The sequence below is a fragment of the Trematomus bernacchii genome, unplaced genomic scaffold (genome assembly GCF_902827165.1).
Source record: "Trematomus bernacchii unplaced genomic scaffold, fTreBer1.1, whole genome shotgun sequence".
In the NCBI taxonomy this organism is placed as follows: domain Eukaryota; kingdom Metazoa; phylum Chordata; class Actinopteri; order Perciformes; family Nototheniidae; genus Trematomus; species Trematomus bernacchii.
Genome location: NW_022987656.1, coordinates 2,351,461 through 2,423,549, shown reverse-complemented (window position 1 = coordinate 2,423,549; position 72,089 = coordinate 2,351,461). Strand labels below are relative to the sequence as shown.

The following is a 72,089-nucleotide window of genomic DNA, read 5'->3' as shown; positions in this document are numbered from 1 at the left end:
TATATGTTTTTTAGATGCTTTACTTTTTGATTTCTTTCATATTATTTTAACACAACATTACTTTTTTCATATTTTTCAACATACTGTGATATATATATTTTTTTCTCTCCATTATATTTTTGAATATACAGTGATTTTTATCAAAATACAACATGCAACTATTACATTATACAATATTACGACTTTTTGCGATATTTTCAACACAATATACTTTTTTTTTTTGTAGGGCTTCAGGATATTTGGCATGTCATGCCTAAAACCGGTGTCATCTTTCCTGAAACTGACGTGCTGTCCGTTTTACAAACAAGTTATCTTTCTGCTTCTTCCCCCTATGAATTTTCCTCCCCCGTCCCTCTTACTACAGCCATCACAACAGCAACCAAGTCAGATCTGTGAAATTAAACACCTCTTCCCAAAGCGTGACTTCCCTATTGAGGGAGTGGGGCAGTGGGGCCTAACCCGATTTGGCCAAATATACTAACATGCAGAACATATGGTATGTTTGAAAAAAGACTAACCATCTATCCAGTTCAAGCTGTCTTTAAGATGTGACATTGCGCTCTGACTTTTCCCCGTAAAATCGTGACAAACTATTACTTATTAAATTTGACCTCATGCTGCTTGGTTGAAAATGATAGATGAGCATTTACCAACAGATCAACGCGCAATCAACCCATACAGGAGATCTCTTTCTACACATTATGTGTTATCACTATAATATCATGTCATTATTTAATGTTGTTTTGTTTGTGTGTGTGTGTGTGTGCAACGAAGTCTCTTTGAGAGGAAAATTATAATTTAAAGATCTTAATACCCCCTTATTGTTTAATTACTTCACACAACTATTAAAGAATCCCTATATGAAGTTACATGAGGCTACATTTACTGGTGTGCTTCCCTAGATGATGTAAATAGTCTAAGTGTCATGTTAGGGGGGCATTACGGACCTCAGGAGTCCGCCCTTGGAGGCTTGGAGAGCGGATAAAGAGAGGTGTATTTACTGGTGTTGAGCCCTGGATGATATAAATAGTCCACGTGCCATGGAACTCAGGAGTCCGCCCTTTGAGGCGTTGTTAACATTAATGCTTTTTGCTTTTGTTTTTGTTACTAAGATACTTTTTTAGCCTTATGATAGGATGAACTTAAGCTGTAGTCAATAAAGACATGTTTAATAGAGTGTTGCTGTTAGAGAACATACCTGCGCAGCACTCCACCACGTCTTGGCTTTGGCTTCATGGCCTTCACTGTCCTCTCCCTTTGAGTTTTTTCAAAGGCTGGGATACATTTTTCCAAATGATCACTTGTTACATGGTGACAAACATATGGTTATATAACCTTAAAGAACTAACAAAAAATAATTAAGTATTTGCAATGCATAAACATAGAAGATATCACTGTCATATTATGATCACTTATTGTAAGTAAGTTTAAGTAAAACTAACACAAGTCAATATTATTCACCTGGGCATTAGTGGGCTTGAGGGTCTCAGGGAGCGTGGACAAAGTGACTTGTCTCTGTATTTGAGGATTCTCAGTGCAGGCACTAACAGGAAGCTGCTGTGCATTAGTGGAGAGTCCTCTGAAGGCAGCTGTTATTTCATTCACACACTCATCTGTTACCTGCTGACTCCTCATAGTAAGTCTAGCCAAGTCAGCTGTTAAGTTGTCCATACCATCGCTTGATAACTGGTAACTTTTGATTGACAGTCCAGCCATGGCAGCTGCCAACTCGTCCATATAATTCTTAAGAACGTGGTGACAATACTACAAAAAAAGTGTATATATTAGGTCAGTTAACCTTGAAGAGCTAAACAGTTCAAGTGGTAAGTAACTAAGTATTTGCAATGAATAAACATAGAAATGATCACTGTCATATTATATAATCACTTAATATGGAGATAAGTAAAACTGACACAGACAGTTTAAACTGCTTGTTAAAACGCTATTGCTTATGTGTTTTCTCAGCACACTAACATAAATAAGGATGTATAATATAAAAAACTAGAAAACGATATAGTATTTTCAAGTCTTACTTTAGTATGGTAAAATTAAGAATAAGTCACATTAAAGTGTGTCATGATTTTCCGTAAAAAAGTCAAGTATAGTTTGTCAAAAGAATATGAAAAAATCATTTTGTAGAGTAGTATGTTGAAAATCTCAGTGTTTAACTGAACACACCTACATGTGATAACGCCTCGAACAAAGGGGTAATTAGCATACAAAGGGGGGTCACTAGCATCAGTGGGGGAAAGGTGCTACGGGAATGAACTTTGAGGAGGGGGAACTTGTAAGAATTTCCAGCTTTTGAAGATAATTATATGGTACCCGTCCTTACAGCTAAACAAATCCTATGCCAGGTATTCAACAGACCACAAGAAGCACAAGAAGCCCCAGAAAGTATTACATTCAGAGCTAATAATGGTGAAACCGAAGAAGAAGCAAAGCAGATTATAATCGTTGCGGGTGAAAGGATAGAGAATTTGCAAGTGATGTTAATGCACTTATCTGATATAAAAAAAATGCATTCATTTACTTCCAAGAGACCCCTAAACATCTACTTGGGCAATGTGAATTGAACGATAAACCGATCACTGTAAATGAAACGCGGAGAGAAGCAGCAGTGCAAATCGTTAAGTCTATTACCTTGAATGCACTACGACATTAACTTGGTCAAATGTAATATGTCTTTCTGAAAATGTGGCGAATGGTGTGTTTTTCAATTAAGCAACCATAACAAATGAAAATGTGTTTTATTTTTGCTTTCATATATAGTAATAGTATTAACTCCTTTGACTAGACTGTACTAAAATAAGACGTTTCACTGTTAAATAAAAAATGGAAGTAGAAAATCGAGATAATGATGAGGTTCGTTATGTATCCAGTAACTATGAACAGCAGTTGAAAATGTTATTTAACCCTTTAACTCTAATAGACAAATCTAAAATAGCCTCTAGCTTATCTATAAGTTTGTGATTTTAACACTTATTCACTGACACAAGGCAGATTTTGGCTTTTTTCTCATGCCAAGATACTTTTAGACACACTTTGAGGAATGCAAAACCTTAAAACTAGAAAATGAAGTACATTGTCTGATTAGATTTTTTCTTAAAGACTGTTTCTCTAAAAGGCAAGTTTTGTGATTTTTAACACTTATTTACTTTTTTTTCTCTTTTCTTGTGTTACCAAGATACTTTTAGATACACTTTTGATGTATGCAACACTTAACAAAAGGGTATAATATGAAGTACTTTGTAAGGAATGGGGGTTTCTTTAATACCCCGTTTTTTATTTTTAAAAACACTTGTACAGTTAAATAATGTAGGTTTTCTCTGATATTTTAGTTATTTTCAGCTACCAAGATACTTTTTTGATACACTTTAATGTAGGAACATTTGGCAACTGGTAGAATGTCAATTATTTTGTAATAAAATGTATTTTCTTAAAGACTGTGACTCTAAAAGGGGAAGTTTTTTTTTTTTTTTTCTCCCGTTGTCTTTCACTTACTTTTTGGATACAGTTTTATGTATGACAACTTTACAACTGGTAGAAAGTTAAGTACTTTTTCTGAACAGATTTTCTTTAAGACTGTGACTCTTAAAGGTAAGACAATCCAGTTTTATGGAAGTAACTTAAATTATTTTTTGTTTTTGTTTTTTCTCCTACAAAGATACTTATAGTTACACTTTAATGGATGCAAAACTTTATAACTTGGTAAAATATTCATTATTTTGTAATGAATTGAGTTTTCTTTTTTGTTTTTGTTTTTCAACATACTATTGTACACAATGACTTTTCCATATATATATATATATATTTTTTTTTCTTTTTTTTTTTTTTTTCAGACAAACTATACTTTTGACTTTTTTCGTAAAATCGTGACAAACTATTACTTATTCTTACATTTGACCTCTTGTTGCTTGGTTGGAAATGATAGATGAAAAAGCTACAAAGCTTAAAGAACTTTTCTAAAAACTCTCAATTCTACAGATGACTCCCCCCACTCAACGCAATAAGTCCACCCCCCACTCAGCAAATCATCTAAAACGAAGGACCCCACTAAGACGCCCGTTGAAAACTAGCCAGGGATCTGAGAAAAACCAAGTCTCCCCCCGCGAGATGCAGCCAGGAACAAACTCCTGGACTACTATCGTCCCCAGCATTGTGGACACCCAAATCTTGCAATACTATAGCTGCTGATGTTACTCCTGGGGCCAAGACGTCTCTGTTTTTGAACATAGTGAAATCGGAGTTGGTTGATATTCTGGAGAGGGTGCTGCATCGGTACAGAGAAGAAATCTGCAATGGATCCCGAGTCAGTCACCCCAGCCAGAGGCAACACGATTGTGTGAATGACATTCCAGAATTTTTCTTCAGAAACAATTACAACGCGTTAATGAAAAAGACTTTGGCTCGCCGACTTCATTACTGCGATTGACCAGAGTCTTAATGATATAAACATTTACATAGCTGAATGAAGGATCCAAGGCGCTTCGTAGGCTTTTCTGCACAATCTCAAAACTGCAGACGCCTCAAGGAGAGACTTGAAAAGATCCACGCCGAGCTGGATGGAGAGGAAGAAGACTAATAACCAGCGGTTGATTTGAAGCCGGGGATTTTTTCGATACTTTGACTTTTCTTTAAAGTAAAATAAAAATGGGTAACTACTATGGAAAACAATCTGTATTTATCTATCAGAATGCAGTCAATACCTGTTTAATAAGTGTGTTGTTGATGACGATTGAAAACAGAATGAGTAGTGATCCCCGTGTAAACAGAACGGCTGAAGTTTGTAAACTAGAAGACATTTTGGATATCGTTCATTCTGGCAGTACTATTCCGGGTCATTGGGAAACGATTGTAAACGAAACATTTAAAGTGGTACTGGAATCTTCACTTTCCGAAACATTCTGTAACATTACCGAAGAAATGAAACAAACACCAAAAGTGTATCATGTGCTCGCATTGTATGCTCTGTTTGTAGATGTAATGCATCTTTGTGTCAAAAACAGCATACACATGAATACTTTGGCCGAAGTGCAAAAACTCCATTATAATATTTCCCTTCATCTGGGGGATTCTATGCTGGAGAAGATCCTGGGGATGTTGCAGTCAGTATAAATGTATTATTGATTCCTATGGGGTGAAAACAATAAATTGTAAATATGAAATTCTGCAAATAAAAAAAGTGTTTTTTACATTTAAAAAAAAAAACTGTTGTCTTCAAATCATAGTATAGTATTTCCTACATAGCATTTTAAAAAAGAGTCACAGTGTAGAATGTCCAAACATTTAATTTAAAAGTACTAGTATAGTATGTTAAAAGTATCTTGAAAAAAGTCCAAGTATAGTATGTAGTTAAGAAATATATTATATAGTTTTGTCTGCAATGTCAGTATAGGATCTCTAATAAAAAAATAAAAAAATGAGAAAAAGTCATAGTATAGTTTGACAAAAAGATCCTGAAAAAGTCATGACACTGTGTGTTGAAATGGTTTTGAATAAACACATCAGTATTTTAAAAAGTAAAATTGTATCAAGTGCATCAGACAACTCAAATTACTCCATTTGAACCATATTATAAATAAGTAAAGAATGGTCATAGTATATAGCAGGGGTGTTTAATAGTTTTCTGTGTGTCGGTGTTTCAGTGTTTCAGTGTTTCAGTGTTTCTGTGTTTCAGTGTTTCAGTGTTTTGTGTTTTTGTGTGTCAGTATTTCAGTGTTTCAGTGTTTCAGTGTTTTTGTGTGTCAGTGCTTTCAGTGTTTCAGTATTTCAGTGTTTTGTGTTTCAGTGTTTCAGTGTTTAGTGTGTCAGTGTTTCAGTGTTTCAGTGTTTCAGTGTTTTGTGTGTCAGTGTGTCAGTGTTTACAGCATTTCTTTGCTCTGATCAATCCCCAGGGATCCTCCCCTGGAAGGAATATAGCAGGATGAGAGAAAAACATTTAAAAAACGTATCTTAGAAGTGGCTATAGCATTTGATGCAATTCTAAAAGATAGTCAGATTCCTAAAAAGTTACAAACGGATGCAGGAAAATAATTATTTGTTTCTTCAGCAAGGCTTCAAAAATCTTGTTAAATAATTATTTTCCAGTAATTTGAGTTGTCTGATGCACTTGATACAATTTTACTTTTTAAAATACTGATGTGTTTATTCAAAACCATTTCAACACACAGTGTCATGACTTTTTCAGGATCTTTTTGTCAAACTATACTATGACTTTTTCTCATTTTTTTATTTTTTTATTAGAGATCCTATACTGACATTGCAGACAAAACTATATAATATATTTCTTAACTACATACTATACTTGGACTTTTTTCAAGATACTTTTAACATACTATACTAGTACTTTTAAATTAAATGTTTGGACATTCTACACTGTGACTCTTTTTAAAAATGCTATGTAGGAAATACTATACTATGATTTGAAGACAACAGTTTTTTTTTAAAATGTAAAAAACACTTTTTTTATTTGCAGAATTTCATATTTACAATTTATTGTTTTCACCCCATAGGAATCAATAATACATTTATACTGACTGCAACATCCCCAGGATCTTCTCCAGCATAGAATCCCCCAGATGAAGTGAAATATTATAATGGAGTTTCGGCCAAAGTATGTGTATGCTGTTTTTGACACAAAGATGCATTACATCTACAAACAGAGCATACAATGCGAGCACATGATACACTTTTGGTGTTTGTTTCATTTCTTCGGTAATGTTACAGAATGTTTCGGAAAATGAAGATTCCAGTACCACTTTAAATGTTTCGTTTACAATCGTTTCCCAATGACCCGGAATAGTACTGCCAGAATGAACGATATCCAAAATGTCTTCTAGTTTACAAACTTCAGCCGTTCTGTTTACACGGGGATCACTACTCATTCTGTTTTCAATCGTCATCAACAACACACTTATTAAACAGGTATTGACTGCATTCTGATAGATAAATACAGATTGTTTTCCATAGTAGTTACCCATTTTTATTTTACTTTAAAGAAAAGTCAAAGTATCGAAGAAATCCCCGGCTTCAAATCAACCGCTGGTTATTAGTCTTCTTCCTCTCCATCCAGCTCGGCGTGGATCTTTTCAAGTCTCTCCTTGAGGCGTCTGCAGTTTTGAGATTGTGCAGAAAAGCCTACGAAGCGCCTTGGATCCTTCATTCAGCTATGTAAATGTTTATATCATTAAGACTCTGGTCAATCGCAGTAATGAAGTCGGCGAGCCAAAGTCTTTTTCATTAACGCGTTGTAATTGTTTCTGAAGAAATATTCTGGAATGTCATTCACACAATCGTGTTGCCTCTGGCTGGGGTGACTGACTCGGGATCCATTGCAGATTTCTTCTCTGTACCGATGCAGCACCCTCTCCAGAATATCAACCAACTCCGATTTCACTATGTTCAAAAACAGAGACGTCTTGGCCCCAGGAGTAACATCAGCAGCTATAGTATTGCAAGATTTGGGTGTCCACAATGCTGGGGACGATAGTAGTCCAGGAGTTTGTTCCTGGCTGCATCTCGCGGGGGGAGACTTGGTTTTTCTCAGATCCCTGGCTAGTTTTCAACGGGCGTCTTAGTGGGGTCCTTCGTTTTAGATGATTTGCTGAGTGGGGGGTGGACTTATTGCGTTGAGTGGGGGGAGTCATCTGTAGAATTGAGAGTTTTTAGAAAAGTTCTTTAAGCTTTGTAGCTTTTTCATCTATCATTTCCAACCAAGCAGCAAGAGGTCAAATGTAAGAATAAGTAATAGTTTGTCACGATTTTACGGAAAAAGTCAAAAGTATAGTTTGTCTGAAAAAAAAAAAAAAAAAAAAAAAAATATATATATATATATATGGAAAAGTCATTGTGTACAATAGTATGTTGAAAAACAAAAACAAAAAAGAAAACTCAATTCATTACAAAATAATGAATATTTTACCAAGTTATAAAGTTTTGCATCCATTAAAGTGTAACTATAAGTATCTTTGTAGGAGAAAAAACAAAAAAAAAAAATAATTTAAGTTACTTCCATAAAACTGGATTGTCTTACCTTTAAGAGTCACAGTCTTAAAGAAAATCTGTTCAGAAAAAGTACTTAACTTTCTACCAGTTGTAAAGTTGTCATACATAAAACTGTATCCAAAAAGTAAGTGAAAGACAACGGGAGAAAAAAAAAAAAAAACTTCCCCTTTTAGAGTCACAGTCTTTAAGAAAATACATTTTATTACAAAATAATTGACATTCTACCAGTTGCCAAATGTTCCTACATTAAAGTGTATCAAAAAAGTATCTTGGTAGCTGAAAATAACTAAAATATCAGAGAAAACCTACATTATTTAACTGTACAAGTGTTTTTAAAAATAAAAAACGGGGTATTAAAGAAACCCCCATTCCTTACAAAGTACTTCATATTATACCCTTTGTTAAGTGTTGCATACATCAAAAGTGTATCTAAAAGTATCTTGGTAACACAAGAAAAGAGAAAAAAAAGTAAATAAGTGTTAAAAATCACAAAACTTGCCTTTTAGAGAAACAGTCTTTAAGAAAAAATCTAATCAGACAATGTACTTCATTTTCTAGTTTTAAGGTTTTGCATTCCTCAAAGTGTGTCTAAAAGTATCTTGGCATGAGAAAAAAGCCAAAATCTGCCTTGTGTCAGTGAATAAGTGTTAAAATCACAAACTTATAGATAAGCTAGAGGCTATTTTAGATTTGTCTATTAGAGTTAAAGGGTTAAATAACATTTTCAACTGCTGTTCATAGTTACTGGATACATAACGAACCTCATCATTATCTCGATTTTCTACTTCCATTTTTTATTTAACAGTGAAACGTCTTATTTTAGTACAGTCTAGTCAAAGGAGTTAATACTATTACTATATATGAAAGCAAAAATAAAACACATTTTCATTTGTTATGGTTGCTTAATTGAAAAACACACCATTCGCCACATTTTCAGAAAGACATATTACATTTGACCAAGTTAATGTCGTAGTGCATTCAAGGTAATAGACTTAACGATTTGCACTGCTGCTTCTCTCCGCGTTTCATTTACAGTGATCGGTTTATCGTTCAATTCACATTGCCCAAGTAGATGTTTAGGGGTCTCTTGGAAGTAAATGAATGCATTTTTTTTATATCAGATAAGTGCATTAACATCACTTGCAAATTCTCTATCCTTTCACCCGCAACGATTATAATCTGCTTTGCTTCTTCTTCGGTTTCACCATTATTAGCTCTGAATGTAATACTTTCTGGGGCTTCTTGTGCTTCTTGTGGTCTGTTGAATACCTGGCATAGGATTTGTTTAGCTGTAAGGACGGGTACCATATAATTATCTTCAAAAGCTGGAAATTCTTACAAGTTCCCCCTCCTCAAAGTTCATTCCCGTAGCACCTTTCCCCCACTGATGCTAGTGACCCCCCTTTGTATGCTAATTACCCCTTTGTTCGAGGCGTTATCACATGTAGGTGTGTTCAGTTAAACACTGAGATTTTCAACATACTACTCTACAAAATGATTTTTTCATATTCTTTTGACAAACTATACTTGACTTTTTTACGGAAAATCATGACACACTTTAATGTGACTTATTCTTAATTTTACCATACTAAAGTAAGACTTGAAAATACTATATCGTTTTCTAGTTTTTTATATTATACATCCTTATTTATGTTAGTGTGCTGAGAAAACACAATAAGCAATAGCGTTTTAACAAGCAGTTTAAACTGTCTGTGTCAGTTTTACTTATCTCCATATTAAGTGATTATATAATATGACAGTGATCATTTCTATGTTTATTCATTGCAAATACTTAGTTACTTACCACTTGAACTGTTTAGCTCTTCAAGATTAACTGACCTAATATATACACTTTTTTTGTAGTATTGTCACCACGTTCTTAAGAATTATATGGACGAGTTGGCAGCTGCCATGGCTGGACTGTCAATCAAAAGTTACCAGTTATCAAGCGATGGTATGGACAACTTAACAGCTGACTTGGCTAGACTTACTATGAGGAGTCAGCAGGTAACAGATGAGTGTGTGAATGAAATAACAGCTGCCTTCAGAGGACTCTCCACTAATGCACAGCAGCTTCCTGTTAGTGCCTGCACTGAGAATCCTCAAATACAGAGACAAGTCACTTTGTCCACGCTCCCTGAGACCCTCAAGCCCACTAATGCCCAGGTGAATAATATTGACTTGTGTTAATTTTACTTAAACTTACTTACAATAAGTGATCATAATATGACAGTGATATCTTCTATGTTTATGCATTGCAAATACTTAATTATTTTTTGTTAGTTCTTTAAGGTTATATAACCATATGTTTGTCACCATGTAACAAGTGATCATTTGGAAAAATGTATCCCAGCCTTTGAAAAAACTCAAAGGGAGAGGACAGTGAAGGCCATGAAGCCAAAGCCAAGACGTGGTGGAGTGCTGCGCAGGTATGTTCTCTAACAGCAACACTCTATTAAACATGTCTTTATTGACTACAGCTTAAGTTCATCCTATCATAAGGCTAAAAAAGTATCTTAGTAACAAAAACAAAAGCAAAAAGCATTAATGTTAACAACGCCTCAAAGGGCGGACTCCTGAGTTCCATGGCACGTGGACTATTTATATCATCCAGGGCTCAACACCAGTAAATACACCTCTCTTTATCCGCTCTCCAAGCCTCCAAGGGCGGACTCCTGAGGTCCGTAATGCCCCCCTAACATGACACTTAGACTATTTACATCATCTAGGGAAGCACACCAGTAAATGTAGCCTCATGTAACTTCATATAGGGATTCTTTAATAGTTGTGTGAAGTAATTAAACAATAAGGGGGTATTAAGATCTTTAAATTATAATTTTCCTCTCAAAGAGACTTCGTTGCACACACACACACACACAAACAAAACAACATTAAATAATGACATGATATTATAGTGATAACACATAATGTGTAGAAAGAGATCTCCTGTATGGGTTGATTGCGCGTTGATCTGTTGGTAAATGCTCATCTATCATTTTCAACCAAGCAGCATGAGGTCAAATTTAATAAGTAATAGTTTGTCACGATTTTACGGGGAAAAGTCAGAGCGCAATGTCACATCTTAAAGACAGCTTGAACTGGATAGATGGTTAGTCTTTTTTCAAACATACCATATGTTCTGCATGTTAGTATATTTGGCCAAATCGGGTTAGGCCCCACTGCCCCACTCCCTCAATAGGGAAGTCACGCTTTGGGAAGAGGTGTTTAATTTCACAGATCTGACTTGGTTGCTGTTGTGATGGCTGTAGTAAGAGGGACGGGGGAGGAAAATTCATAGGGGGAAGAAGCAGAAAGATAACTTGTTTGTAAAACGGACAGCACGTCAGTTTCAGGAAAGATGACACCGGTTTTAGGCATGACATGCCAAATATCCTGAAGCCCTACAAAAAAAAAAGTATATTGTGTTGAAAATATCGCAAAAAGTCGTAATATTGTATAATGTAATAGTTGCATGTTGTATTTTGATAAAAATCACTGTATATTCAAAAATATAATGGAGAGAAAAAAATATATATATCACAGTATGTTGAAAAATATGAAAAAAGTAATGTTGTGTTAAAATAATATGAAAGAAATCAAAAAGTAAAGCATCTAAAAAACATATATTTAAAAAAGTAATGTTAGTCAAGTCAAGTTATCAAAACTGCATTGTTTCATCGAAACAGTGTTAAAATCACAAACTCTCCATTTAGAGTTTGATTCTTGAAGAAAACTCAATTCATTACAAATGAATGAATATTTTACCAAGTTATATAGTTTTCCATACATAAACGTGTATCTTACAGTTCCTTTGTGAGAGAATTACGCACAAATTGCAGTATTTTATCTGTTTTATGTGCACTGTTGGAGGAGCCTGTGACCTATGTTTTTCATTGACATATCTACACTGTAGCTAATGGGCATATGCCATAAAGCCTTGAAACTTGAAACTTAAAATGATCAGAAACTGCATTGTCTCACTGAAAACAGCTCTAAAGAAAACCCAATTCCAATAAAAGTTTTAGGTGACTTAGTGAATGAGAATTAACAGCTGATCGCAAGATCAGGAGGTGACAGGCAGGGGGGAGGGGAGGTCGTGGGAGGGGGTATGAGGGGAGACAGTCTCACACACCCAGACTCCATTTTTCATGAAGAGCCTCAGACGGAGGGTCTGAACCCGGCACAGATACTGCACCCGTTTCTTGACTGGCCCCCTTTAGCGCAATACCGCATCAGTTGCGCCACTTATGTGACATACAAGAATAGTGTGTGACAGACAAAAGAGTATGTGACAGACAAGAATAGTCAATTATAATGTCTACACATAATGTGTAGCAAGAGATGTCCTGTATGGGTTGATTGCGCGTTGATCTGTTGGTAATGCCTCGGGGTTCCGGTGGGCATGTAAACAAAATGCATAATGCTGTACTATACTTTGTGGCCTCACCCCGTTGCATAGTGACGCTTATTGTTTAGGTGTCTTTTAATAAGCAGGTAGTCATATCATTAGCTAGAACTAGCTAGATCTGATCGATATGGGTATAAACGCTAGTAAAGTCTAATCTAGTAAAGTCTAATCTGACGGGAGAGACCCGCTGTTGCTGACCCGTTTATTATTCCCGTGTTATTGTAAATTACTGTACACGTTTGAATAGTTAATTAATCTACTATAATTAGTTGGTTTAATATCGAATCATATCAATTTGTTTCAAAGCTCAAATGACTGGCTTTTATCTAGCTTTGCATAGATTTCTTTTTTTATGACTGACTCCACCCCCTCACTATCTTCAGGGGTGGGGGGCGACAGGGAGGATGTGACGCCTACTGTAAGGGGAGAGGAGGGGGTGGGTTGAGAGGGGTGGGGGCTGAGAGGGGTGGGGGCTACAGGGCGGATGTAACACCTGTATGTGAGGGGGAGGGGGGTGGGCTGAGAAGGGGTGGGGGCTAAGGGGGGTGGGGGCTGAGAGGGGTGGGGGCTACCGGGAGGATGTAACACCTGTACGCGATAACACCTCGAACAAAGGGGCTCATTAGCATATCAAAGGGGGCTCATTAGCATAATTAGGGGGCGGGACTTAGAAGGTGTGACCTGTCACTTTTTTATGCATACTAATGAGATTGAAGCGGGATTGGTAACACTACTCAGGTTTATGAAATCACTGCCCCGTCCAAGACACGAGTGGATCTGACTTTAATTAGGAGAATTTGACTCGAGTGTTTCGTCAATTTAATGTGTTGCTTAAAATAATACTTCTGCATACAGTATGTGACACTGTGAGTGTTGCACGGCCAGATACGGCTCAAGAAGCTGACTCAAATAAGGAAATATATGATACATTATGATGTGATATGATATGAATGATAATGGGACACATCTACGTCTGCACTCACAGTGCCGCGGACTGTACTTAATGTTACTCTGATCCGGTTACTTATGTCGTGGCAGATATTTAAGTAAGCTTTCTTAACGCTAATGTTATAATAGTCAGATTGCTCTGAAGATGGGAGGGGATATTCTATTAATTTTCACGTTCACACAGTCAGTTGATTTTGGCCGGTCGTCTTTCCTGCAACGGCAGTTTAAACTGTATTTCCTTTCTCCTCCTGTCATATGAATTGATCGCTTTAAACTCCGCACACGGAGCTCTGATTGGTCAGCAGGCAGTGCTTTCACTGAGTTGATCTCTTAGCCTGCCACCTAACCTGCTCCGGAGCAGGTTTGCCGCTCAGCATAAGTTACCATGGAAATCTAGCCTGCTAAAAAGAGAACCAGCGTCGTAGGACCGGAAAGCCCGAGATTTCCCTGAATTTAGCCGGCTAAGCGAAAATCCAGCTTCGTAGTACAGGCCTCAGGTCACTTTGCATTAGGTAAAATAAAGCAGGCAGACATAACAGGATGAATATGTACATTTTAACCCAATCAAATAGGACATTGTCACATCATTCAAATGTATCCATGTAAATTACAACCAATAAAAAAGCTTAGATTTGTTTATTCGTTACGTTGTTTACTTTATTTGTCACGTTGTTCTGTGTGTGTCAGCCGTTAACCTAGATAGAAAAAATATATACACTTGCAAACACGTCAGAAGAACCAGCGCAGAAGAAAACTATACAGTCAATCTAAACTTAAATTAACAACTGGAAGGTCACATCCCTGACATCCACGTCTCCGGAGCCTGGACCTTCATCAATCATAGAAACAGCGAAGCCAGATGACCCAAAAGCAGCAGCTCTGCGGCCGCAGAGACTGTCAAAACCGCCGCCACCGCCGTCGTTGAACCGAAACAGGCTGGTTCCGACTGCATGGAGGTTTGTTGTCGGGACATTGAGACGGGTAAAGCTGCAGCTAACTGACCGCTAGATTATTGGGGCAAAGAGAAAGGTACTTCAACGCAGAATGGTACAAAAACAGAGAGTGGTTAATTCTTTGCAAAACCACTAAACGGGCCTTCTGTGAAATATGCAGATTTGCTGCTGTCAAACGGCTTGTAACTTTCTCAAAATGTGGAGATGATAGCTTTGTTAATATCGGAGTTAATAACTGGAAAAAGTGCCCAAGCCTCCTGGACAGCCACGAAAAGTCTCATTTCCACAGAGTGTATTAAAAAAAAGTGCGCTTTCTTCAGTCAAACACCAGTCAACATACAGCTTGTCAAACAACAGCGTATTGAGCAGGAAAAAAGAAGAGATGGAATGATGGAGCAACTGCGCTGTCTGCAGTTTCTAACCCGACAGGGCCTATAGCAATCAGGGGGCATGCGGATAAGGAGAGCAATTTCCAAAAGAACTCGTAGCTGAGAAAAACCCCACTCTGAAGAGCTTCATGCTCACCGGGAAATATACATCATGAGACAATTAATAAACTTATAAATCTAATGTATCGGGAGTCTCTCACCACTATATTAACTGAAATTTAAAAGCAATGCAAAACATGCAGTTATTGTGCTTCCAGCAAACATCCACTGATAAACTGCGATGTTAACAACCTCATGATAACCTCATATGTTTTTAACTTAGGATCTACCATGTGTTTAGTCTAGAAAAAGGTAAATGTGTGCATTTTATTATAAAGTTGTGTATATTTACAGACTGTTGCAAAAACTAAGAAACTTATAAACATCAGGTTTAGAACTAAAAGAGCTTTACAAAAAAGTAACACAATTAGAGATGTTTGGAGTTTTATTTTAGTTATTAATTTACATTTTTTGTCAAAGAGATGCTGATTTGATACCGTTGATACAGTTACGGCATTTCCTGTTTCTGCCGGAGAGAGGGGAGTTTGTCCCAAAGCTTGCCGCTGTATTTACTCCCTCCATCTGACAGGAGGGAGCCTCATGTGTCACTCCACGGAGTTCACTCCGTCACGGAGGGGGAGTGTGTAGGGATAGGGTGTAGGGCGTGGTTTGGGATTGGGCCATACACACGCACTTTTTTGGCCCCCCCACTTCTAAAATGAATCCGGCGCGCCTGGTGTGTGTGCTGGTGGGAGGAGGTGTATGTGTGTGTAACAGGATCTCTGGGTCAGTGAGTTGTAAGTGAGAAGACAATATATATATATGGGATTACTTAAAACAGTTCAAACAATACATGTTCACTAAAATACAATTCAAAATAATACATGTTTACTTCAATACAGTTTAGAACCATATCTGTTTACTTGAATCCCTCTTTTGATCTCACCTCACGAGATCAACATATACACAGCATTTGAAACATAACCACTGTCATTCTTTTCTACTGTGTCTGTCCCAACATTTATATAAATCCATCAGAAGCTGGGATTTAGAGCACTTTAAACCTTTAGGAACAGTCCACCACAACAACTTCTTATGACAGTGGAGGGAGACCAAAATATGTTAAAAAAATTCGTCCTTGTCAGCTGAGTCATCGTACTCTTCCCCCTCCGACGCATAAGCCAACAAGGGCATTTGGTACGAAGGGGAAGGGGCAGCTTTTCCCTCAATGGTGGAACTGATGAGTCTAACACACAATGAGCGGATACAAGGCACACAACAACAACCACATGTCACAAAAATGGCAATAAAAGTAGCCACAGAAATTAGAAGACTGTTGGGGTGAGGCAGACATATTTAGCGAGACCTGAGTATGATTTGTCAGAGTTGGAACATGGGGCGATTGCGCACAGATCTATGTCCACTATTCCGTCGCTACCTTCTTGGAGAGTGAAGGTTCTTTTTGGGGACATAAGGCTCGCTACTCTAGTCCCTCTTTTGGTCCTTACTATCTCTTCCTCTGGGGCGGGAGTTGGAGAAAGCACATCATTAGTTTTACAGACAATGAAAATGATCGTTAAGTAGGAGGCCCAGGCCCGCTACCATTCTCCAGTGCCCGTACATAATTATGCTGTTAGATCCAATTCTTCTGGTATCTTTAAACCGTATATTACCAATGGTCAATGCGATCGTACCTTGGTTCCCCAGAATACAAAACGTGCCCCCTGAGGGAGATTGAGACCCAGATATGCCAAAACCCTCTTGAATACGAGGAGTATTTAAATATACATCTACCCTCGTCCAGATGTTGAGTAATGATAAAAGGGCCTATTTGGAAAGTAAAACAGGAGTTACTTCCAACTTGGTTAGTGATTGATTTTGGGCTATAGGTTTTAAATGGTAAATGCGGGTTCCCACATATATCAGTAGTCTTCCACCAACTGATCCAAGTTAGCAGGGGTGAGGGAGATACCCGGGTTTTATTATCTATCTCACGGAGGTTTTCTAAGCGCCTCTGAAAGGTACTCGTGTTGCTCGGAGTCTGAAGAGAGATTCCTGTGTCTGCCCCAAAAGAACCCTTCAACATTTCCTGGAACCTTTAACACATAGTTCTGTAGAATAAAAATAAACAAATCCCTTAAACAATGGGCAAACAATATACAAATCCCTTAAATTATGGGATAAATCAAGTCCCCAAAATAATGGGCAAAAATATACCAATCCCTCAAATAATGGGATATAAAAACAAAGTTCAGAGTTCCTCAAAAAATGGATTGTTAAAACAAAGTTCCTCAAAAAATGGATTGTTAAAACAAAGTTTCACACCGGCTATATCAACCTGTTTCAGCGGGAAGTGGAGTTCCCTGTGCCATCTTGGTTTGCCGTGTCTTTGTCCCCCCAGCCCGCTGACGGCGGCTTCCGGGCTGCCTGCTAGAGAGATGTCTTCCGGATTCTCCTCCTCCAGTCCGCTGATGGCGGCTTCCGGATCGATGCTGGAGAGATGTCTTCCCGATCCTCCTCCTCCGGCCCGCTGATGGCGGCTTCCGGGTCGATGCTGGAGAGATGTCTTCCCGATCCTCCTCCTCCAGTCCGCTGATGACGCCTTCTGGGTCGACTGCCTTGACGAGGGCCAGATCTGTCCTGATGTCGTCTAGGGTCCTCGCAGGTGTTTTCCCGACCGCACACTGGCTCCAGTGGTACCAGTTGTCTCCCTTTCCTTCTAGGCGGACGGCATGGGAGGTCCTTTGGGTCACTCGGTAGGGGCCGGAAAACCTGGGGTTGAGCCACTTAGGCCTGATGACTTTCAGCCAGACGAACTCTGCTGTGTTGGCCTCGTGTTTCTCGGGTCCCCCTTTGGCGTCAGCAACCTGTGTGGAGAAGTCTCATACCAAGCCCTTAAGTTGCTGGAAATATGGTTTTGAACTCATCTCTTCTACTTCTTTAGTGTTTATTGGCGGTTGGCAAACCAACTTGTAGGTGCATTACCGCCACCAACTAGACTGGAGTGTGGACAAGAGACTATGCAGAAAACAATAAACAAAAGAAATAAAACAAAACCAAACAAAAAACAAACAAACAAACAAAACAAAACAAAACAAAACAAAACAAAACAAAAACAAAAACTCTAGATTATTTTAAATGTATCAATTTCTCTTAAAAACGTAATAATCTCACATACATATTGCCTGATGTTTTTTCCTAACAGTCCTGATAGCGACAAGTCATGGAATTTTGCTTTCTTCAGTGTCTGGAAAAGCACCTCTCTCTGAGTACTATATTTCTTGCAAAGCAGTAAAGAGCCTGCTTCCTGTGCTTCTTTAAGAGTGTCACCTGTTATGACGAGCATTTGGAACTGTCAACTCTGTCCAGTGTGATACTTATGTACATCAGTATTGACCTACATCCCCCCTTTTCTGAAATAGAATGCCGTTAACGGTGTTCTCATTTTCAGAAATATCGAGCCTTATATATCAGTTATTAAATATCAGTTATATATTATATATTATTATTACTTATATATCAGTCATTAAATATCAGTTATATATTATTATTACTTATATATCAGCCTTCTTCCGGTCCCCCAGTTTGATCCCACCAACGATCAATCTCTCTGTCTGCCCCCACTGTTCTCGTAGACTTCCTGGTACTGGGACGCCTAGTTGTTTGTTCTTCTCGTTCAAATTCTAAATATAATATAATATACAATATGTCCAGCAGATGGAGCCAAACCTTAATTTACCATTAGTCTCTGTTTGTTTTGTGCCACACCCTGTTGGCCACCAGATGGTAGCACCTGACCAGGAATGAGCTTCACTTCAGCCACAAATACTTCTGACTCCCTTTTTTTGATTCCACTGAAAATCAATCTCTCAGTCTGTTCCCATTGCTCGCGGAAGCTTCCGGGAATTGGAACGCCTATATCACTCTTTTCAAACTCTCCTTCCATGATTAACTTCGTTTCTATTATCTGACTAGGTTGATATGTGTTCGCTTGTATTTATTTAATATACTGGACAATTCTTGTCAAATATTGTTACACACCCTGTTCGCCACCAGAGGGCAGCAGCTGACCACGAATGAGCTTCCCCTCTCTGGTGCAGACTCTGCACACTTGTCCACACAACTCTCCTATTGCTGTTTTCTCTCAATTATTACACCGATTTGACGTACTATCTGAGTTCTATCTCCGTGTACTACTTATTTTCTAAGTATGTACTGTGTACAGAGTGGTGTTCTTAAATTATGTTTGCAGTTTTACATATATTTATCCCCGTACAGTCAGGCAGATTTTTATTGTGCGATGTATATTTCAACAGATAGCGTGACTTCCTGAAGCAAGCTTCTACAACCCCCTTACGGCGGCTGCGGCTTCAGGCAAGGAGTCGGAACCCAGTCAACAAAATCTCTTTATCGTCACGTTTAATGAGCCTGATTAACCCCACAGCAAGAGTTGTGATGAGATTCGGTCGTTCCAAATGGTTAGTTGGAAGTCGCGTATCCCTCCTCTCGTATCACCCACATATAACAATTCTAGCAATTTTCAAAGAGGGATTGCCCACTCGATTGTTATTCAATAGGAAGTTCTTTATAACAACCTTTTACCCACGAGGGAACCGCATAGTCTTTACTTGATTTGCGGGGATTTTAACCCATCTGTTTTTTACGCCCTCGCAGTCTACATTAAAGCACTAACAAGGCAACCGTATAACCTTTACTTGATTTACGGGGATTTTAACCCATCTGTTTTTTACATCCTTGCAGTCTTTCTTTAGTGAGTTAAGGCACGGGACTTAGCTACCCGCCTCTTACAAACACGTTATAACTTATAATTCTCTTTGTGCCTTAGGTACAGGAATGCTCTACCTGACTCTAAACACTTTCCCAACTAGAATATGTATTGTATTTCTTACCGTGACTAAGAACACTGAGAACGCCGCTGACAACTCTAACATTTTGTAGTATAATCAATCACAGATTTTTGGTAGTCAAAACAGGTGTCTGCTCACCTTTTGTATATCGCACGCTTGGTTTAGTTGTCAGCGGTGTCGAGGTGTCCTCCCCTGGACTGAATTCCGTCCGCTGGCTGTCGGTGTTCCTTTCTAGAGACCAGCACTCATCACGTCGGGGTCACCATAATTGTTGTAGCAAACACTGTGGATGGTGGCTTAAAGCCCCCCCTCCGCTACGCGCCGTTCGTTAGATGAGGCTGGTTATATTTAATAAAGAAGGAATTCAAAACACCGGAATAAAGGTTATAACAATAATCTGATTTTACTGGTAAGAAACAAAACACGTATACAAGTTTACAGAGTACTCCGGACTTTCAATTTCTACTGCTGTGCGATACAGGTATCGGGACCAGACAGTCAGAAAACAGGAAGCATTTTACATACATAAACAACAGTATTCATATCCATATTTTGGGGCGGAGATGGGTCGACTCTTCCTTCCCATTTTACTCCGAAGCGAATCAGAGAGTCCGTGGGGAGGAGCTGTGTGAGCTGCTCACTCCCCCAGGTGTTGTTACTGGTTGGATTCACTTCTGGTCGGGTCCAATACAGCGAATCAGAGTTCTGAGAAAAAGTATGTTTTCTTCTGAGCAGAGCGTGAGATTCGGAAGTACACAAGGACAGAGTCAATCTTATCTCTGCACCTGTATTCACTCCTTTACTTTCCCAAGGAATATTTCACACAAACTATTCTTTCCCAGACAACCAAACATTGTACACAGATATATTGATGCCCAGAAAGGACCTTAAAAATAATATGTGTGTGTGCTGGTGGGAGGAGGTGTATGTGTGTGTAACAGGATCTCTGGGTCAGTGAGTTGTAAGTGAGAAGACAATATATATATATGGGATTACTTAAAACAGTTCAAACAATACATGTTCACTAAAATACAATTCAAAATAATACATGTTTACTTCAATACAGTTTAGAACCATATCTGTTTACTTTATAAACTACTACTGTTTGATGAGAAATCAAATCATGGTTTGCTATATATGAATGATATGTTATAGGAGCAAATAATTCAGGGAAGAAAGGATAGGCCTACTAAGTATTTCCATTAAACTTTATTTTTAGAAATGTACAAAATGAACATAAATATACATATATACGGTATATCATCAATTCCTCCCCGTTGTCGGCATCTTGCCTGGGCGCAGCCGGGGCTTTTTAGGACGAGGCCTCAGTGTGGTAGTCCCGTCATGTATTGTCCGGCAGGATCTGGCTGGACGAAATCAAATGCAAATCACAAAATATTAGAGAAACTTAGTTGTTTTAGATTCGTTAGTAGTAGTTGTGGTAGGAGTGTGGAGTAAGCTTGCCAGCTAATATGCTAACCTAGCTTTGTTTACTTTGGTAGCTAACAGGATATGAACGCTAGCTCGGAGGAACGGCAACTGTAATGTAGAGTAATAAAACTACTATGAACAAAAGCTAGTGGTTCATATTAGGCTAGCAATAACGTGTTTATAATTGCAATCTTATACGGGTAGTCTGCTACGTTCGGTCATACAATGTTTCTATATAATCAACACAGTAAGCTTGCCAGCTAATATGCTGACCTAGCTTTCTTGTTTACCTTGATAGCAAACACGATATGAACGTTCAACACAGTCTCACGGCATTTCGTGTTATAGTCACGAAATTAATCTATTGATTCGTGTTCACCAACACGATTTCGCCATTTTTTTCGTGTCACACAGAACGATTTTAAAAGCAATGTAAATAATAACAAATTAGAAGGAAAAAGACATTTAAAAAAATACAGATTTCAGTATTCTGACACAGAACGATTTTAGAAGCAATGTATTTATATTGGTAGTATGTTTCGTGCCTGCACCAAATAATAACAAATTAGAAGGAAAAACAGATGACATAAAATACAGATGTCAGTATTCTGAGGCTCTGAGCCATTTCTTTTCCTCACTGACGGCAAAAAAACTCAGACATTATACAATTTAAAATAAAAGGGATAGGGTTAGGCTTAGGGTAAGATATTGAGTAAGAACATGTTTTTATGAACCACACAGCTTCTGGTCTTCCAAGACCCGACCGGACAAAAAGACGTGTTGCAGGCACGAAACATACTACCAATAGAAATACATTGCTTTTAAAATCGTTCTGTGTGACACGAAAAAAAGGTGAAAATCGTGTTGGTGAACACGAATCAATAGATTACATTAATTTCGTGACTAATAACACGAAATGCCGTGAGACTGGGTTGCAACGTTAGCTCGGAGGAACGGCAACTATAATGGAGTGTAATAAAACTACTATGAACAAAAGCTAGTGGTTCATATTAGGCTAGCAATAACGTGTTTATAATTGCAATCTTATACGGGTAGTCTGCTACGTTCGGTCATACAATGTTTCCCGCTAGCATGTATAGCTGGCCTCGTTAGCTATACATGCTATCAGCGTCGGAGGAAAGCTAACTGTAATGTACAGTCCTTTGGGGGTCTGTGAGCGGGCAAAGAGAGGGGATTTCCCCATTGTCTCTGCTGGAAGTGTGAAATAAATTTAGTTGTTAGATGTTCGTCAGCTTGCCAGCTGGATTACAATGCTAATCTACGTTTGCTAGTTGTTCAGTTGTTCAATATGCTATACTATACTATGAACAACATATAGTGGTTCATATTAGGCTATCAAGCACATGTTTACAATTGCAATCTTATATGGGTAGGCTGCTACATTCATTGTAGCTGGCATAAAAAAAATGTGTTTCCGAGCAAACTCATGTCTAGCTCTTAGTAGCCTTGTTGCTTAGCTCGGTAGCATACACGCTACGCCAGCTATAATGTAATTACGTTTCGCGACTGACCGTACGGCAAATCACCCGGAGTATACTGTCTATGAGTATTTCATGTGTGAATGCAGACAATCTCCTGCTATGAGATACATGTATGTAATGCCATCTGCTGATATTAGAGTTGATATGGAAACGCTAGCAACTTAGTTAGCACAGTTAGCACTGGCTTAGCAGTCCGAAACATGTTTACACATTTAAACAGTCGTGGTAGATGCCTTGTTTGATAAATACACAAATAACAATGCAAACTTACAGGTTGTGTACCCGAATCTTCCCCTGCTCCAAACGGTCCAAACAAACTAGGAATAGCATCGTCCTTCAGTTTCAAATGCTGTGCATATCCGGCCTCAAACTGGGCAATGTTTTGGAAGCTTTCGTCTGTGAGATGCCGGTTCTTCGAACCTCTGAAGGAACAGTGTTAAAAAGACATTTCAACCACTGACTTCGTCGTGGTTCTTCCGTCGGTAGGACAAACAGCTCAGATTTCTCCTCACATTTCAGGAAACAGGTCCTTGGCATTGGCATGACTGGATCGATTGTGAACTGAACCAGAGCTTCCAACAGTAAATGTTAGGCTGGCAGAGGGTGCGGCCAGCGCCGCTGGGTGTGGCCATAGCTCTTCGGGATTGGTCCATTTCGTTCCGGGTACGGCATGACATCATGCCGTACCCGGAACTAAATGGAAGACTCAAATGGGCAGTGACGTATCTCCAAACGAGGCGTTTTGGGGAGGTATTTTCTGTGTTAGAGTTTTACTCGCTACAGGGTGTACTTTGAGGGTTTTGACTCTGCACACTGTTTACATGCATAAAAACCTTCATAACACACAAGGGGACGGGTAATAACCGGAAAAGCATGACATGGGAGCTTTAAGTAACCCAAAATGTTAAACAGTAAGAGTAGTAGTCATATTTCGTGAACCCTTTGAATAGTACTGTCACCGGTGTGATCATTCTATAATACACAATTTAAGCCCGGGGGAGAAATGCTAACGCTAACGCTAGCATCGGCGATCTTCCCTACTTCATGCTATCTGCACAAATGGTTGACATTAAACATTAAAAAGACCAGGCAGTTCAGAGATAATCAAAGGAAGGCAGGCAGGCAGCTTTGCATGACATTCTTCAGGACGTGTTTCATTGTGGTGATAGTGAGGGTAGTCAATCGTTTTGTTGACAAGACAGTAGTGACGGCCATCTTGGTGACGTGTGTTGTTGACCAGAGATGTAGTTCATTGAGCGTTTCACACAAACAAATGTGTTACTTCACAGTTTTACGACACATTTTTTTTTTTTTGACTTGCAAAATTATCTTTTAAATTGACAAACATCATATGTGTAATTCGTGGCACAATTCAAACGGGATCGAAAGATAATCTTTCTCTCTCCATTGACTTCAATAGAGTGGCGAAGTCACGCCCATCTACTTCCGCCCCATGGGACCTTATTTCGGAAAAATAATGTATTGAAGTCAATGGAGAGAGAAAACTTATCTTTCGATCCCGTTTGAATTGTGCCATGAATTACACATATGATGTTTGTCAATCTTAAAAAATAATTTCCATGTCAAAAAAGTCACAGTTTGTCGTAAAACTGTTGAAATATAAGACTATGAAAAATACGTAACTAGAAAGACTACAAATCCCAGAGTCACGTAAGTGATGTCACAATTGTTTTCCTCCGGTTTTCTGGTTCAGAACCGGTTCTTCGGTTCAGCTCCCGCTCTGTTCACACCGCTCAGAGCCCGACTGGTGCTGCCGCTGCTGCATCATGACGTCACAGTTTACGTCGCTGATTTTCTCCCCAACGGAGCTCACAACAACAACGGGCCGGGGACTGCGTCGGGTCGATGATCGTGGTGCTTTTAATCATACGAAGCCAGATTAAATTAAATAACGACTTCTCCAACCTTATACTTTTCTCCAGAGTGCCGTGGTTCATTGTTTATTAATGTGTTTCAGCGGCATGTACCGACCGCTGCAGTGCTGGCTGCTCTTCCACGGGAGTGTATTCTCCCGTTAGCTCCGGGTTAGCTCACACGGCTCTAAAGTATTCACTGTCTGACTGTCACACAAGCAGCTGATACATATCCCCAGTTCCCCTTAAAGCTCTGTTAGTTATTCTTGAACCCCGAGAGCAGGAGAGACTGAACAGAGTCAAGGCAAGCTTATACAAGTTAACAGCATTTAATTACACAAAAGATGCGGTGGTTTACAAAAGAAATGTGCTCGTTGGTGGTTTTTCCCCTGCCAGCTGTTGGTCCCGTGGCGCCGGGTCAGCTGGGGGCAAAGAGAGAGAGAGATCCTTCTTGGGTCTCCCGGGTAAGACCTGTAGTCTTCTCCTATTGGCCGGCGTCGACGGGGGCGTGTCCAATGCAAATCCTGTCGGTTTCTGCTGCTAAATTACATCACTCTGATGTCTGTGGTCATCTAAACATTCCCTAATAAACCTCATTCCAGCGTCAATAAATAAGTGTTAAACTCAGGGTGTTTAGTGTACAACATCACGTTATTTCACCTTCAATTCACGGTTTGAAAACGTAGCATTTCGCCACAAGCTAATGCTAACCGGAAATGACGAAATTCACCAGCGGAAAAACCGGAAGTCACATGTGAATCTTCGGTTTTCAGAATAAAACAGATTTAAATGAAATACAGTGTATTTCATTCAAATTACGCCACATCAACATTGATTTTAATTTCTAACAATCCCTCCTTTCACACCTTTTAAGGTGTGAACACAATACTGGAATCAATGAGTTCTTCATAAGACTGCTTTTAAACTGACGGTATGTTTTAGACTAAATTATGCCATAAAACATTGATTTTAATTTCTAACAATCCCTCCTTTCACACCTTTTAAGGTGTGAACACAATACTGAAATCAATGAGTTCTTAATCTGAACTTTGCATAGTACATAACTCATATCAAAAACATACTATCAAAATGGAATGGTTCAAATAACCGTCATCAAAAATACAAAAAATACTTCGGTTGGTCTTCAACATAAGTTTTCCCTTGTGCTTAAACTTCTAGTTTTAACATTCAATATCACTTTTCAAAATAGCAGCAATTAGCTTGGTATTTAACAATCCCTCCTTTCATACCCTTTAAGGTATGAACATAATACTGAAATCAATGAGTTCTTCATCTGAACTTTGCATAGTACATAACTCATAAAGGGTAGAAAATACAAATAGTAACAATACATATTCATCATAAATGCGAAGTTTTTTCATTTGTGCATAACTTCTAGCTTAAACCTTTAATATCACTTCGTAAAATAGCAGCAATTAGCTTGGTATGGAAAACGTCGAACTCCCTCCTTTCACATCATATATATCATCTTCATACTGTATCTGGTGTAAAGGCACTTGTTCTTTCACAAAATATAAGGATAAAACTATCTGAAAATATTACTCTTTATTTAAACAATCCTATCCTCTTCAGTGTTGCACACTCCCTTTTTCAACTAATGTCTAGCGCTATTCTATCGGTCTGTTTTTATGTGACTGTTTGTGTCATCCTTTTACTGTGTCTCTGGTGTGATTTAGGAATCTCTGCTGGTTATATCAGATATAGTTCTCCCCATCCACATTCTTGTTGGTTGTGGGACAGAGGAATAATAATTCAGAACCTGCTGATATCTGAATCTTAATACTCGGCATATGTTACAAACAAAATAAAACATCTTCATGGTGAACTAAATAACATATTTCAATAGCTCGAAATGTCTGATGAGCATCTGTGTTGTTCCTAATTAAAATCCTTGTAATCTTTTTCAAATCTAAATATAACAATGAACTATTCCTGTTTGTGGTAAAGACACACACTAACGTTATGTAATACAATTTCATTATGGATTCAAAAACAACTGAAGTCATAATGCTGTCAGAGTGTGGTTTCCTGAGTGTATCTGTCCTATAAAAGGTACGTCATTCTCTGCTTGGCTCGTGTGCAGAAATCCCATCAGTTGCACCTGGCAATACTGCTTCTACCTGTCTATTATCAAGCTGAAAAATGAATACAGAATTCCAACATACTGTCATCAAATGTCTTTCTATTATAAATTCAATGTATATCCCCATAATGACCTAAACAATAAAGTCCATGGCTTTTACTTCTATTTCTTTACCAGGCTAGTTACAAGATGTTGTCTAAATTAAATTCTGTGTCATTACATTACTATGTTTTAGCTTAACTGTAATATGTTCTTTCTATATTTCAAACCTCAGTTACTCTAATGTCTGTTAAAATATTACAAAATTGTTTCATTATCACAGGTCAACTTCTTTGGTATTCCATTCTGGAATTACATCTCTCACAGTAGCCCCTTGGCCACTGCATCTGTGTTACCTGTTCAAAATGCAATCAATATTTAGAAACATGTCAACATTCATCAAAGAGTATCTTATCCCCAGATATGGAGCAGGTTAATTCTAAAACTATCATTCAATGCTCAGTTTGAACATCTAGGTTGGGGCAGAAGGTTTCTTTCAATCCCTAAAAGAAAAATTTAAATTGTGAATTTGACAGCCATGTTGACGTTATACATTATACATTTATACACACTCCCCCTTTTTACACATGAACTCATGTGTAACAAAATCCTGAAATGGGGAGGGGAGGAAAGAAAACTTTCAGTTACATTTTGGTTAGGGACATAGCAATTTTACATCCATTATTATCACCTCAGTGAAAATAAATGTTTCTCTTCATCTTTCAGTCCTAAAAGAAACAGAATCTTCAAATTATAGTTTGAGTTTTTTCATTTGCAAAACGCCAACTCCTGTGAGAGTAAAATATCATCAAGTAGATTAGAAACGGGTCCCATGTGCGGTTTCCCATTTTTGTGGAATTATAGGAAACCTCTCGTTTCCCTTGGAGCTCCAAAATAATGTGTTAGTCCAAAAACATGCTTGGTTAGTTATTGTTTTAGAATCATGCAGTTACACTGATCACATGCCGGCATTCATTCACACTCATACCGTCTGGTTGTCAAGTCAGGTTCGGTCAGGTACACCCCAGAGTCAGTCATTGACAGTGCTTTTGTCACACAGTCAGTCAGGGTCAAAGGTCATTTGGTCTCGGTCTTTTGGCCATGTCGTGCTCTGCAGAGTCTTTTCAGAGGTAATTCAGCATAGGCGGGTACCCTTTATCTACAAAAATATGTCATATGCGGAACGCCATTCCTTATTCATTCATGATTTCAACTATGATTTTCAAGATGGTTCTGACTTTTCATTGGGACTTCTGCCTCCCACCTTTCTTGAAATTTGGTACAAAATTCACTTCCTTATAGTACTACTACTGCAGTTTATTTACACCTAATTAGTATTAAAATGTCTAAAATATCTATTTCAGAAACTTATGTACATGTGGCTATTATCTTGAGTCAAAACATTATTAGGATCTGTGTAGCTCTGCATTTCATAACTCCTTATAATGTCACTTAAACCCCTTTTCTGGTCTACTTAAAAAACAATGTTAATCCCCTTAGCAGTGTGTGGAACCTTGGGTGTTCGAACATGCAGCAATTACTCCCTCCTTCATCAAGGATTTAAAACAGAAGTCATTTCATATTTCCATCTTAAAGCCCTCCTATGGTGATAACTATGCCACAATGGTGAAATCAATACTTTAGATTGGAATACTATATTTGGCTTGGTCCTAGCTCTCCCTTTAAAATTATCCATACAAATAAAGATTTGTCTGAATTTATACAGTGGTTCCTAAAACTATCCCTTTAATCTGTAGATCAATATTGTAACAAATTAAATCACCACTTTATTCACACATGAATAAGAATCTCTTAACGAACAATTTGTTAACACGATGGAAAGATTGAAGAATATAGTTCTACTCTGTACTCCAAAACACCCACTGCTTAAAGCGTAGTGAATGTTTCCATCATGTCTCCCCCTTTATCCCTCAGTGTGTTTTAGGATGATTCTCATTTTACTTTTAATAGTTTCCTTTTTACTGCTATTTTAATTTACCAATTGATTAATTCATGGTTAATACATCTTTTTGTCTTTACGTATTTATTAAGTCAATTCAAGTTCTTTAAATGTGGTCACTTTTATGTGCGTTTTGTGAATAAGTGTGTTTATGTGTAAACTCACTCATTCCCGTTTTCCTGTTCTCCTCCCCTGGTTTTCTCAAGCCGTGACCCCGGCCTCCTCACTTCCAATCGACCATGCCAACTCCTCTGATTCTGTCTTCAGTCCATCAGCTCTTGAATCCATCGGCTGTAACTCTTTTAGGCAGCCTTTGGCCCGGTTACATCTGCAGCCCACATCATGCCACTGTTCTTGTACTGCTTTGCATTTCATCTCCTCCTTTACAGTCTCTCTACTGTTTTTATGGAGGGCGGATTCTGCTCTCATGTCCCACACTTTGCTCTTGTGCCAAATCTCGTGGCTCAGCTTGGAACTTCATGTCCTGTCTGAGGGACTGATGAGTATCTCTCTGTATGTCAGCATGCCGTTTGGTTCTGGATGCCACAGGTGGAGTTAGTTCTGGCTGCAGTTCTGGCTGCAGTCTTGTTGTTGTTGTTGGTTCAGCTCTGGTTCTCTGTCTGTTCGATGGAGAAGGAGGAGTCTCCTGTTGGGTTAGGTCTTTTGTCAGCTTGGAGGGTCGGGGTCGTAGCCTTTCTGACTCAGAGGGGGAGTCCAGGTCTCGGGACGCATTACCTATAGGAAGTCTAGCACACTGAGGTTAAAAAAATTCAACCCTTTCCACTCTGTCTTTTTCTAATCATACTATCTGTCTTAGTTGTTAAATGCCATCTAAACAACACAATTAATGTCTACTAATGTTATTACAAAATCTCCTTCTAAAAATTATTTCAACCATTGTTACATATTTACCCAACATAACTCTTTCAAGAAACCATTTTCTCCTATAAATTGAAATACTTACATGTTTCAAGCATCACATTCCCCACACTACCAAAGAACATCTCCATACTTTCTCCAATATTGTAATTCCACTGTTTCTCAGAACAGTAAAAACCTGCAGAGGACACTAATCAGATCACAGTAATGTAAATTGACTCAAGTGTAAGCCCATGTCTACTTTCTATTATACTTATTACTTTTGGTGAACATTAAGTTTATATTATCTAAATTCCTTGTCTATGACTTGGAAATAGTTTGAGTGTAAAAATGTGTTTTTTCTCTGGTGGTGCCTTTCCTAAAAATGTTCAATTACTTTGTGTTGTACCAGTTTTTCCAAAATCAGTTCTAACTGCCGTGCCGTTTCTGGAAATGTGGCGGTACGGCTACACAATTTGCAAGAAAGTGCCAACATGTTCCTTTGTTAACTCTGATCCGGAGTGCATCTGCAGTGCGTTCTACAACTTCCCATGGTCCACTCCAGACAGGTTGCAATGAGTTCATCTTGTGGATTTTTACTTTCACCCAATCACCTGATCCAACAGAAATATTCTTCATGGACTTGGCATATGCTTCCGCCTCAATTTTCCTAATATCCAACACGGGTTCTCCTATGTATTGTGAGGGGCTACATTGTGGTGGATATTGCTGAGTGGGGCAATCTCTGGCCAAATGTCTACAATCACCACATATGAAGCAGCCATCATCCCTTCTCCCTCTTGATCATTGCTTTCCTCTCCATTGTCCCTTTTGTTGTATGGGAGGGTATACCTGTGCTTGCGGCTGTACTTGGGTAAGAGGATATGCAGGTGTTTGATTCTTTGGTTCTTCCTGAGTTTGAACTGTTGGAGGTGTTCCCCCTGCCTTCTCTGCTAGTATGGCCATCTGCTTTGTCGATTTCTTGTTTTTATTAGCTTCGGCATCTTTCTCAGCTTCTGCATTTTTCTCAGCTTCGGCATCTTTTTCAGCTACTTGCATCTTCAAAAGTCTTAGTTTTAGTGCTTTCATCATTTCGTCATTTTCCCTCTGTGTTGCCTGGTATGTCATGTCGTGGTGAATGAGCTGTAGTTTCCATTCTTCTGGGAGTTTAGTTTCTAATCCCACCACGGCTTCCAGGCATACCTGAACTGATCGGGGAAGGGCTTTAATGACCGCGTTCTTCCACAACATTACGACAGCCGGAGAAACGTCATGTCGTTCTCCAGTGCAGTCCTCCCACACTCCTTCACATCTCTTCAGGAAGGTATGCATGTCCTCCCCCGGTTCTTTTCTCAGGCTGTTGAGGGCGTGTAAACTGCGTGTTGTCGGGTAGATGCTACGAATAGCAGCCCAATAGCTCGACCTGATATTGTTGAATGAAGTGTCATCTGGAGAGTTGGTGCATTTGGCCATGAAATCTACTGCTCTTGCCTCTAGTCTGCCTTCTATCCGTCTAAGCAGTGCCCTCATGTCTCCCAAGCACAGGTGGTCTTGGACAGTGTACTTCTCCAGATCTTTCACCCACTTCTGACCTCCTTGGGTGAGTGGAGGTAGCTTTGCCACTAATGATTCCATGTCCCTGTGAGCCCATGGTTGGTAGTCAAATCCTCCTCTCTCAGCCGCTATCAATGGCATGAAGGTATGTGCACTGGTCTTGGTTCTTCCAGCTTTGGGGCATGTCCCAGGGTATTCGTCCCTACTATTGTTCTCTGAGGGAGATGCAAATCTGCGTCGTTGCTGTGACTGTTCTTGGTAGGGGGAGTGTCTACTGGTTACAAACTGTGTACTGCCGTCGTCATCTTCATCTCCTTTGGAATAGTCTTTGTCAGGAGAGTAATTTGTTCGGCGTTTTGTTTGAGATTCTCCCCATTTTTGAGTTATTTGTCGTTCTTCCTTAATTTCTTGGAATCTTTCATCTGCAGAATGTGTTGGTTCAGGAGAGCAACCAGTTCGGTAATTTTTCTCTTCTTGCTCTTTTTCCCATCTTTTCCTTTCTTCTTGTTCTTGTCTTTGTCTTTCTTCCATTCTTTTGATGAGTTCTGCTTCCATTCTGATGAGTTCTGCTTCCATTCTTCTGTTGAACTCTTCCTCTCTGATGCGTTCTGCTTCCATTCTTCTTTTGAACTCTTCCTCTCTGATGAGTTCTGCTTCCATTAGCTGGTTGACACTGGATAGGATTCTTACCTCATACGCCAATTCTTTCACATTTGGGGCTTGAATTGATGCTTGGTGAGAAGGGTTGTTCTCTGATATGTCGGGAGGAGGCACTTCGGTCAGGCTTGGATACTGCTTTGGAGTTTGGATAACTGGAGCCTCTTCTGTTATTTCTGCTGTGTCTTCATTTACTGGCAGATCTGCTGCTTCTACCAAATGTAAGCTTGTTGTCAATCCCTGGCTGGCATATTTTAGATGGAGTATCAGACTTGTAACTCTAGCTTTTCTTTCTTCAGCTTTGTTCATAGCGCTTTTTCCAGGTCCATACCACGAGGGTCGTCCAGCTTTGATCCATGCCTCTTGCTGTTGTAGGTATTCTCCATTCTCATATTCAACTACTGCTTTTCTATGGGCTTTCGTTGGTCCAGGTTTATCATCTGCTGGAATCAATCCTCTCGTTTGCCACTGCTCGAACAATTTCTCTATTCTGTTCCATGTCTTCTGTCTAGCTTTTGGCGCTGTCATAGCATCTGACCTGATGTTTACCCTCTCCTTAATATCTGCAGTTGAGCCTGGCATTGAGAATGCTCTTAACTTAGTGTCATTTAGTGACATATTTCTTAAGTAGTTGGATATAGTTATTAAATGTATCAAAGATGAATCACTAATCTACTGAATAGTACCTTCTGTCCTGATAAAAAATATCCTATGTCATCCGAACTTAACTTCAATATCTGGGATTCTTTTTCTTTTTTTTTTTAACTTTTTTTTAAGTTTTTTAAGTTTTTAATAAGAAATTAATAAAGTAAATTAGAAATTATGCAAATTTTAAAATCAGACCTGTAGTCTTCTCCTATTGGCCGGCGTCGACGGGGGCGTGTCCAATGCAAATCCTGTCGGTTTCTGCTGCTAAATTACATCACTCTGATGTCTGTGGTCATCTAAACATTCCCTAATAAACCTCATTCCAGCGTCAATAAATGAGTGTTAAACTCAGGGTGTTTAGTGTACAACATCACGTTATTTCACCTTCAATTCACGGTTTGAAAACGTAGCATTTCGCCACAAGCTAATGCTAACCGGAAATGACGAAATTCACCAGCAGAAAAACCGGAAGTCACATGTGAATCTTCGGTTTTCAGAATAAAACAGATTTAAATGAAATACAGTGTATTTCATTCAAATTACGCCACATCAACATTGATTTTAATTTCTAACAATCCCTCCTTTCACACCTTTTAAGGTGTGAACACAATACTGGAATCAATGAGTTCTTCATAAGACTGCTTTTAAACTGACGGTATGTTTTAGACTAAATTATGCCATAAAACATTGATTTTAATTTCTAACAGCTCCCATGTCATGCTTTTCCGGTTATTACCCGTTCCCTTGTGTGTTATGAAGGTTTTTATGCATGTAAACGGTGTGCAGAGTCAAAACCCTGAAAGTACACCCTGTAGCGAGTAAAACTCTAACACAGAAAATACCTCCCCAAAACGCCTCGTTGGAGATACGTCACTGCCCATTTGATTCTTCCGGGTACCGCCTGATGTCATGCGGTACCCGGAACGAAATGGACCAATCCCGAAGAGCTATGGCCACACCAGCAGCGGCGTGTTCCTCCAGAGGTTCGAAGAACCGGCATTTCACAGACGAAAGCTTCCAAAACATTGCCCAGTTTGAGGCCGGATATGCACAGCTTGTTTGGACCGTTTGGAGCAGGGGAAGATCCGGGTACACAACCTGTAAGTTTGCATTGTTATTTGTGTATTTATCAAACAAGACTGTTTAAATGTGTAAACTGTGTTGGACTGCTAAGCCATTGACACAGTGCTAACTGTGCTAACTAAGTTGCTAGAGTTTCCATATATCAACTCTAATATCAGCAGATGGCCTTGCATACATGTATCTCATAGCAGGAGAATGTCTGCATTCACACACAAAATACCTATTGACAGTATACTCCGGGTGATTTGCCGTGCGGTCAGTCGCGAAACGTAATTACATTATAGCTGGCGTAGCGTGTATGCAACCGATCTAACACACGGAGCTAGAGCTAGAGCTAGGTTTGGTCGGAAAAACATTTTTGTGATGCTACGTTGCTAGCGTTTAAATATATCAACTACAATGTCAGCAGATGGCCTTACATGTTTGTCATGGCAGGAGAATGTCTGCAGTCACACACATGGAATACTCATACAGTATCAGTGGCGAGCCGTGAGCTTTATACCTAGGCCCTCTGACCCCCACCCCTTCCCTCGAAAAAAAGGAAAAAAAATAGTTATTACGTCACAGCGTATACTTCAGCGGAATATCAAAACAACGGCCCAGGGTGCAAAACGCATCAATGACAGCGACCCTCTACCACACAAAACAACACCTGTGAACCCAATTTGTGTTCTTTGACATTGAAAATGATATTGCATTGTGTTTGTTACTTTCGTTACAGTTGTATGTCTTACGTATAATTTGGCATGCTTTTATTTTGAAGGCGAGTTCACGCTGTTGACAGGAAGTTGTTGTTTCTATGGAAACAAGAAAAGTTTCACAGCGGGCGGAACTTGTCATAAAGTCCGCGATAATGAAACCCACCCATTTAGAGGGAAGATATGATTGGTCAATTGTACTGTCATTTGACATTACTCTCTCGTTCAGTTACTATAGAGTGGCGAAGTCCCTCCCCTTCCGGTTGAGCCCCATGGGACCTTATTTCGGAAAAGTTATGCATTGAAGTCAATGGAGAGAGAAAGATTATCTTTCAATCCCGTTTGAATTGTGCCACGAATTACACATATGATGTTTGTCAATTTAAAAGATAATTTTGCAAGTAAAAAAAAAAAAAATGTGTCGTAAAACTGTGAAGTAACACATTTGTTTGTGTGAAACGCTAAATGAACTACATCTCTGGTCAACCACACACGTCACCAAGATGGCCGTCACTACTGTCTTGTCAACAAACGATTGACTATCACCACAATGAAACACGTCCTGAAGAATGTCATGCAAAGCTGCCTGCCTGCCTTCCTTTGATTCTCTCTGAACTGCCTGGTCGTTTTAATGTTTAATGTCAACCATTTGTGCAGATAGCATGAAGTAGAAAAGATCGCCGATGCTAACGTTAGCGTTAGCATTTCTCCCCCGGAATTAAATGGTGTATTATAGAATGATCACACCGGTGACAGTACTATTCAAAGGGTTCACGAAATATGACTACTACTCTTACTGTTTAACATTTTGGGTTACTTAATGTTACTTCATGTTAAGGCTAATAAAAATGACAAGGCTGTAATGCTAACTAACGTGCTAGCTACTAGCTAGGTAGCTAACTTGATCAAGCCACTCCTGGTCGTTTCATCAGACGGGAAGCAAAAGAACGAGCAAGACCCATTGCTGGTATAATAACAACCTGGTACTAAGCACACAGGCATCTTGTTAAAGTTATCTTATCTTAGCCAGCGCCATATAGATAGATTATATCTATATTGCGCTGATCTTAGGTATCTGAATGGTGGAGGTAAACAATTGTGACATCACTTACGCGACTCTGGGATTTGTAGTCTTTCTAGTTACGTATTTTTCATAGTCTTATATTTCAACAGTTTTACGACAAACTGTGACTTTTTTGACATGGAAATGATTTTTTAAGATTGACAAACATCATATGTGTAATTCATGGCACAATTCAAACGGGATCGAAAGATAAGTTTTCTCTCCCCATTGACTTCAATGCATAATTTTTCCGAAATAAGGTCCCATACCCCGGAAGTAAGTGGGAGGGACTTCGCCACTCTATAGCGGGCCCTCTGTGAATCGCAGAGAGGGCCAGACCTTCTTTCATGTAACCCTTCACATTCAAACAGAGACTGAACAGGCAGATTCGAAGGATTTATTTCTTTGGAAATGTTATTTTATTAAATCAAGTTTTTTTTCCGTAAAACTAATGAAAAATATAACAAAAATAATATAAAAAAAATATATATTTTTTAAAAATATATATTTTTTTAATGTTTTTAAATATTATTTTTTGGAATATCTTAGGCCCTCACAGAGGGCCTAGAGGGCCCTGACGGCTCGCCACTGTACAGTATACTCCGGGTGATTTACCGTACATTGTGACAGTACATATACTGCATGTATAGCTACGAGGCTAGCTGTATGCTAGCGCAAAACAATGTATTCATGACCGTTACAATGTATGACCGAACGTAGCAGACTACCCGTATAACATTGCAATTATAAACACGTTATTGGTAGCCTAATATGAACCACTAGCTTTTGTTCATAGTAGTTTTATTACTCTACATTATAGTTGCCGTTCCTCCGAGCTAACGTTAGCTACCAAGGTAAACAAAGCTAGGTTAGCATATTAGCTGGCAAGCTGTTCATTAGATTGATTAGATAGATCCACACTCCTACCACAACTACTACTAACGAATCTAAAACAACTAAGTTTCTCTAATATTTTGTGATTTGCATTTGATTTCGTCCAGCCAGATCCTGCCGGACAATACATGACGGGGACCGGACTACCACACTGAGGCCTCGTCCTAAAAAGCCCCGGCTGCTATAGGCAAGATGCCGACAACGGGGAGTAATTGACGATATACCGTGTATATATGTATATTTACGTTCATTTTGTACATTTCTAAAAATAAAGTTTAATGGAAATACTATATATAGCAAACCATGATTTGATTTCTCATCAAACAGTAGTAGTTTATAACGGGTAAAAATAACTTACTCTTTGTTATGACCGGCTCGTAGGCCACAACGGAAAGACAAGGAGACATACACGAGTTTACAAAACCACGGCACATTTATTGTGGTAAATGCAGAGATACGTGGTCAGGGAAGAGGATTGCTGTGCTGCTTGGAGGGAGAGAGAGGCTGCCGTGTGACTCCCGGCAGCTGGCTAGCACCTCGGCTCCGGCCAGGTGTCCGTGATCGCGCTGATTAGCCTCTTCAGCTCCACCCCATCGTAAGACAAAGGCCCTGGGGCCGTCACACTCTTCTATAACAACAGTTAAAAATATATATATGTATATAAAATATACGGCTGTACCGACGCCATGATAAGACTGATGTTCGGCTGAGAGCAGCCGTTTAGACATGGGCGCAGCATCTCTGGTGGTTGACTAATCAGAACAGAGTGGCCGAGCTGACCAATCGGAGCACACTAGGCTCACAGGGAGGGGGGGGCAAGAGCTCCAACGAGTCGTTTAGTGGAGAAAGTGAATACTGCTGAATACACATGCTTGACAGAGATGCTGTATGCGAAACCAATGTGAGTTTGGAAAATTGCACAGTATAAATCTATTTTAGTATACCTCAACAATGTAATTATGATCAGTGGAAATGGCCATGACATGGGCCCTTTAAGTGAATGTGTGTCAGTCTGAATTGACGCTGTTTGGTGTCAGTCTGAATTGACGCTGTTTGGCATCACAACGCTGTTATGAAAGTTTCTCTGGTATAACATGGGTGATGTTAGCATAGCAACCGAAGCTAAACTGACTACTTGCTAAGCCGTTTTCTACAGGCACTTTTTACAGGCGTATTTTTCATTATGATTCTACTTGTGATAGTCGGACATGACAACCTGTGCAGCCTATGTATTGATTCCATCCGATAGCTGCTATACTAACAAACAAAACGTCTGCCTGCTCTCCACAATGATCAATAACAGCGAACGGATGGTCAAAGTAAGGTACAAATAAACAGAATCACACGAAGCCTGGTTAGTGTTGCCTGACTTTATAAAGCGTGTTTTTTTTTTACAAGTGTGTGGTTGCGTTCTAGTCACTTTGCTCAGCACTACTGCTTGTTACAACTTTTATTTGCCGTACTCGCCTTAACTGTTAGCTCAGGTTAATCTCGCCCCCCTCCGACGTAAACGTGACGTATGCGGTTCTTGCTTCGAGACGGACAACTTTTTGGTGCTCGAAACGAACCGGATTCCGGAGCTTAGAGGCTGCTCCGCTGCGGTGTGAACAGGAAAACCCGGTGCTTTTCAAGCTCCAGCTCCGAACCGGCCCTGAAACACCGTTGGAGTGAATGGGGTATAAGAGATAGCTAAGATCAGCGCCATATAGATATAATCTATCTATATGGCGCTGGCTAAGATAAGATAACTTTAACAAGATGCCTGTGTGCTTAGTACCAGGTTGTTATTATACCAGCAATGGGTCTTACTCGTTCTTTCGCTTCCCGTCTGATGAAAGGACCAGGAGTGTCTGGATCAAGCTAGCTAGTAGCTAGCACGTTAGTTAGCATTACAGCCTTGTCATTTTTATTAGCCTTAACACGAAGTAACATTAAGTAACCCAACATGTTAGGCAGGCAGGCAGCTTTGCATGACATTCTTCAGGATGTGTTTCATTGTGGTGATAGTGAGGGTAGTCAATCGTTTTGTTGACAAGACAGTAGTGACGGCCATCTTGGTGACGTGTGTTGTTGACCAGAGATGTAGTTCATTGAGCGTTTCACACAAACAAATGTGTTACTTCACAGTTTTACGACACATTTTTTTTTTTTTGACTTGCAAAATTATCTTTTAAATTGACAAACATCATATGTGTAATTCGTGGCACAATTCAAACGGGATCGAAAGATAATCTTTCTCTCTCCATTAGCCGCGTTCACACCGGAGTACTTTCACCGTACTTTTCGCGTTTTAGTTCCGTGAGTACCCCTTATGTCGCGTTCACACCAACAATCGTACTTAATCTCGGGTACTTTTACCCCCATTTTTAGAGCCAGCTCAGAGAGCGTACTTTTCTGTGGGTGAAAAGTGCTCCAAAAGTGCCCCAGTGCTGATTGGCTGGGCGAATTGCAAACCACGCCCGTACAACTCTGAAAATGTTGTGTGGAGACGCCATTGTTTTTTCCTCGCTACAAAAACACAACGCTCCGTGCGTTGTGTTTGTTTTTGAAAGCAGTTATGGCAAGCATCAAGAAATGATGAGGAGGTGTCGGCGCTTCTGGAGATCTACGCCGAGGAGGCGACCCAGGGAATGCTACTGAAGCCAGTTCGGTAGCTTTCACTCGACCTGGGAATTGTCCACAGCCCCACCGGCTAAAAATAAAGAAACTCAGGCAGGACTACAAACGGCGGATTCAGTGGCCAACGATGACTACCACGACGAAGGTAAAATCAACTACATGCACTGGGGTTTTAATCTGCACAATAATGGTCTCAGATGTACTTTTATTTGCTCAGTAGATCAAGCTAGCCATGCTAGGCTCCGAGCTAGCTACATCTAGCTAGCTAGATATTCTCGGCCGCTCTGAAAACGTTTTGACTTGTGAATAACTGTGCAGTGTTTCTGTAATTTGCTTCACTAACTCATGGCACTAATCGTGTGTTTCAGGCGAGGATGGACAACTCTCGGGATTGGAAACAAGCGAGCTTTGCATTCTAGATCACAGCGCTAGCTCGTCCTCCTTACCAGCAACCAAACGCAAAGGTACACACACTGTAACTTTGTCTTGAAAGAACGTTACGCATCGAACTGATGTTCACAATCATGTTTATTTCATAATATTCATCATATTTTATGTTTAACTTGCCTCAACAACATTAAACAAAGTTCAAGCATACATGAAGCACTCTTCAAAAAGGAACAATCCTCCGTGTTTGAACCTCTTGAATCGCTGCATAGCCGATTTATTTGGACTGGAATATCCCAGAGAGGCCAAACATTCTTTATAACACAGTTTCAGATTTGTGAAACCTTAATTCTATTTGTGAAAATACAAAAAAGGGAGATTTCAGTGCTTTTTTTACATGTAGACCACATTGGACCACATTAGACCAGGTCCTGATCTAAAACCACTATACCTAGACTCATCAAATCTGGACTGGATTATCCCAGAGAGTCAAAAGATTCTTTAGAACACAGTTTCAGATTTGTGAAACCTTAATTCTATTTGTGAAAATACAAAAAAACATTCCTAGTATGTTGTAAAACTACATGGCGACTAAACAGATCTTGTATCTTGCTTATTTTCCCCTCTTAGGAAAGCGGACACGGGATGCGAATTTCTTTGACATCGCCCAGGCGTTGGAGGACCGGCGTGCCGTGGTGAATGAGTCGCTGCGTGGAGATCAGATGGTGCTGTTCACCAAGGCCCAGGAAACGGAGGACAAGATGCTCACCTCGATGGAGCGCCAGGCAGAAGTGTTCAAGCAGCAGATGGAGCGCCAGCAGCACCAGGATGAAGTGTGGGCGCTGCGCCATGAGGAAGCGTCGGCGCAGCGGCAGGATGAGCGACAAACTGCATTTAATAACAGTTTATTTAGTATAGTTTTTGTAAATGTAAATACTGACACACGACACACAACGTTGCACTAAGGTGTGTATGCTGCTGAGAATATCCCTACACCTGGGACAGTTTATTTTATATTGTTATTACTGTTATGACTTTATTTTATATATAATGTTTACTGACATGTACAACTGACACTTTATTTACATTTAAAATTGTTCTATTTAATGTTATGTCTTGAGAGTGCAATAAAGAAAACCGACATGGCGATTAAGCTTATTTCTCCTGACACTTTATCTTTAGTGACCTGTGTAGCATCCTATACATCACATGTAAGTGATTATTCTGATACCATCATGTTTCATCGGTTATAAACTGGCAAAGCTTTATTTGTCATTTATTTATCATCAATGTTGCAACCTTGTGGGGGAATGGCAGGGGCACATACACAAATATGATAATTTATATCATTTTAAATATTATTTGACCTAAATGGAGTCCACTATGGGCCAAAACTAACATGTATGTTTGCATAGTGTTTATGGCAGACGGATGCAGTGGGTCTCAGGAAGATATATAATAAAGGTGGGTTTGCTGCTGAGACTATCCCTACACCTGGGACAGTTTATTTTATATTATTATTACTGTTATTATATAGTACAACTGACACTTTATTTTATATTGACAATGTTTACTGACATGTACAACTGACACTTTAGTTACATTTAAAATATTTCTATTTAATGTTATGTCTTGAGAGTGCAATAAAGAAAACCGACATGGCGATTAAACAGATCCTGTATCAGCCATCCTACGGTGAAACATGGCAATCATGTGTGCTTTCCGTCGGCCAATCCTTTTCCTAAAGCTTTTGAACTGCCTTTGATGCTGAAGAAACTTTGCGATTATAGCATTCGACGTGTGGCGGCTCCGGATTTTTGTCGGACGCCTAATAGGCTCAGGCTCTGGTCGCATTAACGAAGTTACAAAGCTGTATAACATGAGCACAAACAGCACAACTCCAGTCGACTCCATCTCCATCATGTCTGAGGTCGGAAGGTAAACAACAGACAGTATACGCGGGAAGTTTTTCTTCTTCTCTTGTTTTGTAGCGGATTGCAAACAACTTTAAGGTGCTTACCGCCACCTACTGTACTTGTAATCTTCCCTCAGGGAAAAGTACTCCGGTGTGAACGCGATCTGTACTAAGTGCCCTGGGGTTAAAAGCGCCAGGGCTCTTGGTGCCGGAACTAAGTACAGGAAAGTACTTGGTGTGAACGCGGCTATTGACTTCAATACATAATTTTTCCGAAATAAGGTCCCATGGAGGTCCACCGGAAGGGGAGGGACTTCGCCACTCTATTGACACGCCCTTACCCATAGATATATATATAAACGCCCCATCTCTCCCCACCTGCCCCTGCTTCCTACATCCATTCCACACCACACCAAGTTGTTCTTCTTAATAATAATACTACATTTATTTTGGGGGGCCGCCTTTCATAACACCCAAGGACACCTTACAGGGCATAGGGGCAATATAGGGAACAATTAAAACAGTGAATTTAGTGAGATATCAGCCGGGGTAAGACAAGACAAACAGTAAATGGACTACAGAAGGACACAAAAGGACACAGGGTACAGTTAATATTATTCTTGGGCTTTTTTCGACTACAAGAACTCAGCGCACCGTGCTGTGAAGTGGTAACGTATTTCAAAGGTTCTGGATTTGTTTACAAATCTAGAAACAAATCTAGAAACTAAATACTAAACTAGGACGATATGAACATCTCATGTCAAAAATAATTGACATAAACTGGCCTGTCAGTGAGCTCATTTTATGTTGGTTTGGTTCTTCTGATAAAGGTGTGAATATCTAAATAATATATACCACCATATGCTATTGTCATTAGTTGTGTCCCTGTTCTTCAAGCTAAGGCATTGCTAAATTAACAACTCTTGGCTTACAGAGTGCTAACATGAGACCGATTTTTATATATAAAATATAAATATATTTTAATTTGATAATTTATTTTAAATATTAACAATATAATAAAATAAATGGAAATATATACACCGGCAAATATTTAATATAAATACCTTGTGTGTGTGTGTATAGCTATTGCTTTATCTGCTTAATGTTATTTTCATATGAAAGTCCATGATTATAAGTATGCAGTATCATAACTACATCTTTGATGTTTATAAAAAACCAAACCGTTTGAAAATTGGTTGAAAATTGAGCAAGCTATGGTTATTTAAATAGTAAGATGGCGGCCATGTGGCAACGTCGGTCTCCATTGGCCAGCAGCGCGGGTGAGTCATCTAGTTTATATATATCTATGCCCTTACCAGTCAAAACTCCACACCACATTTTCTAAACCAATGAGATGACTGATGAGCATGAGTGACATACATTTGGACCAATCTGGGAAACGGTAGATTTCTTTTGGAGCAATCGGGAAACGCTAAATTGCAACACTCCCGTCTTTCCGGTTAGTTCGTAGCTGGATCACTACAGAGCAACGCCTTTGTCTTTTTCGGTTGTTTGACATTTTTGAATTCAACCAAAATGAGGGAAATTGTGCACCTCCAGGCAGGCCAGTGTGGAAATCAGATTGGCGCTAAGGTAATAGTAGTTTAGGTTTCAAAGTGAATTCTTAACTCATTCATAAAATGGCGGATGTTTTATTTAGTTTGGGCGGGCCGGTTAGCATACTTAGCAAAAATGCTATCGATAGCTACATCTTGGCAAGCGAAGTCATGCAAATGATCAGGTAATTTCACCGTTGTTGTGTTTTATTCTCTTCTAGTTTTGGGAAGTCATAAGCGACGAGCATGGCATCGACCCGACTGGGTCATACTGTGGGGACAGCGACCTGCAGTTGGATCGCATCAACGTGTATTACAACGAGGCTTCAGGTTAGCTTTGCTTTAGCACCGAGCTATCTTTGGTAGCCATTTCCAGGATACGACAACAAGTCAACAAAACCTCAAGATAATAATATTACATTGCATTTAGCTGACGCTTTTATCCAAACGACTTACAATAAGTGCATTCGACCCAGAAGATACAAACTTGAAGAAAACAGAATCATATAAGTACATCAGGTTTCATAGAGCCAAAACATTTGAAGTGCTACTCAACTGGCTTTAGATAAGCCAGTCCTTTATTAGTATATAAGTGCTTTGTTAGAAATTCTTTGTTAGTAATTCTATCGCTCGAAGTGGAGTCGAGCGATAGTCCCAAACAACCAAACAACAATGCAGCTTTAACTTATTATAATATACATGAATTAGCGAGTGACTTTGTTTGTATTCTGTTATTAATTGTAACCGTTTGCTGTAAGAACACTGAACTGTATTAACATGCCTACAACAATTATTACATTACATGTCACTTGTTAGACGCTTTTATCCAAAGCGACTTACATACTCAATACTGTGGACAATCCCCACAGGAGCAATTTGGGGTGAAGTGTCTTGCCCAGGGAAACAACGACATGCTGACTGCAGTGGGGTTTTAACCTGTGACCCCCTGATCCGAACACCAACGCACAACCCACTTTGCTACACGCCTCCTGTGATTATTATGAAACAAATTATATAATAATTAAGCTTACAATATGTTTTTTGCGGTGTCTGCTCATAATTTCAAAGGCAAAGTATGTTATTAAACATAAATAAAGACGAACAGGGTTTTGTTTGAATAACAATGTAGCAATCGAAAAAGTACAAATAATGCTCAATTTAAATAAAAACAAAATAAGATAATTTGTCTCTTTTGCGTTTGGATCACCAGGTGGAAAGTATGTCCCCCGGGCAGTGCTGGTGGACTTGGAGCCCGGCACCATGGACTCGGTGAGGTCCGGTCCCTTTGGCCAGATATTTAGACCAGACAACTTTGTCTTTGGTAAGGATGTAAAACAATTCTTGTGAGTTTAAACTTGGGTTGATAAAGTTGGATTTTGTTGGGAGAGTAGAACTTTAGAACTATCATTCCTTTCTTGTATTGCTGCCTTGTGTATGCACTGCTCACTGACATTAAATTGTGTTTGCAATTATAACGAAGCCCTAATATTTAGTAGATTTAGGATGTGTCGCCACATGTTATAGAGTTGTGTGTTTGCATGTGACACAGGCCAGAGCGGAGCTGGTAATAACTGGGCTAAGGGTCACTACACTGAGGGAGCCGAGCTGGTGGACTCGGTCCTGGATGTGGTGAGGAAGGAGGCGGAGGGCTGCGACTGCCTGCAGGGCTTCCAGCTCACACACTCCCTGGGTGGAGGGACCGGTTCAGGCATGGGCACGCTGATGATCAGCAAAATCCGAGAGGAGTATCCAGACCGTATCATGAACACTTTCAGCGTGGTGCCTTCCCCCAAGGTGCTTATAATACACCAAAATACTCCAACATTAACCATTTTTCTCATCTTACTTCTGCTATAATGCTGCTCCCTCTTCCTCCTCTCACTCCAGGTGTCAGACACAGTGGTGGAGCCGTACAACGCCACCCTCTCCGTCCACCAGCTGGTGGAGAACACAGATGAGACCTTCTGCATTGATAATGAGGCGCTGTATGACATCTGCTTCCGCACACTGAAGCTCACCACGCCAACCTACGGAGACCTCAACCACCTCGTCTCAGCCACCATGAGCGGGGTGACCACCTGTCTGCGCTTCCCCGGCCAGCTCAATGCTGATCTGAGGAAACTGGCCGTCAACATGGTGCCCTTCCCCAGGCTGCACTTCTTCATGCCCGGCTTCGCCCCCCTGACCAGCCGAGGCAGCCAGCAGTACAGGTAGAGAGACTGTCAAACCCTCAAGCTGTATTTTTACTGTCATTATACAGAGTTACAATAACATTTTGCAAGGGTTCTCTTCCTGTAGTAAATAAAACAAAAATATTGAATAGCTGTAAAAATCATATATCCTTCATTGGTCCCGCTGCGGTGGGCTTTTACAACAGCAAAAGGACAGTGCAAATGAAAGGCAACAAATTAAATGCCTAGTATTGATTTTTAAATGACATGCATCCGCTAAGAAAAATTGTCCGTTGTTACTGTTTGAACTACGTAGCAACGGCAGAAACTGCTTCGATAGTGTTTTTGCAGACCTTTTTGATCACAGATTTGAAAACATCGTTGCTTGCTTTAAAAGTAGCACAATTCATTATGTCAAACCTTGGAAAGTATCTAGATATCCCTGCCCTAATGCCAAAGTAACTGGCAACTGATTATGTTTTGATGTCTATGTCTGGACCGTTGAGTAAAAAGGAGGGTTTCTGCCCCGTTACTTCTCCGCTGTTTTCTTGTCCCAGTTCGAGCCAAACTGTATACAGTTAAATCGACCGGACTTCTTTCTGCAGATGTGAGCGTCCTTAACAACAGCCAATAAGTCCTTGACAGCGGTCTGTCTCTACTGGATTAACAACGTGTCAGGTGTTCTGAATTGACCAATCAGAATTGAGTATTCAACTAAGCCATGTAATAACATTAGTTAAAGTGGACCTATCATGCTATATTTAAATGATATATTGTAGGGCCATACCTATATAAGGTATATTTATACGTTTCTGTTTCAAAATACCAAACAGATCATGCATTTTAGCCATGCCTGGCATATGTACTACAGCGTCGCCAGCGCTTTCGAGCGGCAATGGCCGGCCGTGGCCCAACCCCACATTCCCCTGATAGGTGGAGAGTTGGCCCAATAGCCGTAGCGCCACTTCTGTGACGACATAGAAGTGTTCAAATCTGGATCAGTCTGTATCAGATCCGTTGCAGCCCCTTTTTTAGAGATTTGGGTATTGAGGAAAATCGAGAGGGTTGTGTTTTCTGACACTTGGTGAGTTCCCTGGAACACCGGGGACACATTCATGTATAAAAGACGTACAAAAGTGCATTTTGCATGATAGGTCCCCTTTAATATAATAAGAACCAGTCATAAAAACAGTAGTAGCATTATAATAACAAATGTCACGTGTGAAACTAAATTAACTAGGGCTGTCAACGAAACGCATTTAGAATAGCAATTTATCTGGAGACCATAACTAAATTAAAGATCTCCTATTATGCTATTTTTAGGCATATATTATGGGTCTCGGATAAATACAAATATATATATATAAAAAACATGTCTATGATGTGTTTTGCTCAAAATACCAAACAGATCATGCATTTTAGACATCCCTCATATCCCTCTCTTTCAGCCCTGTTAGAGAAACGCTGATTCTGGGTCCTTAGCTTGAAGAAAAAAAAAAGAGGGGGAGCTTATGCCTGCTCAGAGTTCTATGAGATACAGCTAAATCAGCCGTGGCGTTACCCACCCATTCATTGATAAAAAATGACTGGGCGAAAATATAGTTTCCAACATTTTTGATCAAAATTAACAATTAAATAATAAAATAAGAGCAAACATGTGTTTCCCTTTCAAAAAATTAAAAGCAACATTAATTAACGTAATCAGGCCGAACTCATAGTCGAAGCGCGGGAGCAAACGCATCGTAGAACGTCTCGCGGCCGCGCGCAGGCGAAGGAGGACAGTGGACTGGACAGACACAAAACATACCGCGCTCACTAACGATGTCACAACAATCGATGTTCAGGTTTACACAGCCAAAGCTCATAAAGTACCCTCAGACACTTTTCGGACAAAAGAAAAGGAGCTTCGCTGCCCACTGGTATGACAAGTACACATTCTTGGAGTATAGCATTAGCAAGGACAGTGTGTTTTGTAAAATGTGCCGGCATTTTAGAGAGAGAGGCGGGGCCGGCGGAGAAGATACATTCAGTCGCCATGGTTACAAGGACTGGAAACACATCGACTATGCTCTCAGTAAACACGAATGTCATTCTAGGCATAGCCTATTTTTATTAGATTATTAACAAAAATCGCGAGAAAACATTTGAACAGGCCCAGCCGAAATTACATTGGCCCACCCACAATTGAAATCCTGGCGCCGCGGCTGAGCTAAATGCTGCCGTGATTAAATGCCATATCATGTTCCAAACCACATCAAGGATTATTTCTGAAACAGTATGGAGCTCAAATGCTTTTTCTCTTGTGGGTTTACCACAAGGTGAGTTCCTTTTTTTTAATTTCCTGCTTTTTTACACATACTCTCTCCAGTACAGGTTAGCTCTGAGTGTTAGCGATGCTTGCTAATGTAAACAAAGACCATATTACGTCCAAAACACGTCATGCATTGTTTCTGATAGCAACGTTTCTGATAGTGCTGTGGGTGTAAAGCCAGCCCACATTTCCGATATGATGTCATATCGGACGCAAATCTGGATCAGCTCCGTTGTAGCCCCGTTTTTAGAGATTTGGGTACGGAGGAAAAGAGAGGGTTTTATTTTGCCGATATGACGTCAAATCGGCGGCGGACCCACAGCACTATCAGAAACATTGCTATCAGAAACAATGCCCGACTGTCTTGGACGTAATATGGTTGGTGTTTACATTAGCATCGCTAACACTCAGAGCTAACCTGTACTGGAGAGCGTGTGTGTGTATAACCGGCAAGAGAGAAAGCCTTTGAGCTCCATACTGTTTCAGAAATAATCCTTGATCTAATAATCCTTGTGTTTCATCACCGCAGCATTTTAGACAGTATCTGCCAGGTCCCGCATGAGCCTCTAATTTTTTTTTAGCCTTTATTTATACAGGTAAAAATCTCATTGAGACACAGGGTCTCATTCTCAAGAAAGACCTGTTTATACCCAGAATCAGCACTTTTGGAATAGGGAGAGAAATAGAGGGATATGATGCATGGCTAGAATGGGTGATCTGTTTGGTATTTTGACCAAAACACTTCATAGACATGTTTTTTTAATGTTTCTTATATATCTGAGACCTATGCTATTGCCTAAAAATAGCATGATAGGTGACCTTTAAGGCAAACAAGTCTGGCTTCACTTTCCTTACGTAATTCCATCGTTGATTTTTATTGTTGAATTGTGCCACAGTGAAAATGCAAACAAAGAGAGAAACTGGAACAAGCTTCATGCATTGCGCTTTTACCAGTTTGTCAAGCATTTTTTTTTATTACACCAAAATACAAATTAATGCAAGATTAAGGCGATTACATTTGACACTACTGAAAACATCCCATTTACAAATGCATTTGAAATAAATCTTATTGGATGCTCTGTCTTGCCCCAGGGCGTTGACGGTTCCTGAGCTCACCCAGCAGATGTTCGACTCCAAGAACATGATGGCAGCGTGTGACCCGCGCCACGGCCGCTACCTCACGGTAGCCGCCATCTTCAGAGGCCGCATGTCCATGAAGGAAGTGGACGAGCAGATGTTGAATGTGCAGAACAAGAACAGCAGCTATTTTGTTGAGTGGATCCCAAACAACGTGAAGACTGCCGTCTGCGACATTCCTCCCCGTGGCCTCAAGATGGCCGCCACCTTCATCGGCAACAGCACGGCCATCCAGGAGCTGTTCAAGCGAATCTCAGAGCAGTTCACCGCCATGTTCCGCCGCAAGGCCTTCCTCCACTGGTGAGTGATAGAGGATTGATCACCTTACATTTTTTTCAAGATGAATGGTTTGGCCAAATAAATGTCAAGAAAGATTGAAAGTTATATGCAGTGAGTAATATTTCCTTGTTTCAGGTACACCGGCGAGGGCATGGATGAGATGGAGTTCACAGAGGCTGAGAGCAACATGAACGACCTGGTGTCTGAGTACCAGCAGTACCAGGACGCCACTGCTGAGGAGGAGGGCGAGTTTGAAGATGAAGGCGAAGAGGAGCTGGCCTAGAAGCCAAGCCCAAACGCATCATTGTAGAATTATTGACAATTGGCGTTTCATCAATAAAACTACAGTTTCAAAGAATCGCACAGTAGTTCCTTGTCCAGCCTTGTTTTTTAAATGTCTTTGTTTTTTGCTCAAACATTCTGTTCTTCCTTCTTGACTTCTGTGAATAAGGGGATATTTTCTAATATATTCGAATCAACTAGCCAGGACATGCACTTGAATGGCTTTTATTTAAATACTTAGGGCCTACGGTTGTTAAATGTGTAGCTGAAACCAGGCGTGACCTAAAGAGAATACTCCTACTGTCCCCATGGATGCAGAAGATCTCAAGGTCCAGGGCCCTTTCTCATTTCACTAATTACCCTCCTCGACTCCTATCCTCGTGTTAGCCCCGCCCACAGGAGATGCGAGCCAAGGAGGGGAAGCAGCAGGCGGTTAGAGAAATGAGAAATCCTCTCCTGAGCAGTCATTTTAAAGAGACGTCCATTAATGATGACAACTGTGTTCATGATGACTTGTATATTTACTTTTAATTCATTCACAGTGCGGTATAATGAGACAATAACAGGCTATAGATGCGGACATACACACACACACACATATATAGGTATATATTTATATAAATATATACAATTTCAGAATCAAACAAGTATGAGAGCACTCTCATAATAACGTAACACTATCAGAGACTGGATATTCCCCCCCCCCCCCTCTGGTCGCTACAATGAGGAAATGAAATTACGGACCAACTGAGACCTGTCTGTCTGCCGCATCTACGCACGCACACACACACACTGTACCACACGCACCTACACACTGTACAACACGCACCTACAGCTCCTAAAGCATATATCAGGCTACAGCCATTGTGTATTTTATTATGTGAAGCACTAAATGGTTTGACAAATATCGACTCTTTGTAGATATCTACTAAACTAAAGCAAATAGAGTAATGTAGGCCTGTTATACTGAGTGATATATTATACACACGGCTCTGCTTTCTCGGGGGCAGGGCTTAAGGGGCGACTCAACTGCGCATGCTCTGAGTGCACATACGGGTACTTCTGCTCTGACAGCCCGGCATGACTGGTAATCTGTGACGTTTCGGGGTCCTTCTCAGGTCGACTATTTTCATTTCGTCGGTCCTCGGGGTCCTTCTCAGGTCGACTATTTTCATTTCCTCGGTCCTCGGTATCACCGGAAGTTGATTTGTCTGCGCCATCTTGAGTAGCGTCCCATGGCTCTTATTTCTGCCGGAGGATCGAGGAGCGAGGAGCGATAATGGAGGAGCGATAACCGAGGAACCACCAGACCATCCTCCGGTGAAATCCTCAGATACTCTCCCCGCCCCCTTACTGTGTATCGCTCACTGATCTGATGCTTCTTGACATGAGAGCAGAGTTTCCCAGCGGAGTGAAGAAACACATGAAACTCACGGGACTCACTCCTCAGTTTATACTGTGTTTTGTTTCAATGAATGCATCATTCAGTTACAAATATGTGATATATCTGAACAACAAAGTGGTCAGAAATTATTTTATTCATTTATTGGAAACATTTTCATGATCGCTTTTTCGTTTTACATTTTCATTTATTGTCATTTCCATTCAGTCAGTCATTAAGTGCTATTTAACATGTTAATTTGCTACATATCCACACAAACAAAGTGTGCAATCCAATGATTAATGAATGTTAATCTAACTGGGTTTTGATAGATAACATATCTCTTTTTCTTCTCTGAATTATTTTATTTCTATTGTGCACTCTAATCAATATTAATCCAACTATTGTTCGTTTATACATTTTAAGAATGGCGTTTATCTTTTTTGAGAATGAGTTCTTATTTTATTTAATGTATTTGGGTCTACAACAGATGATACAAATGTTTGTGTCAGTAAATGTGTACTAACAGAGGCGGGGGTGTTTGTGAAAATAACGGGGACAGAGCTGCTGTCAGACGAACAGCTGTGCGGCGTCATCACAAACGGAGGTCGCTTCACGTGACGCTCCGGAGGAAAGGACGTCCCATTGCTCTTAAAACTAATTTCCCTGCTTCTCGTGGTTTCCTTGCGTCTCTCCGTGCTTCCCTGGTGGGAGCAAGCCCCCAGGAAGTGCGCCGGACTCAGATGAAAATATTCGTGCTGGCCAAACGGCGGTACTACACTTCCTTTTGGTTGCCAGGCCCGGAAACACTTTTTCCCATTGACTTACATGGGGAAAGAGTGGTCTGTAAATCGTTGGATAATTTTTTTAAAACTAAATAAACTACCCAGTATGAACACTTGTATAGCCCTTATTAAAAACATTCGTTCCTCAAGTTGTAAAAATGTGCTAATAACGTTATTCTGTGAGTTATTTCCTTCTGCATTATGAACGCGCATCTAACCCACGGGACCGCGCCGCCCGGCACGTTCATGTTACGTGTTCAGCACTACATGCGTTTATCTTTACCCATGGATGCACAATAAGAACGGACCCATATCGCCTTACTGCCAGCCCACGGAGCTGTAATAATGGATATATTGCACATGTTTGCTGTAATTCATCATTTGTAAAATATTATACTACATGGGCTGTATGATTAAATCTTGTACCGTAAATGTTGTATTAAATAAAGTTAATATTACCGACGTAGATTAACGTCCCTGTAGCTTCTTATTGCACTAAGAAGCTTATTGCACTGTATATATATATATATATATATACATATATATATATATATATTGTAGTGCCGAGAGAAGGGAGACGGAGGCGGTGCATCGGAGGTGCAAATCTCACTTTATTGGGGAGCAGAAACTGACATGCTGTCAGGTCGCAGCCGCAGAAGAGAAGAGAAAGTGAAAGAGACAACACACAGTAGGTACCCCGGAGGTACCGTCAACATATCTGTCCGTGCGGAAACAATACCCCCAACCTGTAGTTCCTGGATTGAATTATGTAACCCCAGTGTATGAATCAGTGATCACTACACAAGCCCCCCCCAGAATTCAACCATGGACACAATCCTCGCGTCCGGGAGGAAGCACCACAGGGGCCGAGGAGGGCGGGCCATGGAACGGGCCGTCGGAAGGGGGCCGCAGGAGAGGGTAGGGGCCCCAACGAGGGCGAGGGCAACCCCACCGGAGGGCGGGGGGCGGGCCGGAACGGGCCGTCGTCAGGGGGCCGCAGAAGAAGGTAGGGGCCCCAACGAGGGCGAGGGCAACCCCACCGGAGGGCGGGGGGCGGGCCGGAACGGGCCGTCGTCAGGGGGCCGCAGAAGAAGGTAGGGGCCCCAACGAGGACGAGGGCATCCGAACCAGAGGGTGGGGGGCGGGCCGGAACGGGCCGTCGTCAGGGGGCCGCAGAAAGCAGGGTCGGCAGGGAGGAGCGCTGCCCGGCCGCAGGCGAAGGCACAGCGGCGGCGGGCACGAAGTCCTCGGGAGGAAGGAGCCGTGACCCCGGGAGGAGGGAGCCGTGGACAGGGGAGAGGCCAGACGGGGCGCCGTCGAGGCGAACCGTGAGCCGCGGTTAGAGGTGAGGCCAGGCAGGGTCCCGAAGCGCGCCACCCGCGGGCCGATGAAGGCACGGGCGATGTTCGAAACCGCCGAGGCGAGGGAAGAGGCGAGACGGGGTCCAGAAGCGCGTCACCCACGGGCCGAAGCAGGCGTGTGTGACGTCCGAAACCGCCGTCGAGGTGGTGATAAAGCGAGAGGGTCCACACGAGGCCGACCAGACATGGTCGAACCTCCTCTCAGGCACCAGAAAAAGCTCAAAAATGGTCGTCCCGTCCACGAACAAAAACAGGTGGGCGAAATAGCGAGAGGATCCACGCGAGGCCGACCAGACTTGATCGAACCTCCTCTCAGGCACCACAAAAAACAAAAACAAAAACAGTCGGATGTCGATAGCCGCTAGCTGCTGTGGCTAGCCGTCGTTAGCTGTTGCCAGCTGCTAGCCGTTAGCAGTCGTGGCTAGCTGTTCTCGGCGGCCGTTAGTCGGTGGCCGGACATGCAGCCGCATGTCCCGAATAAACCCGGCACGGTCGCGTACCGGCCCCATAGAAGGCTTGCTGTCCCCCAGAGCCGAAAAGCCGTGGAAATGGCGAGCGTCGTCCGCGTCCATTCCGTGGGGCGCACCGAGCCACAGTCCGAGCGCACGTGGCAGCTACGGAGGTCTCCAAAAATCCCCGGCATTTCGAGAAAAACAAGAGTTTTCTGCCGTGTTCGGTTCAGCCTCGGAACCTTCGCGAGACTTATGTCAGGGTCACCAATGTAGTGCCGAGAGAAGGGAGACGGAGGCGGTGCATCGGAGGTGCAAATCTCACTTTATTGGGGAGCAAAAACTGACATGCTGTCGGGTCGCAGCCGCAGAAGAGAAGAGAAAGTGAAAGGGACAACACACAGTAGGTACCCCGGAGGTACCGTCAACATATCTGTCCGTGCGGAAACAATACCCCCAACCTGTAGTTCCTGGATTGAATTATGTAACCCCAGTGTATGAATCAGTGATCACTACAATATATATATTATATACAGTGCAATCATTCTTTCATGCTAAATGAAGCTCTGTTGCTTGGATATCACTAGATCCTGTTACAGCGTAATATAAAAGTACATAACGATTGATGTGAACATTAGCATAATTACTAGCTAACCGCTAGCTGCTAACTGCCGCCTCGTTAATATCAAATCTATCATAATAACAAACCATTACCATGCTGTCATGAACGTGCGGTGCTGTTACGTGTACGCAAATTGACGTGCTTGATGTGAACCATGGATGTATAATAAGAACTGGATACAGCGTGGGAGGCGGGGCCTCATTCATTCCTATGAGAGTTGCTCATTCGCGCATGATGATAAAATCAGCGCCATATAGATAGAATTCTATTATACGGCTCTGGATAAAATGGCCCAACTTTTGAGAGAGCGAAACGTCACAGATTACCCGGCATGCCTGAGAAGTACCCGTATGTGCGCTCATAGCGCATGCGCAACTTTAACCATGCCCCCCAAAATGCTTGTTCACATCAAGCACGTCAATTTGCGTACACGTAACAGCACCGCACGTTCATGACAGCATGGTAATGGTTTGTTATTATGATAGATTTGATATTAACGAAGCGGCAGTTAGCAGCTAGCGGTTAACTAGTAATTATGCTAATTTACACATAAATCGTTATGTACTTTTATATTACGCTGTAACAGGATCTAGTGATATCCAAGCAACAGAGCTTCATTTAGCATGAAAGAATGATTGCACTGTATATATTAGGGCTGTCAAGTTAACGCGTTAATAACGCGTTAACGCAAAAAAGATTAACGCCACTAATTATTTTAACGCGATTAACGCATGTGTATTTTTTGTCCTCGGCCGCCGTAGTTTCAGAGCGCATCGAGTGTAAAATACCATCTACAAGCTGATGCTGACAGCCCCGCTCCTGCCGCCCGCTTGTGGCAGACCACACTTCCACGCTTACTGGCAGGCCCGGACTGGCCATCGGGAGGACCGGGAGGGAGTGTGTATGTGTGGCGCGACTCGCGCGAGCGAGGCACACCTTACGTGTTGTTGTTGTTAGCATCTGGTGCTAGCTAGCTGCGCTAACGGATATAAGGAGCTGTTTCAATGACATTTCGCCGACAACTGCGCCGAGCACTTGACTTTATGCAGGTAGCCAGACAGTGGGACATTGTACGAAAAGTCAGCACACTCAGCACGGATAGTACGCGCAACATGATTGCAGCGTCCAGGCAGCTCCCATTCGAGCATATATGCCTTGAGCTGCACATAGCTCCAACGATCCATCACAGTGTCTCCACACACACACACACACACACACACACACACACACACACACACACACACACACACACACACACACACACACACACACACACACACACACACACACACACACACACACACACACACACACACACACACACACACACACACAGTATTATTGTATGAGAGAGGTTCCAGGTTGAATTGAGGCGAATATTTGTAATGTTCAGAGGATGTTGTGTTTAATATTCATGAGAATATTTGTCATTGTTCAAATGATAATAAACAAACATATAAAGCATATTTGTCCACTCATATGTTGATAAGAGTATTAAAAACTTGAAAGATATCCCTCTAAGGTACATTTAGAACAGATAAAAAATGTGCGATTAATTTGCGATTAATCGCGATTAACTATGGACAATCATGCGATTAATCGCGATTAAATATTTTAATCGACTGACAGCCCTAGTATATATATATATATGTATATATATATACAGTGCAATAAGCTTCTTAGTGCAATAAGAAGCTACAGGGACGTTAATCTACGTCGGTAATATTAACTTTATTTAATACAACATTTACGGTACAAGATTTAATCATACAGCCCATCAGTGGCGGCCGGTGGTCTTTTTTTTTGGTGGGGCTCTTGACGTACTGGAAGTGACCTGCCTGGGGGGTCAGGGGGGTTTCCCCCCGGAATTTTTTTTCGAGAAATGACCCCTTAAATTATGACTTCTGGTGATGTTAGAGGGGGGGGAAAGGAGAAATCGAGGCTTAAAAATATGAGAAGACTGATCAATACCTCCATAATCTTCAGTGTGGAAAATATTATTTATCAACCTGAACATCTACTACTTTACCAGGAATTTGTGTTCTCAGAACTGGTGTTTTTTTCTTTCTTAAAACTGTTCATGTTTTATGAACCAACACCTCCACCAAGTGGCTTTACAGTGAACTGCATGTGGGATATAAAATTAATAGCATCTTTTCAGTAGCATTAATTATAAATATTTAAGTGGTTCAATACAAGTCACTACAGCATTTCAAACTGAACTGTGAATAAATGCAATTTAAAAAAAATAACCACAGCACAAAATGTCATAAATTGTGTTTTTTCTTTGTTTCTCTGAGGATTATTTACAAACAGGCTTATTTACATATAGCAATAACTCAGAAATGAAAAAGCTACATCGTCTAACACGAACAACCAGTTAGCATAATGATAATATATGTGTTATGTACAATGTAACTGGCAAGGCTAGAGCAAGAAAGAACATAAAGTTTGCAAAAGGTTTAAATAACTTCAAGTATCTGTCTTCAGATTACGTGGAGGTTTTAGTCCGATGGGAAGCAGATTTTAAGCGACACCGAAGATAAACCAAAAATGTGGTGGAGCTGCAAACCGTGTAGTGTTGCTGGGACAGGACAGGAGCTATAACCGTTGGAAAATACATCACAGACAATGCAACAAACGTGGAGACAGAACAATCACTTCTGTGATAAATGCCCACTTATTAATAAACTTCTAACAACCATGGGAAACCTCCTCTCTACATATAAAGTGATATCCAGTTTATTGGCCGATAGCACCTTTTTTACTGCTTTGAATAATAAACTGTGCAACAGGCAGAAAAAAGACAAAAACAAAAGGAAACAAGAAACAACTGTTCCTCTGGGGAAAATGAGTCGAACGCAACAGGTTTCCAAACAGTACTCATGTTCCTGGACTTTGTGGTTGAACAAAACATCTTAGGTATCCAAAAGTAACTTCACAACATTCTGCGGCCGTTTAATTGTCTCTCTAATGAAACGCATTTTTTTAAGGGTCGGCCATCTGTGTTTGCTGCGAGAGCTTGTGTGTGTGTGTGTGTGTGTGTGTGTGTGTGTGTGTGTCTATTTCTAGAGGAATTTTGCCCTTCTCTCCTTCTGAGTGGCAAACCTCTCAATGACTCTGGTGTTGAAGTCAGGAATGCTCCTAATGAGTTTTTTCTCAATTGACAGCATAGCCAGAGCATTCAGGCGATCCTGTGTCATGCTGTTCCTCAAGAAAGTCTTTATCCTTTTCAGAGTGGAAAAGCACCTCTCTGCCTCAGCCGTAGCCATGGGTGTGGTTACAAGAACCTTCAGAAGAATGACAGTCTCTGTGAATGTCTCCTGCAGATTATTGTCAAGGAAGAACTGGAGCAGAGTAACAGCACCACTGCAAGCCCTGAACTGGTCATTGTCATAGACGAGGGACAGTTCCGTCTTGAGCTTTGCCTTGTCCAGTAGAGGGTAGGCCTCCACAGTTGTTTCCAGCGCTGCTTCAGGGAATGTTCGGCTGTGCTGCTGGAACAGGTCTCCTTGCAGGAGGGTGGAGCTGATTAGGTGTTTGGTGAAGGAAAATCTCTCCTTTGCGTGACTCAGTATGGTATCACATACCTATGAAATAATGCACAATGAAAAAATCAAGACATAATAAATAACAGAATCACCTTTTCACATCTATCAGTCATAATGTCATTAGTGTCCCCTATAAGATGTGTAACAAACAAAGAGCTTTCTTGTGAATGGAACCTATCAGAATAACAGGACATCTATCTGAGCATCAACAGAACAATATTACTGTTTAAAATTAAGTCACTACAATATATACATTTAACGGAGAAAAGTAATATCTACATATAAAGACGGAGAAAGTAAACGATAACGTTTATGGTTAAGTGTTAGCACCCCCCGAAGAGGCACAAGCTCTTACGTTGATATTGGAGATTTCAATAAATTCAATTTGAAAAAAAAAACGGGGAAAAAAAACAAAAACGAATATCTGAATAACGAAATTGAAACCCGAATAGTACTCCAACGAACGAATATTCGGATATTTTGGTACAGTAGGGCTGTACCCGAATAATATAATAAAGTTATAGTAAATAATAACAAATTCCAGTGTTAGAATTCCATAATTCCATATTCATAAATAAAATGATATGCAAATAACATTTTCTTGGCTGTGGACTTGTACTCTACATAATTATGTTGAGCTCATGGTAATCTAATTCAATAAACAATAACTGCAATGAACAGATAGCATTTTCTGACTCGTAAAATGATTGGATATGGTGTAATTTGGCAAATGATTCTGTGTTGAAAAATGTATATCTTTAAAAACTGCGTTGGTGTATTAGGGCGGGCCATACTAATTTTTCTTGTAAATCGATCGAGAGGGGTGTTCAAATAACGTATTTTGGTGTGTAGAACACAAATCTATTTAGATGCTTTTATTTTGAAGTTGTTGCTATGGAAACAACATGACGGAGAAAAAAGTAATATCTTCTACATATAATAACGGACAAAGTAAAGAATGAAGTGTATGTTTAAATGTTAGCACCCCCCGAAGAGGCTCAAGCTCTTACGTTGAGTCTGGAGTTTCAATACATTCGGAATTTGACCGTGTAAAATGTCCTCTTGGGTTACCGTACAGCCAATGCGTGACGTCATTGGTAAGCGTAACGGACCCCGAACACATCTGGTAGGCCGAACACATATGGTACCTACACCGGAAACACTTTTTCCCATTGACTTACATGGGGAAAGAGTGGTCTGTAAATCGTTGGATAATTTTTTTTAAACTAAATAAACTACCCAGTATGAACACTTGTATAGCCCTTATTAAAAACATTCGTTCCTCAAGTTGTAAAAATGTGCTAATAACGTTATTCTGTGAGTTATTTCCCTCTGCATTATGAACGTGCATCTAACCCACGGGACTGCGCCGCTCGGCACATTCATGTTACGTGTTCAGCACTAGTACATGCGTTTATCTTTACCCATGGATGTACAATAAGAACGGACCCATATCGCCTTACTGCCAGCCCACGGAGCTGTAATAATGGATATATTGCACATGTTTGCTGTAATTCATCATTTGTAAAATATTATACTACATGGGCTGCAGTGGCGGCCGGTCCATAGGGGCGCTAGGGGCGCCGCCCCACCTCTTCCCATATTAAAAAATAAAAATAAAAATAAAAATAAAAATAAAAAATATATTTTAAAAAATATATATTTTTATTTTTATTTTTAATGAACAAGGTAAATATTATATAATTGGTATCAGTAAAATGTATAATCTACAATAAAATCTCGTTTAAAATTGTGTTACGATGTCTAAAGTTACTGATAAGTCACATGTTTCCTGCCTGGCCTTGCCCGTGTACCTTCTCTCGTCTGGGGCGCTAAGAGAGGAGCCCTCAACCAGTGCAGCAGCAGCCACTAGCAGCTGACTGTTGCTATCTGTAACGTGTAAACTATGCCGCGAAAACATAATTTCAGCCAATCAGCGTCGTCAAATATGACGGTCACGGGGCGCCAATGTCAGCGCCCCGTGCAGTCTGTGAGTAGTTTGGACAGTGACTCGTATCCGGTTGACGCAGTAGTTGATGAGGATGGCTTCTTGTGCAGGTGGAGTCTCCGGACCTCGGTCCCCGCCTAATTCTGTTCAAGAGCTAATCTCCAATCCTTTCGAAAGGAGAAGTTTGGCAGATAAATTGTTGCTTAAAGACCTTGGACCGGACCAACCCGATTTGAATATATCGCAGCAATCTCGTGAAAAAGACAAAACTTATACACGAGGCTTCGCAAGTAGCTGGTACACAAAAAAGGCTTGGCTAGCTGGATGCAAACAGGTAAATGCTGTCTTTTGTTTCCCATGCTTGCTCTTCAAACAGCCGGGGACAGATACGATGTGCCCGTGGACTGTGATGGGAGTACATGATATGAAGCATTTGTCCGAAAGAATTAAAAAGCACGAGTGCACGAAGGCACACATGACAAACACCTTTAAGCTAGCCATGCTAGGCAAAGCTAACATAGCCGCACAGCTAGATCAAGGGTACAAGATGTCGGTGAAAAAGCACAATGAAGAAGTGGACACGAATAGGCACGTCTTGTCTAAAATAATTGATTGTGTGAAATTTTGTGGGGGCTTTGACCTGGCTTTGCGTGGCCACGACGAGACTGACACATCCGACAACCCCGGCGTTTTTCTGGGTTTAGTTAATCTACTGGCCTCGTTAGATAGCGTGTTGGAGGATCACCTTAACACGGCTACGGTTTTCAAAGGCACCTCAAAGACGGTGCAAAATGAACTTTTGGACTGCATGTTATCAGTTTGTAAAGACTACATTCTGGAGGAAGTAAAAAATGCCAGTTATTTAGCTATTCAGGCGGATGAGACAACTGACATTTCCACCCACTGCCAGTTAGTGCTTGTGCTACGCTACATCGACCCGCATAACAACGTCCAGGAGCGTTTTTTTGAGTTCATTCCTCTTCAGAATGCGAATGCTGACACAGTTGCCACCGCGCTGATGGAGAGGCTGGGCACTATCCTCCCCGATGGACAACAGGGCAAACTAATCGCCCAAGCCTATGACGGTGCAGCGGTGATGAGGGGAGCTAAAGGTGGAGTTCAGCGGAAAGTGAAGGATGTGTACAGTAGTGCGCACTACATTCACTGCTATGCGCATCAGCTGAACCTAATTATGCAGCAGGCAACATCCCACATCCCCAAGATAAGAACATTTTTTTCAGACCTTGGTGGATTTGCTGCATTTTTCTCCAGGTCATTCAAGCGAACTGCGATCCTGGATCAAGTGGTGGCACACAGACTTCCTGGCACTTCCACAACAAGATGGAACTTTCACAGTCGTGCTGTTAACACTGTATATGAGCACAAGGAGAACATCCTGAGGTGTTTCCAGACAATCAGAGACTCAGGTGACTTTGATCCCATAACAGTGAGAGAAGCCGGGGGCTTTGTGCGAATGATGGAAGATGAAGTTTTTTGCTTTTTCCTGACATTGTTCCACAAGATCATGCCACATGTAGACATGCTGTTTAGCCAACTGCAGAAGAGGAACATCGACTCTGTCTACATCACAGGACTCATCAAGAGGTTCACCAGCAGCATACAAACAATCAGGTAAATCATTATTTACAATGGCTGAGATGTGCTTATTATAGGAAATCTGTGAAACCTAAATGTGATTTAGCTGAACACAATAGACCAACTCACACATACTTGTTTAAATATCTTAAACGGGCTTACTGGAAATGTATATATTATATAACGTTTATAAGGTGTATCTCTGACTACTATTTCAAATAGTCAAGTTAATTTGTCAATTCTTGCCACAATGAGTAATTGTACATGGTTACTTGTGGTTTGGATCAGGGACTCCATTCCTTCTGGTGAAAGCAGTGGATCTCAGCAGCTGCCCACAAAGAAACGGAGGGGACTTGGACATGAAGAGCAACAGCTGTTGGCTAGAGAGGTAAGCAGTAATAGGAACGTGTTCTATGACTAAAAGCTCCTTTCATAATATAGGTCATTTCATATCACAATAATGATACATTTCACAAGAAAGCCCATTTTCTGTAAATTAAATAAATAGGTAGGCTAGTTAAAATATCCACATGGAAAGGCCTATTGCTTATTACATTCTGAATTGTATACACTTAACAAGGCCTAAACTGCAAAAAGTGTCCCACAGTCTCTACATTTCAAAGGGGATCAAGACAGATCAGAAAAGGTTTAGGCTTCCAGAAGCAACCACAGTGGACAGAAAGGGCCCAACAATAAATGAATGAAGTGTAAACATAGTCATTAATCTCTGTCACGTTGTTTCCAAAGCAACAACAACTTCCTGTCAACTGCGCTAACTCTCCTTCAAAATAAAAGCATGTGTTACCTTTTATACTGACGGTATCTCGGCACCGAAACCGTAGTTTCGGATACACACCGGTGGTTTCTGACTTGGCTCGTTGTCAGCCGGTAACTAGCTGTCCAGATATTTCGAGGGGAAAAAGGATGAAGACGATGCGTTCGGGTGCCGTGGGAAGAACCTCCGTTTATTTACGTTCTTCAATTACATGGACACTGAATTGAATACATACAAACTAGACACTATACTCCTCTATACTTTCGTCTCTCTCTTCATACCTCCGCACTTCGCCTTGGCCATCACATTTTACACACACCGGACTTCCAAAAACCCACAACCCCTTGCGGCTGCTACTCTTAAAGTGACAGGCCAAGCCTGTAACACTACCCCCACTCTGGATGATGATAAAACAACCCTTAACATCACTCCAGCATGTAAACATTATAAAAGGAAAGCATGAAACATTAATGGCAACACATTCCCCACAGTCCTTGAAGGTGTCTTCCTTGCTGTGGAAACAGCTTGAATCATGAGGCAATGTCCATAAAAATGTCCACGAAGCATACTGCATAGATCCTTTTTTTTTTAACGTTTCAAAGGTGTATAAACACACATACTGACATGTACATAACATACTGTGATGTAGTTAATCAACCCAGTTAAATTCAACACTGTGTGACTTCACTCTATATATGATGTGGCTCTTAGGCATTACAATTGTACCATCTGTTTGGTTTCTCTAACCAGTTACATCCTGCATCAAGTGTCAAAGCAGTAAAACAGTATCCACATTACTCATTACCACAGGCAACTAAATGAAATAGAGCCACAAACTGTGGATGTATAACAATATAATTAAATAACTTTAGCTTAAGAGCATAGAATTACTCTGGAACTTTTTTTTCCTTTACTGAGTTAGGAACAAACCTGCTGACACCCTGACTCAGGTTAAACTATAACAAACCCTAGTGACTGACCCAGTCACCTAACATGTCAGGAACTCTGCGGACTCGCTGGGGTCTCTGTAGATGGGTGGAAATCCGTAGGGGATCACTGGCCGGGGCCCTGGAAGGGCGCTGAGTCCGAGGAAGTCTGTCATGAAGCCAGCTGCTGCTCGGCGTGACTGGCAGTGAAGAACCTGGGTCCTCGAGGGCCTCCACAGCTGGATCCTCTGCGTCTGATGGGGGGTCCCACAGGTGGAGAGGCCCGATGACTGTGTCAGATGAGTTGAGGTCTGGCTGAGGGGGCGGCACCTCGACAGGCGCCCAGGCTTCTGTGTCTTTGAACACCCAGCTGTTGTCTAATGGGGTCCTGGAATAATAAGGCTTGAGCTTGTCATGGTGGACAACTTTGACTTTGGCTCTGGGGCTCTTTTTGAGTCTATAGATCAGGTCATCCAACATGCCTACAATGAAGTAAGGGCCCTCGTAGGATGGCAGAAACTTTCGTACCTTGTTTTTAACCCTTTTGGTGCCTTTAATCAGGTGCCAGACTGCATCTCCCACTTTGTGTTGGGTTTGACAAATGTTTTTGTCATACTGTTTTTTAGCTCGCTCAACAGATTTCCCAAGAGCTTCTCGTGCTAGCTGGTGAGACAGCTCCAGACGTTCTCTCAGTTTCATGACATATTGAGGGGGGGTGTTAGTGTCGATATTGTCATTGTCAGGTGGCAAACCAGCGACCAGGTCGACTGGCTCAGTGACTTCTTTTCCAAAAAGCATCATATTTGGTGTCAATCCGGTGGAGCTGTGTCGAGTTGCTCTATAAGCCATGAGTGCATAAGGCATCATGAGATCCCAGTCCCAGTGACATCTGTCTGCAGTAGTAGCCAGGATTTTCTGCAGAGTGGCATTAAAGCGCTCTACCTGTCCATCAGACTGTGGGTGAAATGGGGTAGTTCGAGTCTTGTCAATCCCCAGCAGCTCGCACATCCCCTGGAAAACAGCTGACTCGAAATTTGTGCCCTGGTCACTGTGCAAGCACTGGGGAGCTCCGTACCTACACACCCACTCAGAGGCGATCTTTTCTGCCACCGTGGATGCTTGCTGGTCTGGGATTGGATAGGCTTCTACCCACTTACTGAAGTAGTCTTGCACTACTAGTATGTAGCTATTGTGTCTCTCTGTTTCATTTAAAGGGCCCATCACATCAACTGCAATCCTCTCCATGGGGGCACCGACTCGCACCGTGCCCATAGCCGCTCGAGGAGTTTTCTTCGGGCGAGCTTTAGCAGCACAGCTGGGGCAGGTGCGGCACCAGAGTGTGACATCGTCCTTCATGTTATACCAGAAATATCTGGTTTGCAGGCGTGTGAGAGTTCTTTCTACTCCAAAATGGCCTCCCACAGGACCATCATGCATCTGCTCCATCATTGAACTGCGGTACATATGAGGCAGCACAATCTGGGGGTAAAACGTTGTTCCTTCAGTGCTATAATATTTCCTCATTAGCACTCCATCTTTCTGGTTAAGTCTATTCCACTGTGCCCAGTATGATTTGGTAGCGGGGCTCAAGTGGGCTATGTCTGCATATGGCAGCCGGCCTCTCCCTTCATCCATCCACTTTTTTACTGGTGCAATGTCAGGGTCAGATTCCTGAGCCATTCTCAGCTGTTCTTGAGTCCACCCAGAGAATAAACTGGTGTTGGGAATATCACTCACCCAGTTGATGCTTGGATTTAGCAGGTCATAGTTGTTATTGTTGTCACTGCAGGCATCCTCTACCCCCACTGGAGGAAACTCTGGCTCAGCTACCCCCACTAGAGGTTGCTCTGTGGGAGTATATATGGCAACTTCAGCTGTACTGTCTGTCAGGTCACACTGGACCCCCTTATGCTGGTGTCGCTCGCTGTCATGCTCTGGCACTGTGCAGGGGCACGACTCCCTGCAGGGCCTCCTGGAAAGTGCGTCTGCATTTTGGTGGTGTCTCCCCGGTCGATGAACCACCTGAAAATCATACTCTGCCAGCTTCTCTAGCCAGCGGGCCAGCTGTCCCTCTGGTTCTTTTAACCTGGTTAACCAGCGCAGGCTGCTGTGATCAGTCCGGAGAGTGAATGGTCTGCCAAGCAGGTATTGTCTGAAGTGACAGGCAAACTCCACGCCTGCCAGAAGTTCACGTCTGGTGGTGCAATAGTTTTGTTCTGTGGCTGACAACCTCCTGCTTCCATAGGCTAGCACCCTCTCCTCACCCCCCTGGATTTGGGAGAGGACTGCTCCGATTCCCCAGTCACTAGCATCGGTGTCGAGAAGCATCTCGCCGCTGTCAAGGGGGTAGCCTAGGACAGGAGCTGTTGACAGTCGTCCTTTCAGCTCTGTGAATGCCTCCTGGCATTCCTCTGTCCAATTAAATCGTGCATACTTTTTGGTCAGCTCGTGAAGAGGTTTAGCTATCGTAGCAAAGTTTTCCACAAAGCGTCTGTAATATGATGCCAGGCCCACAAACTGACGTACCTCAGAGATGTTACGAGGCGTAGGCCACTCTGCCACTTTCTTCACCTTCTCTGGATCAGTAGACACACCCTGGGCTGAGACAATGTGGCCAAGGTAACCCACCTTCTCCCGGAAAAGGCAGCACTTTGACGGTTTCAGCTTCAGGTTAGCTCCTCGTAGCCTGGCGAACACTTCACTGAGCCGGCTTAGCATTTCGGAACCGTCCCGCCCCAGGACGATGATGTCATCGAGATACACCAAGCAGGTCTCCCACTGCAATCCCACTAATACTCTGTCCATTAGCCTCTGAAACGTGGCCGGTGCATTGCACAGTCCAAAGGGCATGACGTTCCATTCAAATAGCCCCTTGCGAGTGCAGAAAGCTGCGGCTTTGCGGGCCCTTGGTGTCAATTCCACCTGCCAGTAGCCTGAAGTCAAGTCTAGTGTACTGAAGTACCTGGCATTGGAGAGTGTGTCCAGAGTGTCCTGAATACGTGGCAGGGGATAGGCATCTTTAATAGTCCTTTCGTTAAGGGGTCTGTAATCCACACATAATCGCGGGCTTTGGTCTTTCTTCCTCACCATGACAATAGGTGCAGCCCAGCTGCTGTTGCTGGGACGAGCTACACCAGACTCCAGGCTCTGCTGTACCTGCAGATCTGCAGCAATCTGTTTGTCTCTGGCCATTCTGCGTGGCGGCTGCTTCACAGGCTGCCCAGGAGTAGTCTGTATGTCGTGCTGCACTAAGCTGGTGCGGCCAAGGTCAGTGGGCCCGGTGGAGAAGACATCACCGAACCTCCGTAGCACGTGAGCTAGCCCGGCTCTGTCCTCCTCAGACAGGTGAGCACAGCTCTCTGCATACATGTCCTGTAGATGACTGGGCACAGATATAACAGGAAAGTCATTGGGGTCTGATGTTACTGGGGACTTGGTCGGATGGAGATCCACTTCTCCCAACACCTCCGCTGGCTGAAGAACTCCGACCACCACCCCTCTCTTCAGAGTAACAGATGCAGGACCAGGATTGTAAATCCGCATGGGAATGTTGGAGGAATGCCGGGTCTGTACAACAATGTGGGCTGCCAGGACGTGCTGTCTCTCAACAAAGCCTTTAGTGGGGGTCAGCATCATATCTTTGTTAACAGCAGAGCGGAGGCGGGCAGTACCAGGCACCACATACTCACACCCCGACTCCAATACTGTTGTGCGGGATACCCTGACGAGGTGCACTTCAGGCTGTCTGCTGGGTTTTGAGCGAGGCACTCTCTCACCGAAGAGGGTGATTTCCCTGCGACCATAGTCCAAGTGAGCATGTGACTGCAGCAGAAAAGGGTGCCCCAGGATAACCTCTGTATTTTCAGCTGTGTCTGCTATAATAAAGTTCACATTGGTTACCTTGCTTCCGGCTTGAACTGGCAGGTTGACTTCCCCTCGGACAGCGATGCCCTCGGGACCGATGCCTTGTAATACTTGTACGATGGATGGCTGGATTTGAGGCCTCGATTCAACAGGAATGGCGTTGAAGTGGCGGAGGGGGAGTACATTCCTCCGAGCGCCAGAGTCGAGCAGAGCACACAGTTCATGTCCCTGTATCAGTATCCGGATACTCATGTCATCATCAGAGCCTTTATTGCATGTGACCACCGTACCTGAGTCAGGAGCTGGAGTGTTATTAGGTGCATGCTGTTTGCGTTTTCGGGAAGAGGGACAGTTCCTTTGTATGTGCCCCACACCAGAGCAGTTGTGGCAGATGACTTCTCTAGAGTTCATTTGTACAGGTTTAGCTCTGTTAGGCGACCACTGCTGGTTAAACCTCGGTGCTTTACTCTGGGTGCTAGCGGGCTCCGCAGCCCACTCTTCAGCCACCCCGAAAGCCTCCATACAGGCGGAAACATTAGCATTTTCGTGCACCATAGCTGCCCTGGGTCTCCGCTCTGCAGCATTGCGATAACCAGACTGCATTAGCTGTGTGACGGCTCTGGCAGCCCGTCTGGTGGCTTCATACCTGTGGGCTATCTCGTAGGCTCTAGCCAAGGTGCGCGGCTTGTCCTCCAGTAGTCTTTGGATCACTTCTGCATCGGCAAGGGCGTTGGTGAAAATCTCCACACTGATGACGTCCTGCTCCGGCTCATTACGGTCAGCATACACAATTGACACTTTTTCATAGATGTCGTCTCTTAACAGGTGCAGGGCCTCCCCCGGTCCTCTGACTCTCTGTCTCAGTTCAATGCCTATGGCAGCAGCATGTTCTGAACACGGTCCGTAGGCCGCCTCAATCTCACTCACCATCCGCTGATAACTCCAGCGAGTAGATCTGGGGTTCTTGTGGATGATGGCAGCCGCGGGTCCAGTCAAGCTGAATCTGAGATGCACAGCCATAGTCCTCTCTGACCAGTGGTTAGCCTCAGCACATCCTTTAAAATGGAAGAGGAAGTCTCTCCACGAGCCAGCCCCATCAAACTGGCTTGGGCGTAATGTTGGTATTCTCTCTCTGTGTCCACGGTGTTCATCTTCATCACTTGTGTCCATATAGTCCTCTCTGTGTGCTGCACGAGCTGCAGAGCTGCGTGGTTCAGACCAAGCTCTCCTCATGTTAGGCTGATCGCACTCACACTGGCCAGGTGCGGTCCCACAGTGCACAGCTGAGCATGTGTGAGCTTGTACTTTACAAGGCAGTGTGGCAGGCTGCTGCATACAGGGTGTTAATGGTGACACTGGCGGCTGAAGGCACTGTGAATGAGCTGAGTAACTTGGGATGGTCGGCATAGAGTGGCTATAGTCCATGGAGGTGAAAGGATTAGCTGGTTTAGCTGAAGTTGATACCATGCTCATTAAACGGTCACATTTTGGTGGAAAGTGGGTGAGAAACTCACTATTTGGCTGTGCTTGCTCCTTTGTCGGCATGATGAAAGGGTTAGTTGGCGCCAGTGATGCTTCCGGCGGCGTGGCGTAGCTTGCGGCTCCGGCTAGCGTTAGCTCCATGCTAGTCAGAAAGGGGTTGGTGCAGTCCCCATACCCAGTATAATCCATAATTGTCTGGTCAAACATGTCCACCTGACTTTGAACAGCCTCATCAATATTCACCAAGAATGGATTAGAGCTTTTCCGTGGGCTTTTTCCGTTAGCTGCATCAGCTTGTCTCAGTCTGTGATTAGCATTAGCGTTAGCTCCGAACGCTGCCATTAAATCCACTCCACTCTTCTCCCCCGTAGAAAAAAAAAAATCTCGGACGAGCCCCCAATGTTACCTTTTATACTGACGGTATCTCGGCACCGAAACCGTAGTTTCGGATACACACCGGTGGTTTCTGACTTGGCTCGTTGTCAGCCGGTAACTAGCTGTCCAGATATTTCGAGGGGAAAAAGGATGAAGACGATGCGTTCGGGTGCCGTGGGAAGAACCTCCGTTTATTTACGTTCTTCAATTACATGGACACTGAATTGAATACATACAAACTAGACACTATACTCCTCTATACTTTCGTCTCTCTCTTCATACCTCCGCACTTCGCCTTGGCCATCACATTTTACACACACCGGACTTCCAAAAACCCACAACCCCTTGCGGCTGCTACTCTTAAAGTGACAGGCCAAGCCTGTAACACATGTCCATAAATAGGACATGCCAAATTACACTTAACACATAGCCTATACAACTGCAACGAATGTAACAAACACAATGCGATATCCTTTTCAATTTCAAAGAACACAAATTGGGTTACATTAGCCGCGTTCACACCGGAGTACTTTCACCGTACTTTTCGCGTTTTAGTTCCGTGAGTACCCCTTATGTCGCGTTCACACCAAAAATCGTACTTAATCTCGGGTACTTTTACCCCCATTTTTAGAGCCAGCTCAGAGAGCGTACTTTTCTGTGGGTGAAAAGTGCTCCAAAAGTTCCCCAGTGCTGATTGGCTGGGCGAATTGCAAACCACGCCCGTACAACTCTGAAAATGTTGTGTGGAGACGCCATTGTTTTTCCTCGCTACAAAAACACAACGCTCCGTGCGTTGCGTTTGTTTTTGAAAGCAGTTATGGCAAGCATCAAGAAATGATGAGGAGGTGTCGGCGCTTCTGGAGATCTACGCCGAGGACGCGACCCAAGGAATGCTACTGAAGCCAGTTCGGTAGCTTTCACTCGACCTGGGAATTGTGCACAGCCGGCTAAATATAAAGAAACTCAGGACTACAAACGGCGGATTCAGTGGCCAACGATGACTACCACGATGAAGGTAAAATCAACTACATGCACTGGGGTTTTAATCTGCACAATAATGGTCTCAGATGTACTTTTATTTGCTCAGTAGATCAAGCTAGCCATGCTAGCCATAATAGGCTAACACCGGCCCCGGCTAGCTACATCTAGCTAGCTAGATATTCTCCGCTGTATGAAAACGTTTTGACTTGTGAATAACTGTGCAGTGTTTCTGTAATTTGCTTCACTAACTCATGGCACTAATCGTCTGTTTCAGGCGAGGATGGACAACTCTCGGGATTGGAAACAAGTGAGCTTTGCCTTCTAGATCACAGCGCTTTGTCGTCCTCCTTACCAGCAACCAAACGCAAAGGTACACACACTGTAACTTTGTCTTGAAAGAACGTTACGCATCGAACTGATGTTCACAATCATGTTTATTTCATAATATTCATCATATTTTATGTTTAACTTGCCTCAACAACATTAAACAAAGTTCAAGCATACATGAAGCACTCTTCAAAAAGGAACAATCCTCCGTGTTTGAACCTCTTGAATCGCTGCATAGCCGATTTATTTGGACTGGATTATCCCAGAGAGGCCAAACATTCTTTATAACACAGTTTCAGATTTGTGAAACCTTAATTCTATTTGTGAAAATAAAAAAAAGGGAGATTTCAGTGCTTTTTTTACATGTAGACCACATTAGACCAGGTCCTGATCTAAAACCACTATACCTACACTCATCAAATCTGGACTGGATTATCCCAGAGAGTCAAAAGATTCTTTATAACACAGTTTCAGATTTGTGAAACCTTAATTCTATTTGTGAAAATACAAAAAACACATTCCTAGTATGTTGTAAAACTACATGGCGACTAAACTTGTATATTGTATATTGCTTATTTTCCCCTCTTAGGAAAGCGGACACGGGATGCGAATTTCTTTGACACCGCCCAGGCGTTGGAGGACCGGCGTGCCGTGGTGAATGAGTCGCTGCGTGGAGATCAGATGGTGCTGTTCACCAAGGCCCAGGAAACGGAGGACAAGATGCTCACCTCGATGGAGCGCCAGGCAGCAGATGGAGCGCCAGCAGCACCAGGATGAAGTGTGGGCGCTGCGCCATGAGGAAGCGTCGGCGCAGCGGCAGGATGAGCGACAAACTGCATTTAATAACAGTTTATTTGGTATATTTTTTGTAAATACTGACACACGACACACAACGTTGCACTAAGGTGTGCATGCTGCTGGGAATATCCCTACACCTGGGACAGTTTATTTTATATTGTTATTACTGTTATGACTTTATTTTATATATAATGTTTACTGACATGTACAACTGACACTTTATTTACATTTAAAATTGTTCTATTTAATGTTATGTCTTGAGAGTGCAATAAAGAAAACCGACATGGCGATTAAGCTTATTTCTCCTGACACTTTATCTTTTGTGACCTGTGTAGCATCCTATACATCACATGTAAGTGATTATTCTGATACCATCATGTTTCATCGGTTATAAACTGGCAAAGCTTTATTTGTCATTTATTTATCATCAATGTTGCAACCTTGTGGGGGAATGGCAGGGGCACATACACAAATATGACAATTTATATAATTTTAAATATTATTTGACCTAAACTTTTAATTCCCCCCATTTCACACAACACAACATGGAGTCCACTATGGGCCAAAACTAACATGTATGTTTGCATAGTGTTTATGGCAGGCGGATGCAGTGGGTCTCAGGAAGATATATAATAAAGGTGGGTTTGCTGCTGAGACTCCCTACAGCTGGGAGTTTATTTTATATTGTTATTAGTTATTATATAGTACAACTGACACTTTATTTTATATTGACAATGTTTACTGACATGTACAACTGACACTTTAGTTACATTTAAAATATTTCTATTTAATGTTATGTCTTGAGAGTGCAATAAAGAAAACCGACATGGCGATTAAACAGATCCTGTATCAGTTTTTCTTCTTCTCTTGTTTTGTAGCGGGTTGCAAACAACTTTAAGGTGCTTACCGCCACCTACTGTACTTGTAATCTTCCCTCAGGGAAAAGTACTCCGGTGTGAACGCGATCTGTACTAAGTACCCTGGGGTTAAAAGCGCCAGGGCTCTTAGTGCCGGAACTAAGTACAGGAAAGTACTTGGTGTGAACGCGGCTATTAACAAATAACTATAAAACAATAATACTGTAGAATAACAAAATGAATGCCGTGAATACACTGAAATACACGTGTTGAAGCGGTTCGCTGCTGATTACTACGATTCCGTACAGCCAATCACAATGGGTGACGTCATTGGTAAGCGACGGACCCCGAACACATATGGTAGGGCGAACACATATGGTACTTTTTTTTTTTTTTTTTTATTGAACATTTTTTTAAACATACAAAAGCTCGGTGAGGATATCATCAACTTATCAACATAAGTTCAAGACATTCATTCACAATAAGACAAAAAAACATAACTAATACATCCAGTAAGAGCCAGGGGGAAAGAAAAAAGCATAAAGGCACAAAAACATTTAAGAGGCATTAAGCTTACTTAAAATAATAACCATTTGGAAATGTCATTGCAAATCTTTATAGACAGGTTACAAGATTGTATTTTTCTAAGGGACAGAAAAAAGGACTTGAACTCATTTATGAAACAGGGAAAGGAGGGCTTGCCTCCTCTCCATTTACTACAATGTAAATGGTATTTACCCAAAATAATAATTATATTTACCAAATCAGAAATGGGAGAGTCCAAATGATCAATATAATATAAAATGTGATATATTTTGAAGGCCGGAATATTTGTTAATTTAAGTAACAACCAATCTCTCACATTCGACCAAAACAATTCAGAAAAGGGGCAAGAGAAAAATAAATGTTCCAACGATTCATCAGATAAATTACAAAAGGAACATGGTTCCACTTCAAATTTAAATCTTGAATTTAAAAAAGTAGAAACCGGGTAGATTTTATGAACAATTTTAAAATGAGTTTCTTTTGCTTTAGGGGAAATAGGCCATTTTATAAAATCAGATAGAGCTTTTTCCATTACAGATAAAGTGTCTAAATCGGTCACTTGAGGAAATAAGCCTCTGTTAAAATTGTGAAAAATGTGGGATTTCAGGGAAGCATTAATAGATTTGTTATTCTTAAGAGTATCGCCAATAATTTCCAAATTAGGTAAAACTGATACAACATTTGAGTACAGTAAAGTATTATGAATCATTCCAATAAGTGGTACAGGAATTGCTTTACAGATTTTGTTATAATCTTTAGCAGTACACGTTATATTGTATTTCGTTGAAAAGGCCAAAAAATCTAGCAGTTTACCATTGCAATCTAGTAAAT

The 72,089-nt window shown here is 41.5% G+C and overlaps 2 protein-coding genes across 2 annotated transcripts; both read left to right on the top strand.

Annotated features, from left to right (window-relative positions):
- Nucleotides 1-42,296: 42,296 nt before the first annotated feature.
- Nucleotides 42,297-48,720, top strand: LOC117486728 (tubulin beta-1 chain-like). The gene is made up of 7 exons (XM_034135252.1): nt 42,297-42,491; nt 42,676-42,784; nt 43,665-43,775; nt 44,004-44,248; nt 44,342-44,664; nt 48,029-48,373; nt 48,488-48,720. Exons 1-7 carry the CDS (start codon nt 42,435-42,437, stop codon nt 48,633-48,635), a joined length of 1,338 nt encoding a protein of 445 aa, XP_033991143.1. The 5' UTR covers nt 42,297-42,434; the 3' UTR covers nt 48,636-48,720.
- Nucleotides 48,721-59,073: 10,353 nt separating this feature from the next.
- Nucleotides 59,074-60,754, top strand: LOC117486727 (zinc finger MYM-type protein 1-like). The gene is made up of 2 exons (XM_034135251.1): nt 59,074-60,363; nt 60,616-60,754. The coding sequence occupies exons 1-2, from the start codon at nt 59,123-59,125 to the stop codon at nt 60,746-60,748; spliced, it is 1,374 nt and encodes a 457-aa protein (XP_033991142.1). The 5' UTR covers nt 59,074-59,122; the 3' UTR covers nt 60,749-60,754.
- The last annotated feature ends 11,335 nt before the right edge of the window (nt 60,755-72,089 follow it).

Coding starts and splice junctions, on each gene's coding strand:
- LOC117486728 (XM_034135252.1), top strand. CDS start 42,435: ATGAGGGAAATTGTGCACCTCCAGGCAGGCCAGTGTGGAAATCAGATT. Junction 42,492..42,675: donor GAAATCAGATTGGCGCTAAG/GTAATAGTAGTT, acceptor ATTCTCTTCTAG/TTTTGGGAAGTCATAAGCGA. Junction 43,776..44,003: donor ACCAGACAACTTTGTCTTTG/GTAAGGATGTAA, acceptor CATGTGACACAG/GCCAGAGCGGAGCTGGTAAT.
- LOC117486727 (XM_034135251.1), top strand. CDS start 59,123: ATGTGCCCGTGGACTGTGATGGGAGTACATGATATGAAGCATTTGTCC. Junction 60,364..60,615: donor AGCAGCATACAAACAATCAG/GTAAATCATTAT, acceptor GGTTTGGATCAG/GGACTCCATTCCTTCTGGTG.